Consider the following 72089-nt stretch of genomic DNA (forward strand, 5'->3'; position numbering starts at 1 on the left):
ACCCGAGTTAAATTGCTATATTAATCAGGCCACTTTGTTTGCAATGTAGCCACAGTCTGCCATCAACCTTTGGCCCATGACAACCTAATGACGATCATGGTGGCGCAGCGGTACAGTTGCTGCCTTACAGTGAATGCAGCGCCGGAGACCTGGGTTCGATCCTGACTACGGGTGCTGTCTGTACTGTCTGTCTGTACGGGTGCTGTCTGTACGGAGTTTGTACGTTCTCCCGGTGACCTGCGAGGGTTTTCTCCGAGATCTTCGGTTTCCTTCCACACTCCAAAGACGTACAGGTTTGGAGGTTAATTGGTTTGGTAAATGTAAAAATTGTCCCTAGTGGGTGTAGGATAGTGTTAATGTCTGGGGATAGCTGGTCAGCGCGGACCCGGTGGGTTGAAGGGCCTGTTTTCGCGCTGTATCTCTAAACTAAACTAGAGAGGGACATTTTTTTAGATTGTATTCGGGATCTTGAGGCTCTGCACTAGGAACATAAGCCCAGCGTAAAAGGCCAAAAGGAGTGCACTACCATGTACAGTATCGACCCACTGACTGCTCAGACGTCTGTGGGAGAGTCTGTGGTTCCCATACTGGTCTCATTAGTTACCTGAGAACCTACAAAACCAGAGTGGAAGTAAGTCATCTTCTATCCCAAGGAATTATCCAAATAGAAGACTAATGCCCCTGTCCCACTTAGGAAACCTGAACGGAAACCTCTGGAGACTTTGCGCCTCACCCAAGATTTCCGTGCGGTTCCCGGAGGTTGCAGGTGGTTGACGGAGGTTGCAGATAGTGGAAGCAGGTAGGGAGACTGACAAAAACCTCCGGGAACCGCACGGAAACCTTGGGTGGGGCGCAAAGTCTCCAGAGGTTTCCATTCAGGTCTCCTAAGTGGGACAGGGGCATTATTTTCTGAATTATATTCTGAGCTATTTTCCTATGCCATACTCTTTGCAGTTCATCAGCCCCACCCTTGGCTTGCAATGTTCCTCTGCCATTCCAGCAGCAAGCTCATCTTCATTTCTGATGCTGCTTTTTTCAAAAGGATTAGTCTCATATTTTTGAAAGACTTTTGACTAACATCGTGACTGGACCTGTCCAGAAAAAGGTTGTTTGGCAACTTTGTGGAAGGAATATTCATACACATTCATATTTCCATAAAACACAAATGTTCATGCATCTCTCATTTGCATGCTGCTTATCATTTTCTAGGAGAGTTTAAGACTATATGAATCTTGAACAAGATAAATTGAGCAGTAGTTTTGTTAAAAGATCAAGACTTTATTCAGTACAGAATTCTACACTTAACGACAGAGTCAATTGAGCTCCACAGGTAAACTACGTTTTCTGTCCATTCTCCTCTTTCCGGTCTGCCCATGTGTCCCTTAAGCTTGGCGACTCTTTATTGCATCTACTTAGTTTTATCCCTCAATCCACACCCACATAGGTTCTTTCAGCATCCACTTAATTGCATTGTTTTTATAGTAAAAAATGGAACACTCATCAACGACCTCAGGTCCTCTTATCTCGCTCATGTCAGTACCTAATGTTAGTTCTGCCACTATTTACTGTTACCTTCCACACAACTGATTCTACCCTACATCTCCTGATCTCCTCCTATCTTGTGAATAATTGTTCATACCCCAACTTGTTCTGCAACATTTCCACTGTTTAACCTTAATTTACTAATTCAAGCTTCATATCAGATTTAATGATGTTAATTTTTCAACCATTCACAAAAGCTCAAGAGAGGTTTGTTTGACTGGTGATTTGATGTTTATCACTGCGTCATCCAGTGCAAGGAATCACACAAACAATGTAATACAGTGGCTGAAATGGGGTGAACGCAGGATTTGCCAACATTACATTGCACAGGCAAAAAGTGACCCAAAAAAAGGAAGAAAACTGTAGACTGAATAATTCTGAAGCAGGGCGTTTTACAGACGTTTTGTCAATCTTTTGTAGAGGTTTTGTACATGAAGAAAATTGTCAGCAAAATTTGTCACAATTAAATGATAGTGTAAAAACATGTACTAAAGATATACTATGGGCTGTTCACATTAATTTTGGATGAGGATGTCAAGTTCGGACAATTATCTCCTATGAGACCCAAATCATAGCATAATAAGATAGATTTTCACAACTCAAATTGCACAAAGGCACACAAACTAAAAAACAATTACCTTTGTGACAATGAAAACTACTTTCTATTTTGTCATGAATCGTTTTGGCTATGTGCAAAATCATTCTGCTAAATACCTTCAAACAGCAAGTTAAAGAAAAACTAAGCCAAGTGAACCATTCTCTGTGTCAGATTATTTAATCAATGAGGGATATTGTCATGCACATTTCGTGTACAATTTCTTATATTTCCACATTGCCTTAATATCCAAAATAACCCCCCCCCCCTCCAAACAAACAAAAAACATTCAATGCTTTGGCATGTACCAAGGATTGAAAATACTTTCAGAACCTTTCCTTTATTTGGACACCAGTCTATCAGGAGATATGGAAGTTTATATCAATCAACATTATGAAAATAAATGTTGGTGTCATATGCAGCAGTAATGCTTTTGACAAATAGAAGTGAATGCATTTTTTTGAGTGAACACATCTACAACACGGAGATACAGGGACAACAAACCACTTGTCCCAAGTCTCTTAAGTTATAACAAATTTCTCTCAATCACTCTAGCTTTGTGCTGCACAGCCTTTCTCAAGCGTTATTTCCCTATCCGCATGGTTCTATATTATGAACTTAATAATCTTCCCTGAATTCCCATATCCTGCTTCAAAGAATGGGCATTGCTGAAGCTTATACAATCAGCTTAATATTATTCTCATACCGATGATAGGCCACTGACCTGAAACGTTAACTTTGTTCCTCTCTCTGTAGATGTTGACAGTTTCCACAATTTTCAATATTTAACTCAGATGTTTGAGTCCATCAACATTATCTACAAGGTTGATATTACTGTGCAGCACACAGATGCTTGAAAGGAATAGACCACATTGAGATAATTTATTTATCACATGCAAAATATTTGCACACCAACCACTGTAGTTGGTCAGATCACAGATGGCAACGAGTCGTCATGCAGGAGAGTTTATAACTCCTGGTTGAGGTGTCCCTGAACAACTGCAGAGGTCAGATAGGAGTATTACCCAACAACTAGCACGGTGAGCAGTGACTTTAAAGTACACAAAATCATGAGAGGTATAGTCATTTCCCCAGGGTGGATGAATCCAGATCAAAGAGCACATAGGTGTAAGATGAGGGGAAATATTTAAGAGATCTGTGGGGCAATTTCTTGGCACAGAGGATGATGTGTATATGGAACGAGTTGCCAAACGTAGCTGTAGAGGCAGGCGCAATGGCAACATTTAAAATACATTAGTTTCCGTGCTGTATGACTCTATAACTACATGAACCAGGTATGCTACTGTGCAACAAACCAAACCAAAACAAATAACAGGTCAGCTTTACCCACCTGCACAATTGCAATGTAAAGTAAAATCTAAAGCTAAACCATGCTCGCCTTACTCAATATACAAATCCAGATTACCACAGTGGAAGCTTGTAGAAGCTTACATGTTCACTTTAGAAGAGTCACACTGCGATGATAAGCTAGTACCCGAAGCAGCAACTGGAACTAACCAAATCAAAAGTTTGGAAGTATCAGTGCACATTTCAAAATCAGGCGGTCTATATTATTCCTGTACACCTAGATGTACAGAAAAGAAAAGAAAAGTAAAGAAATCAGGTTGAATGGCACTGCAGAATACTGGCTGCCTAAAAATAGTGAGTGTCAACAGCTTGTACATCCTTACTCCTAACATTCTAAAAGTTGTTGCAAACTATGGAGATGCAGGCAAACATTTAAATCGTCAGAAGAAAGAAAATGCAGAAAAAAATTCTAATGGTTTCAGATAATTATTCTGCTTTTATTTCATTTAAATCTGACCTTTGTTACTCACCAATCCCTTCACGCAGTTTTGTCTTTAACTGTTATATTGTCACCGCTATATACAAACTTTATCTTCTCACTACCCCTCCCCTCCCTTTTTACTCTGTCTTAAAACTTTTATTTCTATTACCAGTTTTGAGGAAATAGTAATCAAATAACTGCAGATATTGGAAATATAAACATAAACTGCAAATATTCAGCAGAATATGTTGAATGATTCCAGCATTTTCTGTTTTTATCTTCTGTTATTTTATTTCTGCTAATTTTTATTCACCACATATGCTGCCTAACTTGCTGAGAGTTTCCTGCATTTTCTGTTTCTATTTCTGATTTTCAGGATCTGCAGTTTGTGTTTTCCTTTGTTGCAGAACAAGTTGGGGTATGAACAATTATTAAGGAAAGATAGTACAAATGAACTTCCACCAAGGCAAATATTGATTTTTATTGCATATGTTTTCAGACCAAATTATTCAGTGCTCGTAATTTGAGCGGTGATGAACAAGCTCAAGGACCGCTCCAGCTGACTGTTCCTCAACAGTTACTGAATGCTGGACTAGTTTGTGAAGGCCCTATCTGAACACGATTGGTAGATGCTGATCTACAGCAGGCACTATTATTGATCAAACACCTTGAACAATAAAATGTCATTGGTCTGCTTGGAACCAGCTTATGGCACTATAATATTCTGTACATTTCATTTTAACAACATAAACAAAGATTGCCTTAAGGAATGATCTTGTCTAATGCTTGAAGTTAAGCTTAAACTTTTCATATTCACACCTTGCCCTTCATTTCTCTTCCTGTGTTGTATTGACTTAATCTTGTCCATTGTGTTTGCAAGTCTTGGAACAGATTGCACTAGAACACAACTGACAGGGGCCTGTCCTTGCATTTAAATAAGTTATCAAATGTACATCTCAAACAATTTAGCTTGGAATGTGATTTTTGTTTTGTGTATGTTTTACAGCTTGATGAGCTTTCTTCAACAGAACAGCCAAATCTGCTTGGACTACAGGAACTGGATTCAACGCAAGCACAGAGGGTCAAGGAACTGCTGCAGATATTAGGCTACAGCTGCCCAAATGAGCAGGGCTCTTTGAAAAAAGATATCACAACACCAGAGATATTAACAGCAGCATTCTACCTTGTCAGTGCTCTAGCTGGTAAGAGGATATAAAGTTTCATGCTTGGAAGGGTTTTGAAATATTAATCGAGAATAAATTCATTTTCAGAATAAGTGCTTTGTCCAACATAATTTCCTGTGATGCCTGCAGGCATTATCTGCCTAGAAATTAGCTGAATCTCCAGTGAAAAAAACAGAAATATCCAGTTCTTTCTGTTCAGGCTGCAGAGGGAGAACTCTGCAAAAATTTTAATATAATTTTAATGCAATAATTAAGATTCTTATCCATTCACTACAATTGAAATTGATGAAGATACACATGACATCAGGCAGCAATGTAGAGCGAAGAACAGTTAATGTTTCAGGTGTTCATTCAATAGAATCTAAAATTAGCTGAGAGGTTATCCTTGTTTCCAAACAACATCATAAATGCCACCCGATTCTCTAAGTGTATAAAATCATGAGAGGAATAGATCGGGTAGATGTACAGTCTCTTGCCCAGAGTAGGTAAATCAAGGACCAGAGGACATGGGTTCAAGATGAAGAGGGAAAGATTTAATAGGAATCAAAAGGGGTAACTTTTCCCACAAAGGGCGGTGGATGTATGGAATGCGCTGCCAGAGGAGGTAGTTGAAGATGGGACTATCCCAATGTTTAAGAAGCAGTTAGATAGGTACATGGAGAGGACAGGTTTGGAGGGAAATGGACCAAACACAGGCACGTTGGACAAATGTAGCAGGGACATGTTGGCTGGTGTGGGCTAGTTGGGTCGAAGGGCCTGTTTCCATGGTGCATGACTCTAGGATTAGCACTTTGTTTAACTTCAGTGTTTAAATATCTGTAGTATTTGACTTTTGTCACCATTTTAAACAATGTGCTCTGTCAGAACCAGTGAATCTTTGGCTAGATACTTCATGCTGATGATCATTATTTAATTTATTTTCAATGTTTAGATCTATCAGGCTACTTTGCAGCCAAATTATTTAGAATAGATTAATCACAACCTTTTGTTTAGCATTTTCTTAAAATATTCTTTAACATTGCAAGGTAAATTAATTAAAGTTACAGCTCTATTAGTGTTTAAATAGCTTAAAGCAACCATACCTTCTCATTTGTTTAGGAATGTCTGAAGAAAGTCTTGCAGTCTTGGGTATTTGCTGTGAAACTCAAATTCTTCCAACTTTGCATTATTTGGTAAGTCATAAATGATGGTGCGCATGTCTTTTCTTTTCCAGTGCTTTTATCTTATCGTGTACTGTCCCCTTCAAATGCCTCCCTAGTACAAATTTGGGTATCATATAAATGATGCTAAATGGATTAGACGTACCATTTCTTCTCAGTTGTGAACATGTTATTTTCACGAAGTATTGTTCACCCCGCCCTGTAGCAACTATTCAACTATATGACTAGGAGAAACAAATTAGAACAATGTTGTTTGAAATATCTAGCAGGCATCATCAGGCACCCAAGATGAAACTTTACATTCTAGGACATCTGAGATGTACTCTTTTGTGAACGTTGTTTTTCCCCCCTTCTGTCACAGATGGATCCCTTACAGAACAAGGATAGAGTTCCCCTGGTCCTCTCTTTCACCCCACCAGTCACCGCGTCCAACATTTTTGTCACCTGCAAAGTGTTCCAACCACTTCTCATCTTCCCATCACCACCATTTATTTTTTTACTTCTGCAGAGACCGCTCCCCTGCAATTCCTCCCTTCCCACTCACACCACCGCCTCCCCATGTACTTTTCCCTGCAACTGCAGAAAAGGCAACACCTGGCCTTGTATCTCCTTCCTTGCCATTCCAGGTGAGATAGATATTCATGTGCACCTCCTCTAACCTCATCTACTGTATCCAGTGATCCCGATGTGGTCTCCTATACATCGGCAAGACCAAGTGTAGATTCGGTGACTGTTTCGCTGAGCACTTGCACCCTATCTGCATAATCTATAACCATATCAACTCCATTTCCCTTTCCTACACTGGCCATTCTGTCCTGGGCTGTTTCCCTCGCTGCAGTGAGACAACATGCAAAATGGAGAATAGCACCTCATATTTTGCTTGGGTGGCTTACAACCCAATGGTACGAAGATTGAAATTGTCCAATATTAGGTAACCTCTATCTACCCCCCCCCCCCCCCCCCCCCCCCCCTTGTGTCCCACCTGGACTCCCCCTATTTCTCCCCTTCTCCTAGTTTCCTCTCATTGACTTCACAATCTGCAACTCTTCAAACCTGTCTCACAGCTTCTGCTCTTATCTCTAGCTTTTGTTTCAACCACCTGCCTATCAAAACCTCCCTTCGCCTATGTCCACTTACTACCTGCTATGCTTTGTCCTGCCTTTCCCCGCATTTTTATCCACCCACTATAATCAGTCTGAAGAAAGGTCTCGACCCGAAATGTCACCAATCCATTGCCCAGAGATGCTGCATGGTCTGCTGAGTTATTCCTGCACTTTGTGCCCTTTTCTGGCATCATCTGAATGCTGAAATACTGCAGAAAATGCAAAGGCCATATTTTATTATGTTTGTTTAGGGTCACTTTTCATTAACTAACCACTTTCGACTGTAAGAAATGCTTTGTCAAGGACTACAATTCATGCTAACTGACATTGTGCAAGGATCAGTACATTATTTTGATTTTCTCCATCCTGTTCCGTGTAAGAGTTTGGGTGAAATAAAGCAAGTTGATTTCAGATAATATGTCCTCTTTACAGATTAATAATGTCCCTGATGATGGAATTGTTCCTGTTGATAATCCAAACATGCTGCCCCTGCAAGAAGAGGACAACTTCTACATAGCTCACCGGCTATTTGCATTATCAAATATTTGCCTTGAAGTCAGAGAAACAGCAATCAAAGTTATAACCGATGATCAACCTGGTATGGCTCCTGTGCTTCTCTGCATAGTTCTGCAAGGATTTGCCATCCTGAGTGGAATCAAAAGGAATACGAGTGATCCAAAGACGCAGACTTGAAAAACATTTAAAAGGAGCTTCACCACATTTAATAATTTAGGGACATTCAATATAGTTGAAGCATTCTTTGGATAACTTGGATATGATTAATATTCAAGGGGTAGATGAAAGGATTACAGTAGTCCTGAATTATAGAAACATAGAAAATAGGTGCAGGAGTAGGTCATTCGGCCCTTCGAGCCTGCACCGCCATTCAATATGATCATGGCTGATCATCCAACTCAGTATCCTGTACCTGCCTTCTCTGCATACCCACTGATCCCTTTAGCCACAAGGGCCACATCTAACTCCCTCTTAAATATAGCCAATGAACTGGTCTCAACTACCTTCTGTGGCAGAGAATTCCACAGATTCACCACTCTTTGTGTAAAAAAAGATTTTCTCATCTCGGGCCTAAAAGACTTCCCTCTTATCCTTAAACTGTGACCCCTTGTTCTGGACTTCCCCAACATCGGAAACAATCTTCCTGCACCTAGCCTGTCCAACCCCCTAAGAATTTTGTACGTTTCTATAAGATCCCCCCTCAATCTTCTAAATTCTAGCAATTATAATTGAGATGCACATTATATACTGTTCATAATATTTTCATCCTTCAGGAAATTGTAGAAGAGTAATGTTGAGTTTGATGTGAAAAGATTAGGAATTGTGGATGAGTGTTGTAGAATTGTCAGCAAGGAGTGATCAAAATGTCCCTATTAGCAAAAATGGCAATGCCATTGCTAATTCTATATAAGAAATATAATCAGGTAAAGCATCTTGAATGGAAAACTATGTTGATTTATGACAAGAAATTAGTTTAGAATTGTGTGGCATGAAATTCCATGTGCTTTGCTCCACGTTCAAAAATTCAGAGCATTTATTTATTTATCTATTTATTTATTTATTTATTTATTTATTTATTCCGAACAAGTAAACACATTAACGACATTAATATTAACAAAATCGAAATTATCAAACAATTGGACATTACAATCAATATTTACAAAGCAATGAGAAGAACAAAATCAAAGTTCCAATGTCCAACTCTGTGTCTGTACAAGCTCGAAAAGGAGTGAGAAGAAGAATAACTTATTAAATCTCACCCCTTTTCCCCAACACTTCTACCATATTTAAAAATCAATTCATTACTAATAATACTACCCTAGGCAATTTCCCGTAATACCTACAGACATATATATACATACAACTATTATGTACATACAAACTTCATAACTGAAGTACCCAAACATAAGTAAACAATAGTAAAGCAATAGATAAACACTAACCCCCACTTGTCAACCATCCCCTCCATCCCTGTACCCCTTGAGAATTATTTTTTTATATATCATTTTAAAATGATTCATGTTTGGGCATTGCTTCAATTCCCCGTTCAATTTATTCCACACTCCTACTCCACAAACCGAAATACAAAAGGTTTTTCTAGTCGTACGGACTTTTTGTTTCTTAAAGTTAAATATTCCTCTTAAATTGTAACCCCCCACACGCTCGTTAAATAATTTTTGAATGTTTCCAGGTAAATTTTTATTTTTGGCCCTAAACATTATCTGAGCTGTTTTGAATGTAACCAAATCTTCTAATTTTAATAATTTTGACTAAAAATAATGGATTCGTATGACCCAGATACTTAGCATTATGGATAATACGAATTGCTCTTTTTTGCATCATGGTTAATGAGTGTATCGAATTTTTATAGTTATTACCCCAGACTTCTGCACAATAATTTAAGTAGGGTAAAATCAATGAACAATAAAGAATACGGAGTGATTTGTAATCCAGAGCTTGCTTGGCTTTGTATAATACAGAGATACTTTTTGACAATTTTAATTTTACATGTTTAATATGTGATTTCCAGCTTATTTTATCGTCAATTATAACCCCAAGAAATTTATTTTCATGCACTCTTTCAACTTCCACCCCATTTATCTTTATACTTACTAGTGTATTTATTCTACAATTACCAAATAACATTATTTTAGTTTTACTCAGATTTAATGAAATTTTATTCCTATCAAACCTTATTTTCAATTTACCCATTTCTTTTATTATTTTATCCAATAGCTGTTTTAAATTTTCCCCAGAACAAAAAATATTTGTATCATCTGCAAACAAAACCAGCCTCAAGACATTGGACACATTACAAATATCATTTATGTACATGATAAATAATTTTGGGCCCAGCACTGACCCCTGTGGTACACCACACACAATGTCCAAGCATGTAGAATTATGACTACCCAGATTTACAAACTGTTGCCTGTTCCTTAAGTAGCTTTTAATCCAGTCCAGTACTATTCCTCTAATTCCATACCTCTCCAATTTTTTAAATAAAATATCATGATTAATTGTATCAAATGCTTTTTTTATGTCAATAAATATCCCAGCTGCATATAATTTCTTATCAATGGCGTTTGTGATGTCTTCAATTAATTCTAGTATTGCAAGTGATGTTGATCTATTTGTTCTGAATCCATATTGACTTTCTGTGATTAATTTATTCTTTTCTACAAATTTGTCTAATCTATTATTAAACATTTTTTCTAATATTTTGGAAAATTGTGGGAGTAAGGAAACAGGTCTATAGTTTGTAAAATGATGCTTGTTCCCAGTTTTGTATATTGGTATTATTTTTGCTATTTTCATTTGAATTGGGAAAGTACCGGTTTGGAAGGATAAATTACAGATGAATGTTAAAGGTTTGGAGATCCCCTCAATGACCATCTTAACTAGCGACATGTCAATGTCGTTGAAATCGGTAGACTTTTTATTTTTACATGTTTTGACAATATCCAACAATTCTTTTTCTTCTACTGCCGTAAGAAACATAGAGCAGGGATTTCTCTCCACTAAATTCTCAGGAGTTTCTCCAGATGTCCCTGAATCGGGGATTTGTTTAGCCAGGTCTGGTCCAATATTTACAAAAAAATTATTAAAACTATTAGCTATATCTTCCATGTTGTAATTTTCCTTATCCTTATCAATAAAATACTTCGGGTAATTTGTTCTCCCCGGACCATTTCTGATAATGCTATTAAGTATGCTCCATATTCTTTTTATATTGTCTTTATTGTCATCTAATTTCTTCTTATAATAATCTTTCTTGCTTTCTCTTATGATGTAAGTTAATTTATTTTTATACTTTTTATATTTATTTTCTGTATCTTTAGTTCTCTCTCTTATAAAATCTCTGTATAGGGCATTTTTTCTTTACAAGCATTTTGTAATCCCTTTGTAATCCATGGACATTTAGTATATTTTGATTTTCTATTATATTCTTTAATTGGACAATTTTTATCATATAATGACTTAAATATTGCAATAAATGTTTCATAAGCACTATCAATGTCTCTTTTTTGGTATATTATATCCCAGTTTAGTGCATTGATAGCTTCCTCCGATCTCACTCGTCTATATTCTATTAATTTGTTTGGTTTGTTGTTCCTGTGGATATTATCATAAACTATAAAAACTGGCAGATGGTCACTTATATCATTAATTAATAATCCATTTACTATTTTATTTTCCACATCATTATTAAATATATTGTCAATGAGTGTAGCGCAATGGGAAGTAATTCTACTCGGTCTAGTGATTTTAGGAAATAGACTCATGCTGTACATAGTATTAATAAAATCTTCTGTAAGGTTGTGTTGATTAGGATTTAGTAGGTCAATATTGAAATCTCCACATAAAAACACTGATTTACTACTTGTTGTTGAAAACATACTCTCCATCCAGCCCCTGAAGATTTCAATATTTGACCCCGGTGCCCTATATATACAACTAATGATTACATTTTTATTTCCACCATTAATTATTTCTATAGTTATACATTCATGCAGATTGTCAACCACAGTTGTCATATTATCTACTACCTTATAATTCAGAGTTGTATCCACATATAGTGCTACCCCTCCTCCCCCCTTATTTTTTCTATTGATGTAATTGAAGTCATATCCGTCCATCTCAAAATCAATTCCCTTTTCCTGATTAATCCATGTTTCAGATATTGCGATGACATTGAATGGCTGTAAAATTTTTTGTAAATACTCTTTAATACTATTAAAATTCGCATAGAGGCTCCTGCTATTAAAGTGTATAATCGATAATTTGCCTTTTACATTAATATTCTGATTATACTGATCCTCTGTGTAGTAGCAGCAGATATTTTTGTCGTTGGAATTAAAGTAAAAATTATTGTCCGGGTCTATATCGTATTCCAAATCCTGTAAATTGTGATCGGTATATTCAAATGGTTGTAACTTCAGTTGTTTCTTTTCGCTTATTATTTTAATTACTTGACTACCATTTCCAGATGCAAATGACTGAATTCCTTCAGTGTATGCCATAATTGCGTGTGTAACTAAATTTCACCTCACAATCCCGTTTTATGATCATTGGTATTTGTCCAGTTCTGCAATATCTCTAATAACCAGCACTTTGGCTTCCTCTGGTGTTCCATTTAATTTAATAAAGATTTTACAGTTTGCAGTCCAGGTATTTAGTATTTGTTTCTGTTTCTTAAGGTATCGTGCTTGTCGGGCTATGTCGGCATTTCGTTTTGTTAGGTGTTCATTCAATAATACTTTTGTTCCCTTCAACTGTCTTGTCATCGCTATTTTTATCCTCTTTGGATTTTCTCCTGGGCAGGGGGTGACAAGCCTCGATGTTATCGCAGTCCAAGTGTATTCCTTTTGACTGCAGGAAGGCCGCCACCTGTTGCTCCGTGGAGCTTGTATCCATTGCCCCGGGCTCCCCCCCGCTGTCATCAGTCACCGCCCGTGCGTATGACCGGGGCTTTATACTGAGTCCGGTAATGATAACATTATTCGCTCTGGTGTACTGCTCCAGGTCCGCAACTCTGCTCTCCAGGAACACCAGTCGCTGGTCCTTTTCGGCGCTCTGGATCCGGAGAGCCTTTACCTCCGCCACCAGGTCGAGGATGGCTTTCTGCTGTTGTTTGACAGCAGAAATCTCCTCCGTCATAAAATCCAGCGCTATTTTTATTTCTTCGCCTTCCTCCGCTGTTATTGCCTTCTTCGGAGGCATGGCTGCCACTGGTTAGTCCTCCTACAAATATTACACAAAACTACGAAATGCTCAGGTCCGTCGGCAGCGTTGCCACACAGCTACCGCTTCTCTGCCGCCATTTTGCATTGGCTTTCTCACAGATTTCCGAGAAATCTAAGCTTGGACCAATATAATCTTTAGTTGAAAATATTAAAGGTTAGTCATCTGAATATTCCATGTTAAGATTCAGCTAAAACGAAACTCAATTCTATTTTTAGACTTCATTAAAACGATGTTCTCGACCTTTCCTAGGTTTGTGGAGGTACACTTTTGATTATCAAGAGTGAAACTGTAGTTTACCTCTTAATTCTGATTGTGAAGGCAGCTTTTACTGTTGGTGCCATCATAACACTTCAGCTATTTTTTAACATATATGTCTGCAGATAAATGTAAATTAATTCATTTTATTAGATTTGGTATCTAAGATATTTGTTGATTAATAAGTCAGTTAAATAAACACTTTGGTTTGCTTCTTATGAGACAATTATGCTAAAATATTGCTATTTAAAATTTTGCTGGAATTACGAGTTGAATGTGCTGTCAGGACTGCCAAATTCCAACTTCATCAGCAAAAGAAATGCTTGTTGAGTTCCTCCAACCAGTTTGTAACAGCGAGATGAATCTGTGTGCATTTTGACTAATATAACAAATATTTTTGCTGGGGATATTTTCGGTGTGCTAAAACGAGACGATACCCCAAGCAGGAGTTTGGTCCATATTCCTGGATGACACTTCTGTTACAATATTTTAACCATTAAAGATAATGAAACTCAGAAGGCCTGGCTACATAACCTGAACCCATCACAAGCTAAACCTCTAGTCTGATATCAAAAGGTATTATCAGATCTTGAGCTCGGATTACATTTGGATTTACCATGGTTGGGTTGGGTTTTAACCTGATATCTGAAGAAGCCTCTAAGAAACTGATGCTCAGCTGTGTATAAAGTAATATGTAATCTTCTGACTTTATGGTCAAAAATTACTATGGGCTTTTGATCAACTGGGCAAGTGCTCTGAATTGAATATGTTTATTGTCATTGCACAAAACTGAGCAACGAAATTCTATTTACTTCTCCTCCGTTAAAAGAAATACAACACAACAACCAATACACATATGTATAGTTAATAGTAAAATAATAATACATTTTTAAAAGAGTTTAAAAGAATTTAGCGGTATTCCTCGAAGTTACTTCTTGCTTCCCAGTGTTCACTATTGGAGTTAAGCTCTTTTATCGCACATGGGTAGAAACTATGTTTTAGTCTACGAGCCTGCAGAGACCTGAGTCGCCTCCCAGAGGGTAGCAGAGTAAAAAGGTGGTTGGCAGGGTGGGATGTGTCCTTCTTGATATTTATGGCCCTGCGCAAGCATCGGGCCTTGTATATGTCATCCAAGGAGGGCAGGTTAGCGTTTGTAATGCGCTGCGCAGTTTTTATAATTCCCTGCAGCGCCCTCTTCTCAGCCACAGTACAGCTGGCAAACCACACCAGGATTCCATAGGTGACGATACTTTCCACGGCGCATCGATTGAAGGACAGCAGCAGCGGCTGTGAGACGTTAGCTCTCCGTAGAGACCTCAGGAAACACAGCCGCTGATGAGACTTCTTCAAGAGAGTGACGGTGTTCATTTGCCATTTGAGGTCCTGGGAGATGTTTATTCCCAGGAACTTAAAGTCGTTGACTCTCTCCACCATGTCTCCTTTGATGTATAAGGGAGCAGGTTCCTCTCTCCTCTTCCTCCTGAAGTCAACGACAAGTTCTTTTGTCTTTGATGGGTTTAGTACCAGGTTGTTTTTGGTACACCAGACGGTCAGTTTTTGGACTTCATCCCTGTAGGCAGACTCGTCATCGTTGTTTATCAGTCCCACCACAGTCGTGTCGTCCGCAAACTTGATGATCCTGTTTGTATTGTGTGTTGGTATACAGTCGTAAGTGTATATTGTATACAAGATGGGACTCAGCACACATCCTTGTGGCGCACCTGTGCTAAGCGTCAGGACTGGGGAGTAATTGGACCCCATCCTGACAGTCTGTGGGCTGTCTGTTAAAAAGTCCTTAATCCATCCACATGTGTTTGCATTAACACCTAGATCAGACAGTTTGTCCACCATTCTGAGGATTGGCTAATGGAGTTTAATGCTGATACATGCGCATTTTGGGAAGTCAAACCTGGCAGGACATTCACAGTGACTGGCAAGTCCCTGGGTGGTGTTAGGTTTGAGCAGTACACGGACACAGTTCTCTGAAAATAACTATAAATCTTAAACATGATTATTTTATCCAACCAATATATTCAGTTACATAGCATGGAATAGCCAAATGGAAGAAATGTCAGTGACATTATTACCTTCATCTTTCAACACATATTTATTTTGCATTGATATTGTTTGATTTAATTCAAAAACATAAATGATAACTACAAAATTCAATTCAATTCAATTCAATTCAATTCAGTTTGATTTAATTCAAAAACATAAATGATAACTACAAAACTTCAGTTACAGAGCAAATAGTGATTAAATCCCTTCGAATACAATTACTTTTACCATTTAGTGATCATTATATACTACTACACTTAAGCTGATTTGACTTTCGATGATAAACTGAACTTGAAAAATGGCCACAAGGTGGTAGAATACTATATTATTTAGAAGAACAAATATTTTTCCTCACCTGTGCAATAAATCAACACAAAAAGCGAGGAGTTGTAAGTGGGGAAATTACATAAATCAGTTAATGGGGATCTAAACATTGATACCTTATAATCTATACCTTAATGGGCATATGACAGAGCAAATTAATATTGTGCTGTAAAATTCAGAATAGTTCACCATTTAAATATTGGTAAAATTTGATGAAAAAGGATACCCGGCTTTTAACAATTAAAGTTCCACTCTACTTGGACTTGTTCTCAGCTGGAGATTGGTTTCCCTTCTTTATCTTCTGCAGAATTTTCCTTTGACGGGAAGATAAGGTTAAATAGTAACCCTCATCCATATTCAAATAATATATACACAAACACACACACACACACACACACACACACGTGTCTAGATATAGATGTGTATAGATATATCTATATAATTAAAACTCAAATCTTGATCACTTCCTGTTTGCACTGCATAGTGATTTTAGAAAAAAACGCTACCACTTACGGCTGTGATTTGTGGCCATCTTACTCTGAGTCCTCCTCCACTGCGTAGGACAACCAGTGAAAAATAAAAGACTTATTAATGTTTTTTAAATGTTGAGATTCTCTCCTGTCAATCATGCCATGAAAGCCACGCCCCTTCTGGTGGAAGGGGGAGGGACTATAAAACCCGGAAGTGTGGACTGCCTCAGTCTCTGCAAGTTGGGGAAGCGAGAGGTCACACCTCTCAGTCTGAGCTGTGAATAACACTGAACACATGTCTACTAAACTGAGTGGTTTTACTGACCTGTGAGTGCCCTTAATGTGGTTTGAAAATGTAATTTGAAAATGCAAAAGTGGTTGGTGGATTGAAAATGCAAAAGTGATGGTTGGTGATTTGAAAATGCAAAAGTGATGGTTGGTGGTTTGAAGTGGCAGGTAACTGCACTTGTATTTGGTGGCCTTGCACCCTGCTTGAAGTGGTATGAAACTGCACTTGAATTTGGTGGCCTTGCATCCTGCTTGGAGTGGTATGAAACTGCACCTGAATTTGGGGGCCTTGCACCCTGCCTGAAGTGGCATGAAACTGCACTTGAATTTGGTGGCCTTGCACCCTGCTTGAAATGGAATGAAACGGCATTTAAATTTGGTGCTGTGCACCCTGCTTGAAGTGGTATGAAACTACACCTGAATTTGGTGGCCTTGCACCCTGCTTGAAATGGTATGAAACTGCACTTGAATTTGGTGACCTTGCACCCTGCTTGAAGTGGTATGAAACGGCACTTGAATTTGGTGGCCTTGCACCTAGCTTGAAGTGGCATGAAACTGCACTTGAATTTGGTGCCGTGCACCCTGCTTGAAATGGCATGAAACTGTATTTGGTGGCCTTGCACCCTGCTTGAAATGGAATTTCAAGGAATGGCCATGAGTCAACTGCCAGCCCACCAGCCGTGAGTGAGCTGCCAGCCCAATAATCCATTCTGTCCACAATGTCCATACTAGCCCTCTGCAAACCAGTCCCTTCAGCCCATAACAGCTCCAGAAAGCCCTCCTACTGGCTACCAATATTGGAATTGGTGGAGAGGTGGAATATTGCGTTGGGAGACCAGCCCTCCCGTGTGAGCATGGGACCAGATGGGTCCCACTTAGGCCAGTAGATATAGTGTGTGTGTGTGTGTGTGTGTGTGTGTGTGTGTGTGTGTGTGTGTGTGTGTGTGTGTGTGTGTGTGTGTGTGTGCGTGCGTGCGTGCGTGCGTGCGTGCGTGCGTGCGTGCGTGCGTGCGTGTGTGCGTGTGTGCACGTGTGCGTGCGTCCTTACCAGGCTTCCTTGGAGATTACATGGTGTGTTGTGGTTCTTTGAAAGCCATTGAATGTGGTCGAGATAGTGACAGAGTAAGCTCCTCTGTTTTGGATGAGCAGCCATTCTCCAATCTGCAGTTCAGGCAGCTTCCATTGATCAGTGAGGCAATCCCATGCATCACAGGTGGGTCCCCAAACCTTTGTGTTAAACAGTTGTTGGTCAGGGCAGAGTTTCTGTAGGAGATAAATATTAGGTAAATTTTATTAACTTTGCTTCACTAAACATTGTGTCCTTGGGCAATTAGCAAACCACCTAATGCTACCACTTTTTTCCTTTCTTACTATTAACGTGTTTCAGCTCTTATTCCTTAGTTAAAATAGTTTGTTATTCAATAGCTTTCAAAAGATAAATGCAGTCAATGGAGATAGTTCAGTCCCTATCCAGACAACCACTTCTACCATTCTGGTTTAGTTTATTGTTATTGCCATGTGTACCAAGTTACAGTGAAAGGTTTTTGTTTGCATGCTACCCAGTCAAAAAAAGACCATACATCTCTGGAGAACTGCTTATGCATTTCAGGCGAAAGTTTTGGTGGACACTTAAGCGGCCTTTTCATTGGGCGACTTGACACAAGAGTTAACCAGAGTTTAACATCGTGGGAACCTCGTGCGATAACAGTACAGCATTCGTGGACCACCGTGGACCACCGTAGCGCTAACGGCAGGTAATCGTGTATCTTGGTCACTCGGGAGAAAATTCAAGAAAGTTTGAATTTCTCCAAGAGTGACTTATACACTTGTGGTTGAACATTGCAACATTATATGAACGTAGTGGCCAGTGCGATATCCGTAATAACTCTTGCGGGTACCGTGGGAACTCCTGCGAACGGTGAACCCGGAAGCTGGACAGAGGGGACAGAAGGTGTAAAAATTGTCTTCTGTGGGATTGAATTTAAAAAATAAATAAAAATAAAGATTTGCATCCGCATATGGACATCAACTTATTCATGAGTTATGTTAATGAGATTCAAGAAAATAACTATAATCTTTAAAAGGGACTTTACTGAAAGGTTACGCATTTTTATGGTCGGTGAGAAATTTTTCACATGTACTTCTTTGAGAGATACAGCTCGGAGTCCTCGCCGACTAGCGATCGATGCCTTTCCGAAGCAGGGTCTGGAACGCTACCAATCAATGTTCTCCAGAGACCCGTGTAAGGAGTGAACTGCACATGCTGGTTTAAACCGAAGACAGACACAAAACGCTGGAGTAACTCAGCGAGTCAAGCAGCATCTCTGGAGAAAAATAGCTGATGTTTCGGGACGAGACACATCTTCAGACTCAATTCCGATTAGGATGTCTGAAGAAGGGTTCCGATTCGAATCGCCACCTATTCTTTTTCTCCAGAGATATCGAGACCCTTCTGATATGCTGCCTGTGGTCGATAAATGCGTAACCTTTCAGTAAAGTCCCTTTTAAAGTCCCTTTTAAAGATTATAGTCGAGGGAGAGGAGGGGGAGACAGATGGGGGTGTCTTCATTTACTGGCGGCGGGTGTCTGTCACTGAAACAGGCAGGTGAGATTTCACATCCACCTTGTGTGTGCCTCTCTCTCTCTCTCCCTCCCTCCCTCTTACACAGGCTGAGAGACTCTGCCTCTGTGAGTGTACGTCTCTTTCTCCCCCTCTCCCACACACAGTAAGACCGAGGTACTGTGCTCAGTCCATCTGTGTCTCCCACATACACAGTAAAACATGTCTCCAAATGAGCCAATTCAACCAAGGGAGGATATTTATAGTGTGTGAAAAAAAAAGTTACATCATTTGTGTCACGTGTAGTTCACGATGTTCATTCAAGATTTAACGCGAAAGCTCGGGAGACGGACAAGTCACTCGCACAAATAACAGAAATGCCGAGTACCGTGGGAACTCTTTATCTACCCCCCGTTATATCGTGCGAGACTCGTGCTGGACCACGACCACTTCACTCTGGTGACATCTTGCGTCAACTCGCCCCGTGAAAAAGCCCCATTACCTCTGGAACTAAGCTTTGGACAACTGTTGTGGTAAATCTGGAGCCAAATAGTCTGAGAGAAATCCAAACTGGCCTTTATCGCACACATCATTGGAGGATAATTACTGCTTGAATACAGCAACAGTATGGAGACACAAGAGACTGCAGATACTGGAATCTTGAGCAAAATTCAATCTGCTGGAGCAACTCAACAGATTAGACAGCAGCGATAGATGGAATGGATAGACAATGTTTTGGGTCAGGAAGTCTGAGAATCCATTCACTGCACAGCTGCCTGACTTGCTGAATTCCTCTAGCACTTAACAGTATGTTCCTTCACTTTGCTAATGATAAGATGGTAATCAGCAGGAATGGATGAAGCGTGCCTACAAAAATGCTTAACAGCAACATTATTATATATTTTCACATATATAAATCCATACCTTAAATAGTATTGGTTTTGATAGATAATATGGCAATTCACAGTACTTAAAAGACCCATGCAGACCTTCGTTTAAATAGTACATTATGGTTTTTACAGTCCTCTGTTTATCTAGAAAATAAAATTAAAAGTGTATAAGATCCATGCACTGAATTTCAAAATGTGTCACTGCAATGCTGAGAGATAAAAATAAAGAGTCAAGAGGATTTGTTTGGCATTTAAAAAATTTTTGACTATCCTATACCATACAGCGGTAGAGTTGCTGCTTACAATGCCATAGACCTGGGTTTTATCCTGACTATGGGTGCTGTCTGTACAGAGTTCAATGATGTCCCTGTGACTGTGTGGGTTTCCTCCAGATGCTCATTTCCTCCTACGCTCCAAAGACACAGGTTTGTAGGTTAATTGTCTTCAGTAGAAATTGTAAGAAATTGTAAGATTTAGAGTGTGTAGGATAGTGTTAGTGTATGGGGGGTTATCGCTGATCAGCGTGGACCCGATGGGCGTGTCTCCACGCTGTACCTCTAAAGTCTAAAGTGTGCAACAGAACCAGTTGCGGGCTTTTTATGAGTTTGAATTGTAAACATAAAGTATTACAATTTATGTTTGTGCTCCTAGAGGGAAGCTTGTATGTCAAGGAAAACAAGTGACGCTGTGTTTGTGGTTACAAGTGTACAATTTCCAGTATGGGCTGTCAGCCAAGAAGACTGCATGGAAGGCCAGTAGAAGAACAATATTCATCAGTCCACTATTGTTTGGTGAGGCCTGTGGCCCATATCATGCAGTTTTCATGCCTGCACCAAAATTCCTCAAGTGGCATTAGAGTCTGGACAGTGATGAGAGAACCCTGTTTTACTCAAGAAGCTGGGCTGAGATCACCTACAGTAGTTTAACATAGATGAAGTAGTAAACAAAAATCTCCAGGCTTTAAATGATAATTCTTTCTTTTTGCTTGCGCAAAACACAAAGATTTCCCTGTCATGGCTCCTTTTAGGGGTGTTAATCATTGGAATAAATTCAAGTTCAAGAGAGTTTATTGTCATGTGTCCCTGATAGGACATTGACATTCTTGCTTTGCTTCAGCATAACAGAACATAATAGGCATTGACTACAAAACACATGAATAAATAAACTGATAAAGTGCAAATAACAGATAATGGGTTATTAATGTTCAGAGTTTTGTCCGAGCCAGGTTTAATAGCCTGATGGCTGTGGGGAAGTAGCTATTCCTGAACCTGGTCGTTGCAGTCTTCAGGCTCCTGTACCTTCTACCTGAAGGTAGCAGGGAGATGAGTGTGTGGCCAGGATGGTGTGGGTCTTTGATGATACTGCCAGCCTTTTTGAGGCAGCGACTGCGATAAATCCCCTCGATGGAAGGAAGGTCAGAGCCGATGATGGACTGGGCAGTGTTTACTACTTTTTGTAGTCTCTTCCTCTCCAGGGCGCTCAAGTTGCCGAACCAAGCCACAATGCAACCGGTCAGCATGCTCTCTACTGTGCACCTGTAGTTGTTAGAGAGAGTCCTCCTTGACAAACCGACAAACTGTCAAACCGACAATCTACACCTATCAGATAATATAAAGTGACAGCATTGGCTTATTGAATAATTCAATGGTGGCAGAATTTACCATCGGAGTCAGTTGAAGCTCTATGAATAATTTTTCTACCAATGATATTCACAGCCAGTGTGAATGATGATGTTGCGTAATAACGGCCTGGTTCAGCAATTATCTTGACTCCACTTGCTGCAGGGAAGTGATGGTCCAGTGCAGGATTGATTACTGCTGTAATCTGCAACAAGGAAATTAATTAGACATTAAATTGAAGATGGCCAGCATTTTATATAGTTCTAAATGATTTTGTACAGAAATCCCGCGGCCGAATCCGAGCTCCGCGAACGGGCCGGTTCAAACTCCGCGGCCCGGGGCGGACGAAGCTGCCACCCTCCTGTCCAGCGGACGAAGCTGTTGTTGTGGGAGCTCCGGAGAATCGGTCACAAACCGGGGACCTGCAAGCTCCTGATGTTGACGTCCACTGGGCCAGCGGCCAAAGCCTCTGAGGCTCCGAAGTTGGGCCACCGCCGCAGCGCCAACACAGGCCCGAAGTCGGCCGGCCTCGCGATGGTGAGTCCTGGCTCTGCCTCCGGAACCCCAAGGTTGGTCCCAGTTGGAGGCCGCCAGCTCCGCGATTAGGCCTCACGCAGACGGAGATACGACAGAGAATATGTTGCATTCCCCCGGAAGGAAGAGACTAAAATAAGTTTCCCCCGCCCCCCACACATACACAACTAAAAATAAACTAAAACATACATCCAACAAGACAAAAGAAAACAAATGAAAAAGACAGACGGACTGCAGGCGAGCCGCAGCTGCTTGGGCAGCGCCGCCACTTGTGTTCTCCAAAGAAATTTCCATCTAACGGTTCTGCTTCTTTAAATAATGCAGGCACAAAGCAACTAATAAGTGAGTTCGGTATTCCGACTGCGCATGCCCAGGTCATAGGTCATTCGCGATAAACAGCTGAGCTGCTGCATGTACACAGACCTGCGTTTCATCCGTAGTCAGGATCGAACCCGGGTCTTTGGCGCTGCAAGCGCTGTTGAATTGCTACTGGAGTTAGATAATGTAGAACAAGTGCGAACGGGTGATCTCACTACCGTACCCGTCCCCTCCCGAGTGTCCCATCCCTGTCCGGGGGCGGGCGGAGATGTCCGGGGTGATGGGACACCGGTCCAGAGCAGTGGCTTACAGCCATCGCTAACTCCAGCTCAAATCTGCTCCAACTCCCGAGGAATCCGGTCCCCGACGGGCTGGGGACCATCAGCTGCATCTCTCGCCTTATCCGTGGCTGTCAGTTAACCCCCTCGGTGCCGGCGAAGGCCGAACACCAGTCATCGACAGGGATACACACAAAATGCTGCAGTAACTCAGCGGGTCAGGTAACCTCTCTGGAGAAGGGTCTTGACCCGAAACGTCACCTATTCCTTTTCTCCAAAGATGCTGCCTGTCCCGCTGAGTTGCTACAGCACGTTGAGTCTACCTTCGGTGTAAACCAGCATCTTCATGCTGAACGACGCCTGTCCACGGGTAAAGGCGAGACTGGTGCTGGGGGTGCCGGCGCTGCTGCTCTGGGCCCGCGGGGAGGGAGAGGAGCAGGACCCGGGGCAAGGACTAGGCTGCAGCCTTGGCCTCCCCCTCCCTCGGCTACAGGCCGCTCGGCCCGTCCGCCCTACAACAGCCCCCGCCTTGTACAACTTCATTGTCGGCGTGGAGAAAACGGGGCCAGCGGTGCTTTACATTGAGATCATTACAGATAGATAAAGTAGTGAAAAAGGGACACAAGTACTCTCTTTCATTAGCCTGGGTACAGAATATAAGAACTTGGTGGTTATGGTACAAATTTATGGTACAAGGTTATGATTAGTACGGATTCCAGGGGGTTATGGGCCAAAGGCAGAAGAATGGGTTTGAGGGGGAAAGATAAACCAGCCATGACCGAATGACAGAGTAGACTTGATGGTCCAATTGGCCTAATTCTGCTCCTATAACTAATGAACATCATAAACAGTGGTAGACCACAACTGGAGCACTGGAACAGGATGCAACTGAACTTGAGAGGCTGCAGATAATATTCACCATAATGTGGAAAGGCCGTATAGGTTGGGTTTTATTTAATGTTCATCCCTTTCAAGCATTATATTAAATATTAACCTATTGATGCACATTAGTATCTGTATATAGAATTGACAATAAACAACAATAAAAGCTGGCCCCTAAAACAGAAAATTGGAGACAATCCAACTAATCCTTAAGAATATTGCAGAAAATGGTTTTAAGGGCAAATTAGGCCATTCAGCCCATCAAGTATACTCCGCCATTCAATCATATAACCATAACCATATAACAATTACAGCACGGAAACAGGCCATCTCGGCCCTACAAGTCCGTGCCGAACAACTTTTTTCCCTTAGTCCCACCTGCCTGCACTCATACCATAACCCTCCATTCCCTTCTCATCCATATGCCTATCCAATTTATTTTTAAATGATACCAACGAACCTGCCTCCACCACTTCCACTGGAAGCTCATTCCACACCGCTGCCACTCTCTGAGAAAAGAAGTTCCCCCTCATGTTACCCCTAAACTTCTGTCCCTTAATTCTGAAGTCATGTCCTCTTGTTTGAATCTTCCATTTTCTCAAAGGGAAAAGCTGATCCACATCAACTCTGTCTATCCCTCTCATCATTTTAAAGACCTCTATCATGTCCCCCCTTAACCTTCTGCGCTCCAGAGAATAAAGACCTAACTTATTCAACCTTTCTCTGTAACTTAGTTGTTGAAACCCAGGCAACATTCTAGTAAATCTCCTCTGTACTCTCTCTATTTTGTTGACATCCTTCCTATAATTGGGAGACCAAAATTGTACACCATACTCCAGATTTGGTCTCACCAATGCCTTGTACAATTTTAACATTACATCCCAGCTTCTATACTCAATGCTCTGATTTATAAAGGCTAGCATACCAAAAGCTTTCTTTACCACCCTATCTATATGAGATTCCACCTTCAAGGAACTATGCACGGTTATTCCCAGATCCCTCTGTTCAACTGTATTCTTCAATTCCCTACCATTTACCATGTACGTCCTATTTTGATTTGTCCTGCCAAGGTGTAGCACCTCACATTTATCAGCATTAAACTCCATCTGCCATCTTTCAGCCCATTCTTCCAAATGGCCCAAATCACTCTGTAGACTTTGGAAATCCTCTTCATTATCCACAACACCCCCTATCTTGGTATCATCTGCATACTTACTAATCCAATTTACCACACCTTCATCCAGATCATTGATGTACATGACAAACCACAAAGGACCCAACACCGATCCCTGAGGCACCCCACTAGTCACCTGCCTCCAACCCGACAAACAACCATCCACCATTACCCTCTGGCTTCTCCCATTCAGCCACTGTTGAATCCATCTTGCTACTCCTGCATTTATACCCAACAGTTGAACCTTCTTAACCAACCTTCCATGAGGAACCTTGTCAAAGGCCTTACTAAAGTCCATATAGACAACATCCACTGCTTTACCCTCGTCAATTTCCCTAGTAACCTCTTCAAAAAATTCCAGAAGATTAGTCAAACATGACCTTCCAGGCACAAATCCATGCTGACTGTTCCTAATCAGACCCTGTTTATCCAGATGCTTATATATATTATCTCTAAGTATCTTTTCCATTAATTTGCCCACCACTGAAGTCAAACTAACAGGCCTATAATTGCTAGGTTTACTCTTAGAACCCTTTTTAAACAATGGAACAACATGCGCAGTACGCCAATCCTCGGGGACTGTTCCCGTTTCTAATGACATTTGAAATATTTCTGTCATAGCCCCGGCTATTTCTACACTAACTTCCCTCAATGTCCTAGGGAATATCCTGTCAGGACCTGGAGACTTATCCACTTTTATATTTTTCAAAAGTGTCAGTACTTCTTTTACTTTGAAACTCATAGTATCCATAGCGACTCTACTAGTTTCCCTTACCTCACATAATTCAATATCCTTCTCCTTGGTGAATACCGAAGAAAATAAATTGTTCAATATCTCCCCCATCTCTTTTGGCTCTGCAGATAGCTGTCCATTCCGTCTCTCCAATGGACCAATTTTATCCCTCGTTATCCTTTTGCTTTTAATATAGCTGTAGAAACCCTTTGGATTTACTTTCACCTTACTTGCCAAAGCAACCTCATGTCTTCTTTTAGCTTTTCTAATTTCTTTCTTAAGATTCTTTTTACATTCCTTATACTCCTCAAGCACGTCATTTACTTCATGCTGCCTATAATTATTGTAGATCTCCCTCTTTTTCCGAACAAGATGTCCAATTTCCCTTGAAAACCAGGGCTCTTTCCACTTTTTACTGTTTCCTTTCAACTGAACAGGAACATAAAGATTCTGAACTCTTAAAATTTCCCCTTTAAATGTCCTCCATTTCTCTTCTACATCCTTCCCATAAAACAAAATGTCCCAGTTCACTCCTTTTAAATCATTTCGCATCTCATCAAAGTTAGCCTTTCTCCAATCAAAAATCTCAACCCTAGGTCCAGTTCTGACCCTCTCCATAATTATATTGAAACTAATGGTATTGTGATCACTGGACCCGAAGTGCTCCCCAACGCATACCTCCGCCACCTGTCCCGTCTCATTTCCTAACAGGAGGTCCAACACTGCCCCTCCTCTAGTAGGTACCTCTATGTATTGCTGCAAAAAACTATCCTGCGCACATTTTACAAACTCCAAACCATCCAGCCCATTACCGAATGTGTTTCCCAGTCTATGTGTGGAAAGTTGAAATCTCCCACAATCACTACTTTGTGCTCACTACTAATATCTGCTATCTCCTTACATATTTGCTCTTCCAATTCCCGATCCCCATTTGGTGGTCTATAATACACCCCTATAAGTGTTGCTACCCCTTTCCCACTTCTCAGTTCCACCCAAATAGCCTCCCTAGATGAGCCCTCCAATCTATCCTGCCAAAGCACTGCTGTAATATCTTCCCTGACTAGTAATGCAACACCTCCACCTCTTGCCCCTCCAATTCTATCACACCTGAAGCAACGAAATCCTGGAATATTTAGTTTCCAATCACAGCCCTTCTGCAACCATGTTTCACCGATCGCCACAACATCATACTTCCATGTGTCTATCCAGACTCTAAGCTCATCCACCTTTCTTACAATGCACCTAGCATTAAAATATGCACATTTATGAAACCCCCCGCCTCTGATTCTCTGTTTATTTCCTTTTTTTTCTTTCTCCTCTTGTGCCCGAGTGCTTCCCTTTTCTGCTTCCTGCCTCCCATTCTGTCTACTAGCTTTCTCTATTTGAGTCCCTCACCCCAACCGTTCTAGTTTAAAGTCTCCCCAGTAGCCTTTGCGAATTTCCCCGCCAGGATATTGGTCCCCCTCGGGTTCAAGTGCAACCCATCCTTTCTGTACAGGTCCCACCTTCCCCAAAAGAAGTCCCAATGATCCAGAAACTTGAATCCCTGCCCTCTGCACAAGTCTTTCAGCCACGCATTTATCCTCCACCTCGCTCCATTCCTACTCTCACTGTCGCGTGGCACAGGCAGTAATCCTGAGATTGTTACCTTTTTGGTCCTTTTCCTTAACTCTCCTCCCAACTCCCTAAATCCTCCCTTCAGGACCTCTTCCCTTTTTTTACCTATGTCATTGGTACCTATATGTACCACGACCTCAGGCTCCTCTCCCTCTGATTTCAGGATATCTTGGACTCGTTGAGACACATCCGAGACCCTGGCACCAGGGAGGCAGACCACCATCCTGGTCTCCCGACTGCGTCCACAGAATCGCCTATCCGACCTCCTAACAATAGAGTCCCCAATTACTATTGCCCTCTTCTTTTTGTCCCTACCTTCAGGAGTAACAGGGCCGGTCTCTGTGCTGGAGGCCCGTCCGCTCTCGCTACCCCCGGGCAGGCTGTCACCCCCATCCGTACTCAAACAGGAGTACTTATTTGCAAGGTGTACCAACATTGGAGTACTCACTCGTCCCTGCCTCTGCCCATTGCCCTTCCTAACTGTGACCCAGTTTTCTGTCTCCCGTGGTCTTGGAGTGACCACCTCCCTGTAACTCCTTTCTATGACCTCCTCGCTCTCCCTGAGCAGACAAAGGTCATCGAGTTGCTGCTCCAGATTCCTAACATGGTCCCTTAGGAGCCCCATCTCGACGCACCTGGCGCTCAGACTCCATGACCTCCCACATCTGACATCCAGAACAGTAAACTGCCCTGGCCCTCATTCTCCCCCTTATCCCAATACAAAAAAGCCTTACCCGGGATACAAGCCAATCAGCTGCTTCCTCTAGTCCGTTCGACCAATCAGAGGCTTCCACCAGACACCTTCTCTGGAAGTGAGATGGAACGTTGCAGATTTGGGTAACTCACAGCTCCAGGTAACTCCTCCTCGCACCAACGGCTCCCCGGGCCTCTGTAGAAGCAAGCCCCGCGCTGTTTTTATACTCACAGCTCCAGGTAACTCCTCCTCTCACCAACGGCTCCCCGGGCCTCTGTAGAAGCAAGCCCCGCGCTGTTTTTATACTCACAGCTCCAGGTAACTCCTCCTCGCACCAACGGCTCCCCGGGCCTCTGTAGAAACAAGCCCCGCGCTGTTTTTATACTCACAGCTCCAGGTAACTCCTCCTCGCACCAACGGCTCCCCGGACCTCTGTAGAAGCAAGCCCCGCGCTGTTTTTATACTCACAGCTCCAGCTAACTCCTCCTCGCACCAATGGCTCCCCGGGCCTCTCTAGAAGCAAGCCCCGCGCTGTTTTTATACTCACAGCTCCAGGTAACTCCTCCTCGCACCAACGGCTCCCCGGGCCTCTCATGGCTGATCTATCTCCCCCTCCTAACCCCCTTCTCCCCATAACCTCTGGCACCTGTACTAATTCATAATCTATCTCTGCCTTAAAAATATCCACTGACTTGGCCTCCACACCCTGCTGTGGCAAAGAATTCCACCGATTCACCACCCTCTGACTAAAGAAATTTCTCGTCATCTTCTTCCTAAAAGAATAACCTTTAATTCTGAGGCTATGACCTCTAGTTCTAGACTCTCCCACTGATGGAAACATCCTCTCCACATCCACTCTATCCAAATTTGTAACTATTCTGTGTTTCAATGAGGTCCCACCTCATTCTTCTAAACTCCAGCGGGTACAGGCCCAGTGCCGACAAACGCTCATCATAGGGTAACCTACTCATTCCTGGGATCATTCTTGTAAACTTCCTCTTGACCCTCTCCAGAGCCAGCACATCCTTCCTCAGATATGGTGCCCAAAATTGCTCACAATATTCCAAATGCAGCCTGACCAGCACCTTTTAGAGCCTCAGCATTACATCCCTGTATTCGTATACAAGCCTTCTTGAAATAAATGCTAGCATTGAGTTCACTTTCTTTACTACCGATTCAACTTGCAGATTAACTTTTTGATGATCCTGCACCAGCACTCCCAAGCCCTTTTACACCTCCAATTTCTGGATTCTCTCCCCATTTAGAAAATAGTCTACGCCTTTATGCCTACTACCAAAATGCATGACTCCACACTTAAATATATATTATTTAACACTACAATCACGGAAACCCAGCAAAATAATCAAAAACCTACCTGTTCCTTTTCAGATTTCCCAGAACTCCCATCCCTATATTTTATAGATAAGATGCACAGTGTGGGCACACCATTATGAATGTTAATTGATCCTCAACTGAGATTTTAATACATGACATGTACCTTCTCAAATGTTATTTTGTCATTGTCCATGCCTGGGAAACCACCACCAATATCAAGCAGATTCATGTTAAATCCAAGGCTCGTCTATGGACAGGGGGGAAAAAGGTTCAGTGTATACATAATATTCAATCTAACAGAACTGTTGCCTCATTATCAGCAAGTTCCTTGCATGGAAATCTTAGCTTTTTTTTTGCTCGGTCATGCATTAATATAAAAGCTTCTTTAGTTCACTGAAGCCATTAAATTAAATCTTAAGATTTAGGGTTTAGTATGTCGGCATGTAGCATTAATCACATTACAACCGGCCTATATATTTTAGTTGAAACATTATTGAAAGAACTATTTCTTTCCCCAGAATAAGCCTGGGCACAAATTGCCCAACGTGGAATAAGAGAAATATATGTGGAATAAGAGAAATAGGCAGCAAATATCAACCATGCAGATTAGAGCAACGTAACAATGTAACAATTGTTATAATAAATATGAATGGTCAATATTTTAACAAAAACAAAAAGTAAACAAACCCCAATTTCAAAGACTCGACGTGAATCTGCTATGGCTTGAGCAAATACCTGCGGATTCATACAGCCACTCCCAACATGGAAACTGTTTAAAGAAGAAATATAAAAGTATAAATATGCCTCTGAAAGACATTTATCCAGTTCTTTCACCTGCCAGCTCAGCACTTTGTTACAAAGTCCAAAGAGGACACATTCAAAACATACAGAATAGTGAAAGGCTTGGATAGAGTGGATACGGAGAGGATGTTTCCAATAGTGGGTGAGTCCAGCACTAGAGATCATATCCTCAGAATTAAAGGATGTTCTTTTAGGAAGGAGATGAAGAGAAATGTATTTAGTCAGAGGGTGGTGAATTTGTGGAATTCTTTGCCACGGAAGGCTGAGGATATTTTTAAGATAGATTCTTGATTAGTACAGGTGTCAGAGGTTATGGGGAGAAGGCAGATGAATGGGGTTAGGAGGGAGAGATAGATCAGCAATGATTGAATAGCAGATTACTCTTGATGGGCCGATTGGTCTAATTCTACTCTTATCACATATGACCTTATGCCGTTGAAACACTGTAGACACAAAATGCTGGGTAGCGGGGCAGGCAGCATCTCTGGAGAGAAGATGTGGGTGGCGTTTCGGATCGAGACCCTTCTTCAGACTGAGAGTCAGGGGAGAGGGAAACTAGAGATATGGAGCTGGAGAACGGGAGGAATCACAGTGGGTGAGCAACGAGAGAGGGTATTGCAGAACTCTCATCGGAGAGAGGAGGAGAACTTCTTCAAAGTAGGCATATGTTGAGGATATTTTGCAGGGGAGCAGACAAAATGTGTAGGAAGGAACAAAACATTACTCATTATATTTCTAAAGCAGAGAATGATGATGCAACTAGGCACATTGATTCGGGTTTCACCCTTAAATAAACATGGTTCAGCCAAAAGTACTCTTTTTACTAATATACCATGATATATTAGTAAATAAATCAAATTTATAACAGTTACAAACTGGTATTCAGAAGGCAAATGCTTTATACCTGACACCAATGATGTCAACACTCAAGGTTTTAGCACATTCCATCAGCTGTCTGCATTCATTTAAAGTTGCCCCAAACTTCACACTCAGGGGAATACACGACAAAGCATCATTTGTGACAATGCGAAGAACCATCCTGTGAGGGCAGCAACATTAGTTAGAGAGGTGTCAATATTGCAAAGTAAGAGAGTTGACCCCTTCGGTTTGTGCCAGAGCCAAATATCAATTTTCACGAAGAGAAAAAAGTGACATATTTTATTTCTGACTTATCCTACAATTATCTTTCTGGAAATAACTATGGACAGATCTATCTTCCACAGTTCTGAAATCACCAGTTGCCTGCACAAAGGACCGGGCCGTTTCTACCTGCTTGCTCCAAAGTTGCTCCAAGGTTTCTTCCTCTGAGAAACCCTCTCCCAGCACCTGGGCTACTCCAATGGAAAAGTCCACTGACCGAATGCCTGCAGCAGCCACAAAGATGTGGCTTCCTCCAGGCTCATCGGCCATCTACCATGCTGGGTTGATATTCACAAACATAAAATAATACAATAATATTAAAAATGAGTTAAGAATGCTAGGAAGAAAAAGATTGAAAGTCATTTAACAAAATACCATGTACAACATAAAATGGTTAAATTTGGCCATCTCAAATAAAATGAAACAAGTTCAAGTTCAAGTGAGTTTATTGTCATATGTCCCTGATAGGACAATGACATTCTTGCTTTGCTTCAGCACACAGAAGCAAGAATTTCATTGTCCTATTATACATATGACAAAAACATAGGAAATAAAACCAGGATCATTGGAAATGTCCTCATTCTTCATGGAACGGGGGTTCCCCTCCCCTACTATAGATGAGGCTATCACCAGGGTCTCTTCAATACCCCATAACACTGCTCGCTCTCCCCATCCCCTCTCTCGTAACAAGGGCAGAGTCCCCCTAGTCCTCACCTTCCACCCCACTAGCCGTCACATACAACAAATAATCCTCCGTCATTTTTGCCACCTCCAACGTGACCCCACCACTCGCCACATCTTCCCATCTCCCCCCCCCTGTCTGCCTTCCGCAAAGACCGCTCCCTCCGTAACTCCCTAGTCAATTCTTCCCTTCCCTCCCGCACCACCCCCTCCCCGGGCACTTTCCCTTGCAAACGCAAGAGATGCTACACTTGTCGCTTTACCTCCCCCCTCGACTCCATTCAAGGACCCAGGCAGTCGTTCCAGGTGCAACAGAGGTTCACCTGCATCTCCTCCAACCTCACCTATTGCATCGGCTGCTCTAGATGTCAGCTGATCTACATCGGTGAGACCAAGCGCCGAACACCTCCGCTCGGTCCGCATTAACCAACCTGATCTCCCTGTGACTCAGCACTTCAACTCCCCCTCCCATTCCGAATCTGACCTTTCTGTCCTGGGCCTCCTCCATGGCCAGAGTGAGCAGCACCTCATATCCCGCTTGGGCAGTTTGCACCCTAGTGGTACGAACATTGACTTCTCCAATTTCCGGTAGCCCTTGCTGTCTCCTCCCCTTCTCAGCTCTCCCTCAGCTCTCTGGCTCCTCCTCCTCCTTTCTCCTTTCTTCTCCCCGCCCCCCCCCCCCACCCTACATCAGTCTGAAGAAGGGTTTCAGCCCGAAACGTTGCCTATTTCCTTCGCTCCAGAGATGCTGCCTCACCTGCTGAGTTTCTCCAGCACATTTGTCTACGCAGGATCTCTCATGTCTGCTCCACCATTGATTAAGGCCCTAGGTGATCTTTTACCTTAGCACCATTTGCTTGCATCAGCCTCGTATCCCTTGATTCCCTTAGTATTAAAAAAAAAGACTCCTGTGTTCAATGTAGCAACAGAGCTTGGCCAGCCCTTTAGGGCGACGATTACAAAAGTTTTACTACTTTCCGAATGCGGAATTTTCTCCTCATCGCAATCCTAACCAATCATCATTGTGTCATGACTCCCAGTTTCTAGACAAGCCAGCTGGTGGAAAGGAGGACTTCTACCGAGGATCTTTGATGGAAGTTGATGTCTCCACGTCAACTGGCGAGAACAATAGCAGTTTTATATGTTTAAATGCGATCACCGCTCATTCATGTAAACTCAATAGAGAAAAGGCCCAGACAGCTTCATCTTGCCTCGTCTGAGAAACCAGCTATTCCAGGAATCATTCTTGTGAACCTTGACAGCACTGCTCCCACCCCGATTACATCATCCCTGGGTAGCAGACCCGCACAGCAAATTTCAGGTGTGATCACAATCAGGACCCGATATAAATGATCATCTTTTATACTTTCTAAGTTGCTTGCTCTACCTGTTGATTTGTTTACAATACCCAGATCTCTCTGAACATCAATGGCGTTCATTCTCATGTCATTTAAAAATACTCTGCCTTTCTTTTTTTCTATCAAAATGGAAAACTTTACATTTTTGCATATTTTATTCCATCTACATTTTTCTTGCCCCTTCATTTATTGTCTATATTCTCCTGAAACCTTTCTATATCTTCCTCATAGCAAACGCTGCTACCCAGTGTATCATCAGCAAATGCTATATTACAATTGTCCTCCTCAGCTAAAGTTAGCTCCCAGCAGCCAATGTTTTCCCTTTATTTGAATGGTCTCACTCTACTCATGTTCAATTTCCCCACTCTGATGGACGGGAAATCTGTGGAAACATAGAAACATAGAAAATAGGTGCAGGAGTAGGCCATTCGGCCCTTCGAGCCTGCACTGCCATTCAATATGATCATGGCTGATCATCCAACTCAGTATCCTGTACCTGCCTTCTCTACATAACCCCTGATCCCTTTAGCCACAAGGGCCACATCTAACTCCCTCTTAAACATAGCCAATGAACTGGCCTCAACTATCTTCTGTGGCAGAGAATTCCAGAGATTCACCACTCTCTGTGTGAAAAAATGTTTTTCTCATCTCGGTCCTAAAAGATTTCCCCCTTATCCGTAAACTGTGACCCCTTGTTCTGGACTTCCCCAACATCGGGAACAATCTTCCTGCATCTAGCCTGAAAACACCTTAAGAATTTTGTACGTTTCTATAAGACCCCCCCTCAATCTTCTAAATTCTAGCGAGTACAAACCGAGTCTATCCAGTCTTTCTTCATATGAAAGTCCTGACATCCCAGGTATCAGTCTGGTGAACCTTCTCTGTACTCCCTCTATGGCAAGAATGTCTTTCCTCAGATTAGGAGACCAAAACTGTACGCAGTACTCCAGGTGTGGTCTCACCAAGACCCTGTACAACTGCAGTAGAACCTCCCAGCTCCTATACTCAAATCCTTTTGTTTTGAATGCTAACATACCATTGGCTTTCTTCACTGCCTGCTGCACCTGCATGCCTACTTTCAATGACTGGTGTACCATGACACCCAGGTCTCGTTGCATCTCCCCTTTTCCTAATCGGCCACCATTCAGATAATAATCTACTTTCCTGTTTTTGCCACCAAAGTGGATAACCTCACATTTATCCACATTATACTGCATCTGCCATGCATTTGCCCACTCACCCAGCCTATCCAAGTCACCTTGCAGCCTCCTAGCATCCTCCTCACAGCTAACACTGCCCCCCAGCTTCGTGTCATCCACAAACTTGGAGATGTTGCATTCAATTCCCTCGTCCAAATCATTAATATATATTGTAAATAGCTGGGGTCCCAGCACTGAGCCTTGCGGTACCCCACTAGTCACTGCCTGCCATTGTGAAAAGGACCAGTTTACTCCTACTCTTTGCTTCCTGTCTGCCAGCCAGTTCTCTATCCACATCAATACTGAACCGCCAATACCGTGTGCTTTAAATTTGTATACTAATCTCTTATGTGGGACCTTGTCGAAAGCCTTCTGAAAGTCCAGATATAACACATCCACTGGTTCTCCCTTATCCACTCTACTCGTTACATCCTCGAAAAATTCTATAAGATTCGTCAGTCATGATTTACCTTTCATAAATCCATGCTGACTATGTCCAACGATTTCACCACTTTCCAAATGTGCTGCTATCCCATCTTTAATAACTGACTAGCAGTTTCCCCACTACCGATGTTAGACTAACTGGTCTTTAATTCCACGTTTTCTCTCTCCTTCCCTTTTTAAAAAGTGGTGTTACATTAGCTACCCTCCAATCCTCAGGAACTACTCCAGAATCTAAAGATTTTTGAAAAATTATCACTAATGCATCCACTATTTCTGGGGCTACTTCCTTAAATACTCTGGGATGCAGCCTATCTGGCCTTGGGGATTTATCGGCCTTTAATCCATTCAATTTACCTAACACCACTTCCCGGCTAACCTGGATTTTACTCAGTTCCTCCATCTCATTTGACCACCGGTCCCCTGCTATTTCCGGCAGATTATTTATGTCTTCCTTAGTGAAGACAGAACCAAAGTAGTTATTCAATTGGTCTGCCATGTCCTTGTTCCCCATGATCAATTCACTTGTTTCTGACTGCAAGGGAACTACATTTGTTTTAACTAATCTTTTTCTCTTCACATATCTATAAAAACTTTTGCAGTCAGTTTTTATGTTCCCTGCCAGTTTTCTTTCGTAATCTATTTTCCCTTTCCTAATTAAGCCCTTTGTCCTCCTCTGCTGGACTCTGAATTTCTCCCAGCCCTCTGGTAGGCTGCTTTCTCTGGCTAATTTGTATGCTTCATCTTTTGTTTTGATACTATCCCACTACCTTCCCTGATTATTTTTTTTTGCCAAACTGGGATGAACAATTGCTGTAGTTCATCCATGCAGTCTTTAAATGCCTAAAAGTGGAAATTCGCATTTTCCTGATGGACCACTGGAGAAGTACGCAGATACATACGTAAAGGCACCCGACAGGAAAGAAAAGCCTTTTAATTGAATGTGTAGGAAGGAACTGCAGATGCTGGTTTACACCAAAGATAGACACAAAATGCTAGAGTAACTCAAGAAGGGTCTCGACCCGAAACATCACCTATTCCTTTTCTCCAGAGATGCTGCCTGACCTAGTTACTCCAGCATTTTGCATCTATCCTCTTAATTGAATGATAGTAATTCCATAGAATTTATTGCCAAATGACATGATAAAAAAATATTTATGCAAGGAAATGAAAGATAACTAACAACATTCAGATTTTAAATACATAACTAGCATGTCATATAAAAGAAGCAGAGTATCTTCTACTCTTCCTAATCCATTAGAATACTCCAATTTACAATTAGTGCATTTCACTTAATGGTGCCACATGGAATAAATTTGTAATCGAGATTTATCCATTGTGCTTTTTTGATTTAAAAAATCATACTGTCCATGTTCTTAAGGCAATAATGTAAATTTGGGAAATGCCAAGATGCAACTGCATGAGCCACATCCTTCTGAAAAAACTGTGTGGAGAATACAGTATGAAATTCTCAGATACGACAGTATTAAGTAACATTGGATCATTAATAAAACAAATATTGCCACGTGAAAATGGCGGTGCTTGGAGAAATAATCAGAAAAATGGCAGGAATTAAAGAGTTCAAAGAATGTATGCAGAGCAAGGCAGCAAGGCACAGTGGTGTAGAAAAGGAATTTGACATAATGGAACTCGAAAGAGTTCTACCATCAATGCTGCCGTATTAAGAGGGGAAGATATGCAGGAAATAGAGTTGAAGAACCGAGAAATAGTCTGGAGTGTCAAGCTTGAAGGTCAAACCTTGGAGGATATGAAATTCAATGAAGATTCAATGAAAATCAATGAAGATTTTGAATTTAACCCACTCCAGACAGACAGGTTCAGACAATATTGAAAGCAAATGCAGACTGCAAACAATTACTCTGAAATTGTCATTTTCAATCCAACAACTGATTTAAGAAAGTAAAGAGATAATTTTCATTTACTTAGCTGTGGGATGGATCCGTGCAACTTTGGAAATTTCATCCTTATTATCGAATGTCATCATCTGGATCCCATGGGCGGCAGCAAATTTAACATGAGATATCTCCTTGCAGGTGTTTGCATAAATAATTCTCTCTGGGAGGACCCCAAGATCTTGCACCAATGCAATCTCATTCTGGTTGCAATAGAAAAGAGAGTTTGCTGTGAGACCACGTTTACTTTATTTTTTCACGTTCATTCTCCACATGCAGTATAGTCAGGAAGCACAGTGTGACAGATCCTGGGGAAACCATCAATCAGGCATTATAATGTTAAAAATAGACAGTGGTGCACACAATCTCTGAATCCCACCTAATGCAAAGCCTCAGCCCCAGCTCATTATAAACTGTCACGACCTAAGGGCCGGTACGCCTGGCGTCACGACCAGGTTCTTAAACCCATTGCAGAAGCCATCAGCACGGGAATCAGCAGCTGCAGACGAGCACGGCCCACCACCAACTTCGTGAAGGCCAGAGCGCAGTGGCCAAGAACCACGGCAGCCAGGAATCCGTCAGGAATCCTGGCGACTGCGCAGGACTGGCAGCTTTCTGTAGACCTGGTGAAACAGCTGAAGTTCCCACAGCACATTGCCATGACCACCCTGAGGCCAGACATCCGCCTGGTCTCAGAGGCCACCAAAAACATTGTCTTGTTGGAACTGACAGTGCCATGGGAGGACCATCTGGAGGAGGCCCACGAGAGGAAGATGGCCAAGTATGAAGAGCTGGTCATAGACTGCCATAAGTAGGTATGTTACAAAACATACCTTCAGCGGCGCTGCAGTTCTGCCACTGGCCGTTTGCGCGATTTTGGCGCCTTTGAGGGGGGGGGGGGCTGGGTTAAAATGCGGTTTTCACCTACCTGTCCTGGATTATATTTTCTTGGAGTGCAAGCTTTTGCTGAATAATTGTTCCGACGGGCGTTCTGTGAATTTGTTTTTTTAAATCGCCCGACAAGTTCAGCGCTGGAGGAATTAAAAAATCAGCTTCTAAAGTCGTCAACGCCGACAACGGGGACGAATTTCACGTACGGGACAGGTAAAAGAAAGCCGTTTATTTTATGTATAAAAGTGCTCCTTAAGATGCCTTTAATTCACTTTTTACGTTGCGAAACGGTGGTCTGATCAACCACGGCTGGGTCGCCTGGGTGAGGGTGTCTGATGTTGAAAGACCCGAAACACCCAATGACCCCAGGTTACATCACTGATGATGTGTTCAGGAGCATCAATAGATGTATTTGTATCAATGCGCAGGTCACCACATCATAACAAGGATATGGAGGAACTGGGACTGGAATTTGGAAACCGTCAGCACATAAGCCAGCATTTCTGGAATGAGAAGGAATGTGTAAGGTCATTGTTCTTCATCAGAACAGGCAAAGTAAGATTTCTGTGGATGATACCAGAAATGGAATGGACTATCCATCAGAAAAAGTTGAACAGACTGTATCCCTTTACTCTTGAGATAAAGTGATGGAAGGATAATCCAACATAGATCTTCAGAATAATAAAATGAACGTGAAAAGAATGCTTACATCCAAAGAAAAGCATAACTGGAGGTCAGTGAGACAAGATGGTTTGTGACCCGGGGGTGCCTCCCTCAGCCAACCTTGAGGGCACAGAAGGTAAGAACCCGCTTCCTCTTTCTGACCCTTTGTTCTTGCATCCACTGATGATGACTCCCTTCACTCTGCTCACCCGTCCTTGCGGGCAAGCGGGCGCCGGGCTCGACAGCATCCCTCTCCAGGTGGGTTTCCCCGGTTCCACGGTGGGTGATCCAGGCCTGCTACCAGGGGATAGCCACGTCACGACCGTCTTTGGCTGCTTATAACTACAGCTCTCCAGTTCCTTGTGAATCTGTTCTGCATCCTCTCTAGCTTAACCATGTCTTTCCTACATGACGGCAATCAGAACTGTGCATGATACTCTTAAGTGTAATCTGATCATTTTTTTTCTTACAATTGTAACCTTACATCCCAATTCTTCTAATCAATGCCACGGCTGATTATGGCAAGTGTGCCATACACCTTTTTCACCATCCTGTTTACCTGTGTCGGGCAGTTCCAGGATTTGGACCCAATGATGATGACAGAATGGAGATATATTTCCAAGCCAGGACAGTGGGTGACTTTGTCCATTTCCTTTGTACACCAACAGCAAACTGCTAAATGCTAAATCATTTCCATTATTTCCATTGTCACATATATTAACACTTATTAAAAAAAAGAAAGAGATAGAGCTCACAGATATTAAGTTTGGGAGCTACGAGACATGCTGTTATTCCATATCCTACCTTACTGGCACAGTCAAAGCCGGTCCCTAACTGAGCAAGAGTCCAAACCACCGGTTTGTTGTCATTGCATTTCACAGCATAGAAAGGCTTGACTCGAGGCAGCGCCTTCTGCCACTGCAGGTGTTGGTTTATAATTTCACCAAGGTCAGCAACGTAGAAGGCATCTGTGTCATCCTGAAACAAATGTCATGGTGACCATCCACATTTCTACAATATTCTACTTTCTCGATTTCCTACAATAATTGCTCTTTGTTAAATGTAATAAATTAAGCACTGAGCAAAACATTCGAATGTTGTGCTATTCAGCATCATCATGTTTTTGCTAGAAATATTCCCGATGTTTCTTTGATGGCTCAGATGATGAATTTTTTTTTGAAGATGAAACGGAGCCATGCTTATCGGAAATCTATACAAAGAATGCACCTTATCATTACCTGCTTTATGTACCAACATTTCCTGCAGACAGAACTGAGCATTTGGGACTTTAAATGCAATACACCACCACAGCAAAATAAATACTGAAAGCAATGTGGAGCGCAACATACTTGGGCATGGAAAAATTAATGTTGATGGTTGAATCAATGGCTGAACAAAAAGGATGGTGCTCAAGACCCCTATTTATGCCAACACCAACAAAATATTGCTCAACTACTGCCCAACTGCATGAAGCTGAAGGGGGGGGGGGGGGGGGGGGGGGGGGAGAGAATACTTTGCTTGATTGCAATCAAGGCACAAGGCGCACCCAGCACTGACAACCCGCCACTCGCTGTGAGTACTAATAAACAACAACGACGAGTCTGCCTACAGGGATGAAGTCCAAAAACTGACTGTCTGGTGTACCAAAAATAACCTGGTACTCAATCCATCAAAGACAAAAGAGCTGGTCGTTGACTTCAGGAGGAAGAGGAGAGAGGAACCTGCTCCCTTATACATCAAAGGAGACATGGTGGAGAGAGTCACTGGCTTTAAGTTCCTGGGAATAAACATCTCCCAGGACCTCAAATGGCAAATGAACACCGTCACTCTCGTGAAGAAGTCACATCAGCGGCTGTATTTCCTGAGGTCTCTGCGGAGAGCAAACGTCTCACAGCCGCTGCTGTTGTCCTTCTACCGATGCGCCCTGGAGTGTATCCTCTGCTATGGAATCCTGGTGTGGTTTGCCAGCTGTACTGTGGCTGAGAGGAGGGCGCTGCAGGGAATTATAAAAATTGCGCAGAACATTACAAACGCCCAACTGCCCTCCTTGGATGACATATATAGGGCCCGATGTTTGCGCCGCGCCACAAATATCAAGCAGGACACATCCCACCCTGCCAACCACCTTTTTACTCTGCTACCCTCTGGGAGGCGATTCAGGACTCTGAAGGCTCGCACCGGTAGACTAAAAAATAGTTTCTACCCATGTGCGATAAAAGAGCTAAATTCCAACAGAGAATGCTGGGGAAGCAAAATGTAATTCCAAGAAATGCCGCCAAATTCTTTTAAATTCTTTTAAATTCTTTTAAAATACCTATTTATTTTTTACTAATAAGTGTACATATGTGTTAATGGTTGTCGTGTTTGTATTTTTTTTAACCGGAGGAGATGTAATGGAATTTCGTTGCACAGTATTGTGCAATGACAATAAACGTATTCATTCATTCACAAACTAGCCTAAATGGAAGTTGGAGAGTAGGAAGGAACTGCAGACGCTGGTTTAAACCGAAGATAGAAATAAAAAGCTGCAGTAACTCAGTGGATCAGCCAGCATCTCTGGGGAGAAGGAATGGGTGACATTACAGATCAAGATCCTTCTTCAGACGGAGTGCTGGGATTGAATAGAAGTTAGCTGAGAATAAGTATATTTCGCAGGAGGATACTCTGGCAATTTAATACACTGAAATGGCATCCAAAAGAAGTGCTAATCACAGGTACTATAAAACATGCTGCGGAGGTGGTAGCATAGTCGGTCCAGTTTATTTCCCATTTCATGGCAGCAAGGGTACGGAGTGTGGAACAATACAATGCCCATAAAAGAATGTGGGTAAACACTTAAACTACAATATGGTTCCGAAATGCAAATACTTTTGATTATCCAAGACATTTATCTTTATAATTACAGGCAAGGGGAGCTGGGAAGCAGAGTGCATTGACTTAAGATAATAGCACTGCTAACGGTGTCCAGTAAAGTGAGCATTGAGTTGTTGAGTTGCTGCCTTACAGCACCAGAGACCCGGTGCTGTCTGTATGTAGTTTGTACATTCTCTCTATGACCAGTGGTTTTCTCCGGGTAAACTAATAACTAGAGTTATGTATCAAGCACAAGCCAATGTGAATATATAAAATTTGTATGTAAGAAAATCTTACCATTGGATACAATGGCTAGCCTATATAAATGCTGAATGCTTACAGGGAAAGGGAAGTATTAGTTTGAAAACAAAATATGTCAAATTACCGATGATCACGCAGTATCATTTGTATAATGTTATTGGTATTTTCGGAAACACTTTAGAGTCAACATAGTGGTAACCTCACAAACTGTAATATCTGACAATTTCAAGGGTTCCGTTATGAAAAACTGATAGCACAAACATTTGTAATAGAGTTGTAACAACTGAGATGAATAACCTGAATTGTTACTGGAAAGAGATTGGGCAGCAAGATCAATGGAGCCTGTTGTAATCTCTTATGCAGATTTTTGTGTTGGCAATGAACCCTGACAATAGAGACTGCCTGTTTAACATTGCAAAGGTAACAGAAATGATGATGGAAAGTTAACCATTTCATGTCATTTATAGGATGCCAGTCATTCTGAAATGGAAGATTCGCATCTTTTTTTCCTGGATAACTGCATGTACAAGAACAGCGATAGAAACTACCCTGAAGCATGTAAAAATACTGTGACCAATGTTTTTAGGTGTGTCCATTCTCGATCCACAGTTGAACACAGACTGGAGCAATGATTTTTTAATTATTGTAGACTTATTCCTACATGATAAATGATGTTATGATCAACACATTAATGTACTAAAGATAGACACAAGATGCTGGAGTAACTCAGCGGGACAGGCAGTATCTCTGGAGAGAAGGAATGGGTGAGTTTTCGGGTCGAGATCCTTCTTCAGACTGATAGACTACTTTGTTTCCATGAAAGACTAGTCCTTACATTTTTAACCAAAGTTGCAGTTTGTACCTGAATGGTTAGGATTATGAGGTGTTCTTCTTGATGACTTTTCTTCATCTGTCTTTGGCAGAGGACCCTAAATGCTTCATTCAGCCCTCAACTTTTTGGGCTTTTTTGTTTTGTCTCCCTCTACCCATTCTCCACTCCAATCATTTTTTTTTTTAAATTATGCCTATTTCTAACTTTATTATGCACAAACAAGTGGGACTGCACATCAAGGCCCCACCCTTGGAAAGATGACGGTGGGGCAGGTGCAACTTTTGAAAGCTTTTAAAGAAAACTGCACTGCCCACACACTACTAATTTGTAGTGTCTGAAGAAGGGTTTTGACCCGAAACATTGCCTATTTCCATCGCTCCATAGATGCTGCCTCACCCGCTGAGTTTCTCCAGCATTTTTGTCTAGCTTCGATTATCCAGCATCTGCAGTTCCTTCTTAAACATAAATAATTTGTAGAGCGCAGGTTTGATATGCAATTGTCTATCAGAATTGTATCAGCACCTTCACGTTTCATAGGATTATGACTACTATAGAGCCAGACTGTTTCTGTGGGAAGCCTTTGCCAGTTAGATTGAAATTGTGATCAGGAAAATGTTCCAGTACAAGGGGTCACAGTTTAAGGATAAGGGGGAAATCTTTTAGGACCGAGATGAGGAAAACATTTTTCACACAGGGAGTGGTGAATCTGTGGAATTCTCTGCCACAGAAGGTAGTTGAGGCCAGTTCATTGGTTATATTTAAGAGGGAGTTAGATGTGGCCCTTGTGGCTAAAGGGATCAGGGGTTTTGGAGAGAAGGCAGGTACAGGATACTGAGTTGGATGATCAGCCATGATCATATTGAATGGCGGTGCTGGCTCGAAGGGCCGAATGGCCTACTCCTGCACCTATTTTCTATGTTTCTATGTGAAAGATCATGAAACTGTTGACTTCCATTTCAGGGATGTTCCCATTATGACCATATCCATAATGTCAAAACAACCAAAGAAGACATATTTTCTATTTTGCACATATATTGATGTCTTGATAAATGAATCACAATAGAAGCAAATCACAGAAATATTTGATATGATATTAATGATATTGAATTAATGAGGGATTACTTTGACCAACTAGATGTTCATTTACCTTCATGTTATCATCATTCCTTCATGATTATTATAACTTCAAACATTTAATGATTCATTTTCACATATAGTGTCGATTAATATTATCAGAAGACAGTTATCTTTAAAATATTTACATTTTGATTATGTTTGTTATGAGTTTACTGCTGGCATCACATCGTTATGTTGACACTTACTGTGGGGTTTTTCTCATTGATCTTCTGGGCAATGACATCCTGAGCAATGACACCTTCCTCCAGAATGACAAAGTCAATCTCATTTAGACAGCTTTCCATTTCCACGACTTGCAAAGGGCTTGGTGGTTTTCCAAAATTCGACAACCTTAATTTAAAAGAATGTCCAAGAATATTAGCAGTATCACAATAAAGATTATGAGGATGAATTCCAAGCCAGGAACTTTGCTTTCTACACAGAGCTTCAGATTAAAAAACAATAAAATGTTATAATAACCGTCAAACAGTAGAAATAACTACTTCTTATCAGAATACATGACATGACAACACATTAGCAAAACATTATTCAATAAGAAAAACTTGATATCCTATTACCTATTGTGGAACCGACCGCAAAAAAACCATTAACGTCCTTTAACGAAAAACGTTTTTGAATGTGATTTGGCAGCTAACACTTTGGACTCAGCACAAGGTTCAAGCACAAATAGTTATCATCAGCAGTAAGATTTGCTGCTACAGGTGCACAACCTTTTATCCGGAGTTCCGGAAACCGAAAAACTCCGAAAACCGGCCATTTTTTCCAGGATGTCATCTGCACACCAAAGCTCGCGTTTGGCGCCAAACTTGACCCGAAACGACCCACGGTCAACCCAGGTCTGTACTACTGTAGCGGCTGCCTCCTCCCCGGAGACCGGGGAAACACTTACACATATGTAAATCATTGCTTAAATGTTAGTCAGTTAGTTTGGAGGGCTTTTATGTGAAGGGGGAAACTTTAATTCTTAGTCCCCTACCTGGTCGGAGAGGCGGGGAGCGGTCAATGCCTTACCGGGTCGCCGTGCAGTAAGCTCCGGAGCGCTGTGGCCGCCAACTCCCAGCTGGGGCTGCGGGCGTCCGGCCGCGGGCGGCGCCGGTTGTAGCTCCGACCCCGGCAACTCTACCCCTGGCTGCGCGGCGCTCCAAATCCAGCGCGGCCCGCGGCCGGACGCCCGCAGCCCCAGCACCGCTGTGGCCGCCGACATGTTGTGTGTCGGCGGGCACAGCGCTCCGGAGCTTACCGCACGGCGACCCGGTAAGGCATTGCCCGCTCCCCGCTGGTATCCCAGCGCTGCGACGCCGCCGACTCCCAACATCGCGGCGCTGGGGCTGCGGGCGTCCGGCTGCGGGCTGCGCTGGATTTGGAGTGCCGCACAGCCAGGGGTAGAGTTGCCGGGGTCGGAGCTCCAACCGGCGCCGCCCGCGGCCGGACGCCCGCAGCCCCCAGCTCCGCGATGTTGGGAGTCGGCGGCCACAGCGCTCCGGAGCTTACTGCACGGCGACCCGGTAAGGCATTGCCCGCTCCCCGCCTCTCCGACCAGGTAGGGGACTAAGAATTAAAGTTTCCCCCTTCACCCCCCCCCACCACATAAAATCCCTCCAAACTAACTGACTAACATTTATGCAATGATTCCCCGGTCTCCTGGGAGGAGGCAGCCACTCCAGACTTTTCAAGCCGCCCGCGCTACCTACCTAATCTACGCTAAAAATCTTCCATTCGGAAATCCGAAAAATTCCGAAATCCGACAAGTGTCTGGTCCCAAGGCTTTCGGATAAAAGGTTGTGCACCTGTACTAAGATTGCACCAACCTTCAAACATTTTCCAAAGACGTGCTGCTATGCAAATGTCTCACAGGGAAATGTCACATCACAGCAATGTGAAGGGTACTTGAGATGAGAGATACACAATGGTGCCTTATGATAGCTACATTTCTTTGTTTCAACCATTACATTATTTAAATCGGGGAAAACTCTATGTACAGGTGGCTGTTTGCAAAAAAATCTTGAAAGTTGACGTAAGGGAGACGGGGGGAAAGGTGTCTTGGACAGCGGAGGCCTGGATGTGTCCCGGACAGCAGAGGCCCGGATGTGTCCCGGACAGCAGAGGCCTGGATGTGTCCCGGACAGCGGAGGCCTGGATGTGTCCCGGACAGCGGAGGCCTGGATGTGTCCCGGACAGCGGAGGCCTGGATGTGCTTACAGAACCAGAAGACCACATTTCATTGAGCTCCATGAAGGAAGGTGTCTTTAACTATTTGTTGAAGCGAGACACAAAATGCTGGGGTAACTCAGTGGGACAGGCAGCATCTCTGGAGAGAAGGAATGGGTGATGTTTTGGGTCGAGACCCTTCTTTGTTACTTGGTTTACTTGATGGTAACTTCAGTACTCTTAAAGCCAATTAGTATCTTCTTATTCAGCAAAATACAAAAATCACAAGAAGAGTGTTCTCCTGGTCCTCGCCTTTAACCCCACAAACCTTCACATCCAACACGTCATTCTCCAACATTTCCGCCAGCTTCAATGTGATTCCACCACCAGTTACATTTTCCCAACCCCACCCCCTTTCCGTTTTCCGTAGAGACCACTTCCACCGCAAGACATTGGTTCACTCACCTCTTCCGTCCCAAATTACCCACTCCCCAGGTACTTTCCCCACAACTGAAGGAGGTGTAATACGTGTCCCTATGCCTCCTTACTCACATCCATCCAGTGACCCCAGCAGCTCTTCCAGGTAAAACAGTCTCATCTCTTCTCTAATCTCATCTATTGCATCTGGTGCTCCCCATGTGGCCTCCTTTAATCTGTACGACCAAACATAGACTAGGCAACTGTTTCGCTGAACACTTGCGCTCTGTCCACCTACGCCTGCTGGATCTCTTGGTTGTTAAACTTTTTAACATTCCTTCCCATACTGAACTTTATGTCCTGGGCCTCCTCAATTGCCAGTGAGGCCACAAGCAAACTGGAGGACCAGAACAGCGTTTCTTATTCCAGTTGAGTAGCCTTCAACCCAATGATATGACCCCCCACCCCCCAGTCCCTTCTGCTGGTGTCACTTCTCTCATCAACCTACAACCTTTTGTCTCCTCTTTGTCGCTAGCCTTGTCCATCCATCTGCGGACAAAAGCAACGATCATAGAGCAGAATAGATTACATTTCTGGTGTTTTGACGTTATATATTGCCCCAGAAAGACACAAAATGCTGGAGTAACTCAGCGGGACAGGCAGCATCTCTGGAGAGAAGGAATGGGTCACGTTTTGCGTCGAGACCCTTCTTCAGACCTTCTTCAGATTATATATTGCCCTCTTGTGGCCAAAAGAGAACATAACTGAAATGGGAGCAGACACTATCGTGACCTTTCACATGTTCCTATCTGATTAACATGTCAAAATGCATCAGATTTTATTAAAGCTAAATTAAAATCAAACCATAGGTTTAGGTAACAAAGGAAAACACAAACTGCAGATCCTGAAAATCAGAAATAGAAACAGTAAATGCAGGAAACTTTCAGCAAGTTAGGCAGCATATGTGATGAATAAAAATTAGCATTTGATAAAAACAGAAAATGCTGGAATCATTCAACATATTCTGCTGAATATTTGCAGTCTTTATGTTTATATTTCCAATATCTGCAGTTATTTGATTACTTTTCCTCAAAATTGGTAATAGAAATAAAAGTTTTAAGACAAAGTAAAAAGGGAGGGGAGGGGTAGTGAGAAGATAAAATTTGTATAGAGTAGCGGTGACAATGTAACAGTTAAAGACAAAACTGCGTGAAGGGATTGGTGAGTAACAAAGGTCAGATTTAAATGAAATAAAAGCAGAATAATTATCTGAAACCATCAGAATTTTTTTCTGCATTTTCTTTCTTCTGACGATTTAAATGTTTGCCTGCATCTCCTTAGTTTGCAACTTTTAGAATGATAGAAGTAAGGATGTACAAGCTGTTGACACTCACTATTTTTAGGCAGCCAGTATTCTGCAGTGCCATTCAACCCAATTTATTTACTTTTCTCTTCTGTACATCTAGGTGTACAGGAATAATATAGACCGACTGAGTTTGAATTGTGCATTGATGCGCCCACACTTTTGATTTGGTTAGTTCCAGTTACTGCTTCGGGTACTAGCTTATCATCGCAATGTGACTCTTCTAAAGGAACATAAACTACAAGCTTCGACTGTGGTAATCTGGATTTGTATATTGAGTAAGGCGAGCATGGTTTATCTTTAGATTTTACTTTACATTGCAATTGTGCAGGTGGGTAAAGCTGACCTGTTATTTGTTTGGGTATGGTTTGTTGCACAGTAACATACCTGGTTCATGTAGTTATAGAGTCATACAGCACGGAAACTAATGTCCTGTTCTACCTACATGTGATGCATGCCCCTCCATTCCCTGTGTAACCATGTGCCAATTTAAAAAGTTCTTAAGTGTCACTATTGGATCTGCCTCCGCCACCACACTGATGCTGGCAAGCTGTGTCTGAGCATCAACTTATCAACCAGCATATGAGAGGATGGGCCTTAATTTGTCCACCCATTCGCTGCCAACCTGTCCCTGCCCACTACTGCACTACATTGCCTTCCAACAGTAAAAACTCATGACAAATGCCTCAAAAATGTAGTGCGCTTGTTGTATCTCAGGAAGTATCTCAGGCTGTGGCCTGTTGGGGAGATGGCGCCCGCATAGCGGACAAAAACAGACTGGACAAGCTGATCAGGAAGGCCGGCTCAGTGGTCGGGGCTGAGCAACGAACGGTCCAGCAGGTGGCAGAGGCCAGAACTCTGAACAAACTGGGTTCAATAATGACCAACCCCACTCACCCACTCCATGCCCTGAAGGTGATCAAGAGCAGCATCTTCAGTCAGAGACTGATTGCACCAATGTGCAAAACTGAGAGACATAGGAAGTCCTGTTTACCAGCTGCTATAAGGTTATATAATGCGCATAAAACACTGCACTTTTTTTAATTAATTGTATTTTAACTTGTATTTTAACTTGTATTTTAACTTGTTAAGTATGGAAGCTATTTGAGGAAATGTGTGGTGTTATGTCTGTCTTGAAGCTGTCGTGGCACTGTAATTTCCTGTAAAGGATTATTAAAGGTATAATCAATCAATCAATCAATCAATAAAGGCAGGCATAGATGACGAGATTCACAATGCCATCAGTCTGCCAGAATAACCTTTGGAATTGAGGTTAGGACTGTTAAGATTAAAACCCCCAGACCTGGCAAAAATAATTTGGACTACAGGGCAGCAGTGATCCTTGGACCCTTTGTGCTTCTTACTCTGGGCTACCTACAGCGGGCATCAAATATTTCCAACTTCATCTCCACAAAAGCCTACTAATACATGCAAGGATAAGCATCCTCCCACAGGCCAACATCCCAAGCACTGAGACCCGAGTTAAATTGCTATATTAATCAGGCCACTTTGTTTGCAATGTAGCCACAGTCTGCCATCAACCTTTGGCCCATGACAACCTAAGGACGATCATGGTGGCGCAGCGGTACAGTTGCTGCCTTACAGTGAATGCAGCGCCGGAGACCTGGGTTCGATCCCGACTACGGGTGCTGTCTGTACTGTCTGTCTGTACGGGTGCTGTCTGTACGGAGTTTGTACGTTCTCCCGGTGACCTGCGAGGGTTTTCTCCGAGATCTTTGGTTTCCTTCCACACTCCAAAGACGTACAGGTTTGGAGGTTAATTGGTTTGGTAAATGTAAAAATTGTCCCTAGTGGGTGTAGGATAGTGTTAATGTCTGGGGATAGCTGGTCAGCGCGGACCCGGTGGGTTGAAGGGCCTGTTTTCGCGCTGTATCTCTAAACTAAACTAGAGAGGGACATTTTTTTAGATTGTATTCGGGATCTTGAGGCTCTGCACTAGGAACATAAGCCCAGCGTAAAAGGGCAAAAGGAGTGCACTACCATGTAAAGTATCGACCCACTGACTGCTCAGACGTCTGTGGGAGAGTCTGTGGTTCCCATACTGGTCTCATTAGCCACCTGAGAACCTACAAAACCAGAGTGGAAGTAAGTCATCTTCTATCCCAAGGAATTATCCAAATAGAAGACTAATGCCCCTGTCCCACTTAGGAAACCTGAACGGAAACCTCTGGAGACTTTGTGCCTCACCCAAGATTTCCGTGCGGTTCCCGGAGGTTGCAGGTGGTTGACGGAGGTTGCAAATAGTGGAAGCAGGTAGGGAGACTGACAAAAACCTCCGGGAACCGCACGGAAACCTTGGGTGGGGCGCAAAGTCTCCAGAGGTTTCCATTCAGGTCTCCTAAGTGGGACAGGGGCATTATTTTCTGAATTATATTCTGAGCTATTTTCCTATGCTGTACTCTTTGCAGTTCATCAGCACCACCCTTGGCTTGCAATGTTCCTCTGCCATTCCAGCAGCAAGCTCATCTTCATTTCTGATGCTGCTTTTTTCAAAAGGATTAGTCTCATATTTTTGAAAGACTTTTGACTAACAACGTGACTGGACCTGTCCAGAAAAAGGTTGTTTGGCAACTTTGTGGAAGGAATATTCATACACATTCATATTTCCATAAAACACAAATGTTCATGCATCTCTCAGATAGATAGATAGATAGATAGATAGATAGATAGATAGATAGATAGATAGATAGATAGATAGATAGATAGATAGATAGATAGATAGATAGATAGATAGATAGATAGATAGATAGATAGATAGATAGATATAATTTATTGCCACACAACCAGGGTCGGTGGAAATTTGGGTTGTCAGCAGCAGTACAATAATAAAGAACACACAATAAAACTGTAACACAAACATCCACCACAGCATTCATCACTGTGGTGGAAGGCACAAAAAATTTGGCCAGTCCTCCTCCATTTCCCCCCCGTGTACAGGACCAGAGTCCAGAGTCAGTCCAGGATCGGCTCTTCCTCACCGGAGACCGCGGCTTTAAGTTGTTGTAGGCCGCAGGCCGGCGGTCGAGATTTAAAGTCCCCGCCGCAGCCAGAAGCACTGTAGGCTGCAGGGCCGGCGATCGAAGCTCCCCTCCAGGGGTGATGGTAAGTCCATGCCGGCCCCGCGGTAGTAGTTGGCTGCGGGCCGGCAGTGATGGCTTCTTCTTCCCCCGGGTCCCCCACGAGGGATCCCGGGCTGTAGACGCCGCACCAGCTGGAGCTCTGCAGACTGCGGCTTCAGGCTGCCGGCTGCCCCGGGCCAGCGAAACGGAGCGCTCCCCTCCAGCGAGCCCCAGCGAGGGCTCACCCGCTCCACAACGAGAGTCCACGCTGCGCCCGCCGCTGAAGCCCCGGGCGCGTCTCCGGGAAAGGCCGCGTCGATCCTTGATGTTAGGCCGCGTGGGAGGCGACCTGGAAAAACTCGCCTCTCCATAGAGGAGGCGACCGAAGCGGTTTCCCCCTTACCCCCCCACACCACCCCCCACACAAGACACACGAAGGAACATTAAATACACACTTTAAAACATACTAAAAAAAAAATTTTAAGTTGAAAAAACGTACGCGCTGCTGACATGGCTGCACACAGAGGAGCGCCCCCTACATTTGCATGCTGCTTATCATTTTCTAGGAGAGTTTAAGACTATATGAATCTTGAACAAGATAAATTGAGCAGTAGTTTTGTTAAAAGATCAAGACTTTATTCAGTACAGAATTCTACACTTAACGACAGAGTCAATGGAGCTCCACAGGTAAACTATGTTTTCTGTCCATTCTCCTCTTTCCGGTCTGCCCATGTGTCCCTTAAGCTTGGCGACTCTTTATTGCATCTACTTAGTTTTATCCCTCAATCCACACCCACATAGGTTCTTTCAGCATCCACTTAATTGCATTGTTTTTATAGTAAAAAATGGAACACACATCAACGACCTCAGGTCCTCTTATCTCGCTCATGTCAGTACCTAATGGTAGTTCTGCCACTATTTACCGTTACCTTCCACACAACTGATTCTACCCTACATCACCTGATCTCCTCCTATCTTGTGAATAATTGTTCATACCCCAACTTGTTCTGCAACATCTCCACTGGTAATTACACATTACAAATGTTTAACCTTAATGTACTATTTCAAGCTTCATATCAGATTTAATGATGTTAATTTTTCAACCATTCACAAAAGATCAAGAGAGGTTTGTTTGACTGGTGATTTGATGTTTATCACTGCGTCATCCAGTGCAAGGAATCACACAAACAATGTAATACAGTGGCTGAAATGGGGTGAAGGCAGGATTTGCCAACATTACATTGCACAGGCAAAAAGTGACCCAAAAAAAGGAAGAAAACTGTAGACTGAATAATTCTGAAGCAGGGCGTTTTACAGACGTTTTGTCAATCTTTTGTAGAGGTTTTGTACATGAAGAAAATTGTCAGCAAAATTTGTCACAATTAAATGATAGTGTAAAAACATGTACTAAAGATATACTATGGGCTGTTCACATTAATTTTGGATGAGGATGTCAAGTTCGGACAATTATCTCCTATGAGACCCAAATCATAGCATAATAAGATAGATTTTCACAACTCAAATTGCACAAAGGCACACAAACTAAAAAACAATTATCTTTGTGACAATGAAAACTACTTTCTATTTTGTCATGAATCGTTTTGGCTATGTGCAAAATCATTCTGCTAAATACCTTCAAACAGCAAGTTAAAGAAAAACTAAGCCAAGTGAACCATTCTCTGTGTCAGATTATTTAATCAATGAGGGATATTGTCATGCACATTTTGTGCACAATTTCTTATATTTCCACATTGCCTTAATATCCAAAATAACCCCCCCCCCCCCCCCCCCCCCCCCCCCCTCCAAACAAACAAAAAGCATTCAATGCTTTGGCATGTACCAAGGATTGAAAATACTTTCAGGACCTTTCCTTTATTTGGACACCAGTCTATCAGGAGATATGGAAGTTTATATCAATCAACATTATGAAAATAAATTTTGGTGTCATATGCAGCAGTAATGCTTTTGACAAATAGAAGTGAATGCAATTTTTTGAGTGAACACATCTACAACACGGAGATACAGGGACAACAAACCACTTGTCCCAAGTCTCTTAAGTTATAACAAATTTCTCTCAATCACTCTAGCTTTGTGCTGCACAGCCTTTCTCAAGCGTTATTTCCCTATCCGCATGGTTCTATATTATGAACTTAATAATCTTCCCTGAATTCCCATATCCTGCTTCAAAGAATGGGCATTGCTGAAGCTTATACAATCAGCTTAATATTATTCTCATACCGATGATAGGCCACTGACCTGAAACGTTAACTTTGTTCCTCTCTCTGTAGATGTTGACAGTTTCCACAATTTTCAATATTTAACTCAGATGTTTGAGTCCATCAACATTATCTACAAGGTTGATATTACTGTGCAGCACACAGATGCTTGAAAGGAATAGACCACATTGAGATAATTTATTTATCACATGCAAAATATTTGCACACCAACCACTGTAGTTGGTCAGATCACAGATGGCAACGAGTCGTCATGCAGGAGAGTTTATAACTCCTGGTTGAGGTGTCCCTGAACAACTGCAGAGGTCAGATAGGAGTATTACCCAACAACTAGCACAGTGAGCAGTGACTTTAAAGTACACAAGATCATGAGAGGTATAGTCATTTCCCCAGGGTGGATGAATCCAGATCAAAGAGCACATAGGTGTAAGATGAGGGGAAATATTTAAGAGATCTGTGGGGCAATTTCTTGGCACAGAGGATGATGTGTATATGGAACGAGCTGCCAAACGTAGCTGTAGAGGCAGGCGCAATGGCAACATTTAAAATACATTAGTTTCCGTGCTGTATGACTCTATAACTACATGAACCAGGTATGCTACTGTGCAACAAACCAAACCAAAACAAATAACAGGTCAGCTTTACCCACCTGCACAATTGCAATGTAAAGTAAAATCTAAAGCTAAACCATGCTCGCCTTACTCAATATACAAATCCAGATTACCACAGTGGAAGCTTGTAGAAGCTTACATGTTCACTTTAGAAGAGTCACACTGCGATGATAAGCTAGTACCCGAAGCAGCAACTGGAACTAACCAAATCAAAAGTTTGGACGTATCAGAGCACATTTCAAACTCAGGCGGTCTATATTATTCCTGTACACCTAGATGTACAGAAAATAAAAGTAAAGAAATCAGGTTGAATGGCACTGCAGAATACTGGCTGCCTAAAAATAGTAAGTGTCAACAGCTTGTACATCCTTACTCCTAACATTCTAAAAGTTGTTGCAAACTATGGAGATGCAGGCAAACATTTAAATCGTCAGATGAAAGAAAATGCAGAAAAAAATTCTAATGGTTTCAGATAATTATTCTGCTTTTATTTCATTTAAATCTGACATTTGTTACTCACCAATCCCTTCACGCAGTTTTGTCTTTAACTGTTATATTGTCACCGCTACTCTATACAAACTTTATCTTCTCACTACCCCTCCCCTCCCTTTTTACTCTGTCTTAAAACTTTTATTTCTATTACCAGTTTTGAGGAAATAGTAATCAAATAACTGCAGATATTGGAAATATAAACATAAACTGCAAATATTCAGCAGAATATGTTGAATGATTCCAGCATTTTCTGTTTTTATCTTCTGTTATTTTATTTCTGCTAATTTTTATTCACCACATATGCTGCCTAACTTGCTGAGAGTTTCCTGCATTTTCTGTTTCTATTTCTGATTTTCAGGATCTGCAGTTTGTGTTTTCCTTTGTTGCAGAACAAGTTGGGGTATGAACAATTATTCACAAGATAGGAGGAGATCAGGAGATGTAGGGTAGAATCAGTTGTGTGGAAGGTAACGGTAAATAGTGGCAGAACTACCATTAGGTACTGACATGAGCGAGATAAGAGGACCTGAGGTCGTTGATGAGTGTTCCATTTTTTACTATAAAAACAATGCAATTAAGTGGATGCTGAAAGAACCTATGTGGGTGTGGATTGAGGGATAAAACTAAGTAGATGCAATAAAGAGTCGCCAAGCTTAAGGGACACATGGGCAGACCGGAAAGAGGAGAATGGACAGAAAACATAGTTTACCTGTGGAGCTCAATTGACTGTCGTTAAGTGTAGAATTCTGTACTGAATAAAGTCTTGATCTTTTAACAAAACTACTGCTCAATTTATCTTGTTCAAGATTCATATAGTCTTAAACTCTCCTAGAAAATGATAAGCAGCATGCAAATGTAGGGGGCGTTCCTCTGTGTGCAGCCATGTCAGCAGCGCGTCCGTTTTTTCAATTTGTTTTTATTTTTTAGTATGTTTTAAAGTGTGTATTTAATGTTCCTTCGTGTGTCTTGTGTGGGGGGTGGTGGGGAGTGGTGTGGGGGGGTAAGGGGGAAACCGCTTCGGTCGCCTCCTCCATGGAGAGGCGAGTTTTTCCAGGTCGCCTCCCCCGTGGCCTAGCATCAAGGATCGGCGCGGCCTTTCCCGGAGACGCGCCCGGGGCTTCAGCGGCGGGCGCAGCGTGGACTCTCGTTGTGGAGCGGGTGAGCCCTCGCTGGGGCTCACTGGAGGGGAGCGCTCCGCTTCGCTGGCCCGGGGCAGCCGGCAGCCTGAAGCCACGGTCTGCAGAGCTCCAGCTGGTGCGGCGTCTACAGCCCGGGATCCCTCGTGGGGGACCCGGGGGAAGAAGAAGCCATCACTGCCGGCCCGCGGCCAACTACTACCGCGGGGCCGGCATGGACTTACCATCACCCCTGGAGGGGAGCTTCGACCGCCGGCCCTGCAGTCTACGGTGCTTCTGGCTGCGGCGGGGACTTTAAATCTCGACCGCCGGCCTGCGGCCTACAACAACTTAAAGCCGCGGTCTCCGGTGAGGAAGAGCCGATCCTGGACTGACTCTGGACTCTGGTCCTGTACACGGGGGAGAAATGGAGGAGGACTGGCCAAATTGTTTGTGCCTTCCACCACAGTGAAGAATGCTGTGGTGGATGTTTGTGTTACAGTTTTATTGTGTGTTCTTTATTATTGTACTGCTGCTGACAACCCAAATTTCCACCGACCCTGGTTGTGTGGCAATAAATTATATCTATCTATCTATCTATCTATCTATCTATCTATCTATCTATCTATCTATCTATCTATCTATCTATCTATCTATCTATCTATCTATCTATCTATCTATCTATCTAAATGAGAGATGCATGAACATTTGTGTTTTATGGAAATATGAATGTGTATGAATATTCCTTCCACAAAGTTGCCAAACAACCTTTTTCTGTACAGGTCCAGTCACGACGTTAGTCAAAAGTCTTTCAAAAATATGAGTAATCCTTTTGAAAAAAGCAGCATCAGAAATGAAGATGAGCTTGCTGCTGGAATGGCAGAGGAACATTGCAAGCCAAGGGTGGGGCTGATGAACTGCAAAGAGTACAGCATAGGAAAATAGCTCAGAATATAATTCAGAAAATAATGCCCCTGTCCCACTTAGGAGACCTGAATGGAAACCTCTGGAGACTTTGCGCCCCACCCAAGGTTTCCGTGCGGTTCCCGGAGGTTTTTGTCAGTCTCCCTACCTGCTTCCACTATCTGCAACCTCCGTCAACCACCTGCAACCTCCGGGAACCGCACGGAAATCTTGGGTGAGGCGCAAAGTCTCCAGAGGTTTCCGTTCAGGTTTCCTAAGTGGGACAGGGGCATTAGTCTTCTATTTGGATAATTCCTTGGGATAGAAGATGACTTACTTCCACTCTGGTTTTGTAGGTTCTCAGGTGGCTAATGAGACCAGTATGGGAACCACAGACTCTCCCACAGACGTCTGAGCAGTCAGTGGGTCGATACTTTACATGGTAGTGCACTCCTTTTGCCCTTTTACGCTGGGCTTATGTTCCTAGTGCAGAGCCTCAAGATCCCGAATACAATCTAAAAAAATGTCCCTCTCTAGTTTAGTTTAGAGATACAACGCAAAAACAGGCCCTTCAACCCACCGGGTCCGCGCTGACCAGCTATCCCCAGACATTAACACTATCCTACACCCACTAGGGACAATTTTTACATTTACCAAACCAATTAACCTCCAAACCTGTACGTGTTTGGAGTGTGGAAGGAAACCGAAGATCTCGGAGAAAACCCTCGCAGGTCACCGGGAGAACGTACAAACTCCGTACAGACAGCACCCGTACAGACAGACAGTACAGACAGCACCCGTAGTCAGGATCGAACCCAGGTCTCCGGCGCTGCATTCACTGTAAGGCAGCAACTGTACTGCTGCGCCACCATGATCGTCCTTAGGTTGTCATGGGCCAAAGGTTGATGGCAGACTGTGGCTACATTGCAAACAAAGTGGCCTGATTAATATAGCAATTTAACTCGGGTCTCAGTGCTTGGGATGTTGGCCTGTGGGAGGATGCTTATCCTTGCATGTATTAGTAGGCTTTTGTGGAGATGAAGTTGGAAATATTTGATGCCTGCTGTAGGTAGCCCAGAGTAAGAAGCACAAAGGGTCCAAGGATCACTGCTGCCCTGTAGTCCAAATTATTTTTGCCAGGTCTGGGGGTTTTAATCTTAACAGTCCTAACCTCAATTCCAAAGGTTATTCTGGCAGACTGATGGCATTGTGAATCTCGTCATCTATGCCTGCCTTTATTAAGAGATACTTCCTGAGATACAACAAGCGCACTACATTTTTGAGGCATTTGTCATGAGTTTTTACTGTTGGAAGGCAATGTAGTGCAGTAGTGGGCAGGGACAGGTTGGCAGCGAATGGGTGGACAAATTAAGGCCCATCCTCTCATATGCTGGTTGATAAGTTGATGCTCAGACACAGCTTGCCAGCATCAGTGTGGTGGCAGAGGCAGATCCAATAGTGACACTTAAGAACTTTTTAAATTGGCACATGGTTACACAGGGAATGGAGGGGCATGCATCACATGTAGGTAGAACAGGACATTAGTTTCCGTGCTGTATGACTCTATAACTACATGAACCAGGTATGTTACTGTGCAACAAACCAAACCCAAACAAATAACAGGTCAGCTTTACCCACCTGCACAATTGCAATATAAAGTAAAATCTAAAGATAAACCATGCTCGCCTTACTCAATATACAAATCCAGATTACCACAGTCGAAGCTTGTAGTTCATGTTCCTTTAGAAGAGTCACATTGCGATGATAAGCTAGTACCCGAAGCAGTAACTGGAACTAACCAAATCAAAAGTGTGGGCTCATCAATGCACAATTCAAACTCAGTCGGTCTATATTATTCCTGTACACCTAGATGTACAGAAGAGAAAGGTAAATAAATTGGGTTGAATGGCACTGCAGAATACTGGCTGCCTAAAAATAGTGAGTGTCAACAGCTTGTACATCCTTACTTCTAACATTCTAAAAGTTGCAAACTAAGGAGATGCAGGCAAACATTTAAATCGTCAGAAGAAAGAAAATGCAGAAAAAAAATTCTGATGGTTTCAGATAATTATTCTGCTTTTATTTCATTTAAATCTGACCTTTGTTACTCACCAATCCCTTCACGCAGTTTTGTCTTTAACTGTTACATTGTCACCGCTACTCTATACAAACTTTATCTTCTCACTACCCCTCCCCTCCCTTTTTACTTTGTCTTAAAACTTTTATTTCTATTACCAGTTTTGAGGAAATAGTAATCAAATAACTGCAGATATTGGAAATATAAACATAAAGACTGCAAATATTCAGCAGAATATGTTGAATGATTCCAGCATTTTCTGTTTTTATCAAATGCTAATTTTTATTCATCACATATGCTGCCTAACTTGCTGAGAGTTTCCTGCATTTACTGTTTCTATTTCTGATTTTCAGGATCTGCAGTTTGTGTTTTCCTTTGTTACCTAAACCTATGGTTTGATTTTAATTTAGCTTTAATAAAATCTGATGCATTTTGACATGTTAATCAGATAGGAACATGTGAAAGGTCATGATAATGTCTGCTCCCATTTCAGTTACGTTCTCTTTTGGCCACAAGAGGACAATATATAATCTGGAGAAGGGTCTCGACACAAAACGTGAACCATTCTTTCTCTCCAGAGATGCTGCCTGTCCCGCTGAGTTACTCCAGCATTTTGTGACAGGAAGGCAAGAAATAACCGTACCAGAAATGTGCTCAGCTGTTTTTTTTACTGAGTTTCATGCTTGTGGAATGGAGTCCAAGACGACCGGGGACCCTTTCCTGCTGCAGCCTTCATCCACTTTACCAGCTGTTGTGACGCTCCACTAAAGTGTACCATCATCCTCCGCCTGTTCCACCATTGAGGTCTTGGTTGGATTGTACTTTCTCAGAGACCTTCCGCTTGACCTTACTGCCATAGGTGGGCCTACCAGGAGCAAATCTCCAGACGGCTCTTAGGATCTCAGGACCACACAAGCTTCTCCACCACGAGAAGGTGACAATCCACGGTGAAGACCAACCCGTATACATTCCCGGAAATCCTCCTTCTCAGCGTGCTACCAATTTGGTTGGCCCAATCTAAATGTAGATTAAAGTCACCCATGATAACTGCTGAACCTTTGCTACATGCATTCCTAATTTCCTGCTTGATGCTATCCCCAACCTCCCTACTGCTGCTTGGCGATCTGTATACAACTCCAACAAACGTTTCTGCCCATGGCTATTTCACAGTTCCACCCATAACGATTCTACAGCATCCAAGCTAATGTCTCTCCATGCTATTGTACTAATCTCCTCTTTAACCAGCAATGCCACCCCACCTCCTCTTCCTTTCTGTCTATCCTTCCTGAATATCGAATACTTCTGCATGTTTAGCTCCTAGCCTTGGTCACCCTGGAGCCATGACTCCGTAATTCCAACTATATCATATTCCTTAACTACTAACTGCACATTCAATTCATCCACTTTATTACGAATGCTCCTCGCATTAAGGCAAAAAGCATTCAGGTTTATTTGTCTTATCTCCCTTTTACCTTTTGCTTCTGTCCTTTTATGGCCCTCTGTCTCCTTGCATTGGTTCCCATCCCCCTGCCCTGTTAGTTTAAAACGTGACCTTTCCTACACTCTCTTTCCTGTTAACTGCACGGATACGCTTCCACGTTGTTGACTCCACCCCCCCACTATTTAGTTTAAACCCACCCGTGTAGCACTAGCAAACCTGCCTGCAGAATGTCGGTCCCCCTCCAATTAAGGTGCAACCCGTCCCTTTTGTACAGGTCACCCCTTCCCCAGAAGAGATCCCAGTGATCTAGAAATCTAAATCCCTGCCCCAACTCCTTAGCCACAGATTCAGATCCCCTATCTCCCTGTTCCTACCCTCACTAGCACGAGGTACTGGGTGCAACCCAGAGATAACCACCCTAGAAGTCCTGCTTTTCAGCCTCCTACCTAGTTCTCTATACTCACGTTACAGAACCTCTTTGAACATCAAATCCAGAGTTGCCTTTCCCTCGTCATAGAATCCTAGAGTGATACAGTCTGGAAACAGGTCCTTCGGCCCAACATGCCCACAATGTGGACTCGACCATAAGCTGCTCTAAAAAGCCTTCTACAAGGCATTCTACAAATTCTCTCTCGGGATCCAGTACTATCCAAAGTTTGCATGTTCTCCCTGTGACAGTATGAATTTCATCCGGTTTCCTCCCACAAGCCAAAGATATGTGGATTTGTAGATTAATTAACCTCTGTGGAAAAAAAGCCCCTAATCTGCAGGTAGTGGATGAGAATGTGAGACAACATAGAACTAGTAATGACAGGTGATCAATGAACGGCATATGAACTTATTAGAGGTATAAAGGTATTAGAGGTATAAAGAAAAACTTAAAACTTTTCCAGCTTTCACCCCCCTTCCCCTTCCAAAGAAAAACAAGCTTCAGCTCCTTTTGTTTCCACGGGCAGAATAAACAGCACAAAACACATCTTGGTCCATTTGAGCTTGCCTGTGAATATGTGGAAATAGAAATCAATAATAAACATTATTAAAGCCTATTTTTCTTCTCTATTTCTTGCAGTGCATCTTTAGTTTCCAAATTTATGTGCTTCCCATTCAGATAGCTTTGCCGGTTAGTCTTTGGTTCATGCAGAAATATGCCTGCTTATCAAGCACTCGGCATCAAAATAAAAATGTTATTTAGCCTTTATCTCAACACTTGCGTGTGTAAATGCTTCTCTTAGTAAAGACATTGTCATCGTGCACAGCACAACACACTGGGCTGGTTCTCTGAGAGAAGGACTCTGAGAGAAGCGCCATCAGACTTTGTTTGTGAATGATTCTGTTCATTGTGGCAAGGAGTGCTTTACTAGGTAACTAAGCAATTTTTGTCCGACACCAGCACACCAATTTTCATGGCAAAGATCCAGAACCGTACAAAAAAAATTTGGGCAAAGCTGGGGATACAGAGATCCATTTAAATAAACCTGCACTGGCATCCTACCTTAGGGTGGTACATGTGTGAGAGCTCAGCGCTACTATGGAGCGTGGGGAGGCAGATCCTGAGGGTCATGAGCACTGAATTTGAGGCTGGGGGAAGATTGCACTATTTCTCCCAACTCTCATGGTTTGCTCCCCGAAGAACACCCTTCACATAAATTAGGAGCAAAGTTGAACATGGAGAGGGGAATAAATCTGGGGGTAACGCAGCCCTTCCCCCCTGTTCTATCGGACCAGCATTCAATTTACCTACAACTAAATGTAACTAAAAAATGCTGGAATAACCTCCAAGGGTATGGTAAGGCAGCATGTGTGAAGGGAATGGGAAGCAACATTTCTCAGGTCAGAGCCCTTCTTCAGGCTGATTGTGGTAGAGGGGATAAAGCAGAGAGAGTTGGGGGGTGCAGCTCCTAGTACGCGATAAATGGATACAGGCGAGGAGGTTGTTGGTGACTGGCAGATGGGTGGAGTAAGTGACAAAGACTAGAGATGAAAAGGAGACACAAAGGGCATCTGAGGTAAGGAAAGAAGAGAAGGAATGAAATGTAAAAAGCATGATATGGGTGGAAGGGGACAGGAGGGAGGGAAAATAAAAGGGAAATGTTCATACAGATGGGAAAGGAACACTGTGTCAGGGGTGGTGGGATGATGGAGCCTCTTCAGAATATTAGCAATGGAAGCTTTTTGCCTTTATGCCCATTTCACTACTTTAGATTATGGGCGATATCTATGTGCCGGTGTATGTGCCGCAAGCCAGATTTTAATTGTACCTATACCTTTTTGTTCATGCACATGACAATAAATTCAACCTGGATTTTTTCAGTTTACTGAGATTTCCCACATTTATTGAGTGTTCAAAACCCCATCACCCAGTCTTAAACCTACTCAAAGGCTGATCAGCATAGTTTTCACAGATGGTAAATATCAAACATGTACAACTCTCTGCATACCATTTTTCCATATCACAGTCCTAAATAAATGATTACCCTCCACTACCATCCCTTAGCTGTTTTTTGTTTCTTCAGTCACAAGAAAGTCTTCTGGCATCAACCCTGAGAATGATTGAAACCAAATTACACTTAAACTTTAATTGGAAAATCTCCTCTTCTGAAGTAGTGCAACAGGCATGCGAGGGAAAAGCTTCTATTACTGATATTCTTGCATGATGATAATTCCCAAAGCAATGTTTTTATCATCACTTGAATCAATCTAGTGAACTTCAGGTGCGCTCCAAGGCAAATGTATCCTTTTGATGTGCTGACTAAAACTGTAAACCGTATTAATTCTCAAAGACCAACTTTGCTTTTAAACTTTTGTTTTCCAACCCATTTGCAGTGAAGGCCCGCATACCATATGTTGATTGTACGTTCACTTTCTGCACAAGGATACAATGATTTCTGATAAACTAGTAAATTTTGATTTACACCGTTTTTAAATAAATTATTTCCTTTTCTCCCCTTACCAAATTGCATTTTATAATGTCCCATAGTAAACTCCATCTGCCACCGTCCATTTGCTTAACATGTAAGGCCCGGGGAGCCGTAGGTGCGAGGAGGAGTTACCTGGAGCTGTGAGTATAAAAACAGCGTGGGGCTTGCTTCTACAGAGGCCCGGGGAGCCGTTGGTGCGAGGAGGAGTTGCCTGGAGCTGTGAGTATAAAAACAGCGTGGGGCTTGCTTCTACAGAGGCCCGGGGAGCCGTTGGTGCGAGGAGTTACCTGGAGCTGTGAGGAACCCAAATCTGCAACGTTCATCTCACTTCCAGAGAAGGAGTCTGGTGGAAGCCTCTGATTGGTGGAAGAGGACCAGAGGAAGCAGCTGATAGGGTGCAACCCCGGGTTTACATTTCTGCTTTCAGGTTCAGGATTCTGGGAGTTAAGGATTCTGGGAGTTAAGGCCCAGGAGCCGTTGGTGAGGGAGGAGCGACCTCCGTGCAGTGTGTTCAAAAACCCATCGCGGGGCTTGTCTCAACAGAGGCCCAGGAGCCGTTGGTGAGGGAGGAGCGACCTCCGTGCAGTGTGTTCAAAAACCCATCGCGGGGCTTGTCTCAACAGAGGCCCAGGAGCCGTTGGTGAGGGAGGAGCGACCTCCGTGCAGTGTGTTCAAAAACCCATCGCGGGGCTTGTCTCAACAGAGGCCCAGGAGCCGTTGGTGAGGGAGGAGCGACCTCCGTGCAGTGTGTTCAAAAACCCATCGCGGGGCTTGTCTCAACAGAGGCCCAGGAGCCGTTGGTGAGGGAGGAACCAAAATCTGCAACGTTCCATTCACAGATCACACTTCAAATTAAGGGGGCTGGTGGAAGCCTCTGATTGGTCGAACGGACTAGAGGAAGCAGCCGTTACAGGACTAGAGGAAGCAGCTGATTGGCTTGTATCCCGGGTAAGGCTTTATTGTATTCGGATAAGGGGGAGAATGAGGGCCAGGTCAGTTTACTGTTCTGGATGTCAGATGTGGGAGGTCATGGAGTCTGAGTGCCCTCCAGACATCCACATCTGCGCCAGGTGCGTCGAGATAGGGCTCCTAAGGGACCGTGTTAGGAACCAGGAGCAGCAACTCGATGATCTCTGTCTGCTCAGGGAGAGCGAGGAGGTCATAGAAAGGAGTTACAGGGAGGTGGTCACTCCAAGACCACGGGAGACAGAAAACTGGGTCACAGTTAGGAAGGGCAACGGGCAGAGGCAGGGACTGGTGAGTACCCCGGTGGCTGTACACCTTGAAAATAAGTACTCATGTTTGAGTAAGGGTGGGGGAGACAGCCTACCTGGGGGCAGCGACAGCGGCCGGGCCTCTGGCATAAAGACCGGTCCTGTTCCTCAGAAGGGTAAGGAAAAGAAGAGGAGGGCAATTGTAATAGGGGACTCTATAGTCAGGGGGTCGGATAGGCGATTCTGTGGACGCAGACAGGAGACCCGGATGGTAGTTTGCCTCCCTGGTGCCAGGGTCAGGGGTGTGTCTGAACGTGTCCAAGAAATTCTGAAATGGGAGGGAGAGAAGCCTGAGGTTGTGTACATATAGGTACCAACGACATAGGTAAAAAAAGAGAAGAGGTCCTGAAAGAAGAATTTAGGGAGTTAGGTAGAGAGTTAAGGAGAAGGACTGCAAAGGTAACAATCTCAGGATTACTGCCTGTGCCACGCGACAGTGAGAGTAGGAATGGAGCGAGGTGGAGGATAAATGAGTGGATGAGGGACTGGTGCAGTGGGTATGGATTCAGGTTTCTGGATCATTGGGACCTCTTTTGGGGAAGGTGTGACCTGTACAGAAAGGACGGGTTGCACTTGAACACGAGGGGGACCAATATCCTGGCGGGGAGATTTGCAAAGGGTACTGGGGAGACTTTAAACTAGTATGGTTGGGGGGAGGGACTCGAATTGGGAAAGCTAGCAGTCAGTGTGTGAGGCAGGAGGCAGAGAATGGTAGCACTCTGACCCAAAATGTAGTGGAGAGAGAAGCAAAAGACAATAAACAGAGAATAAGAGAGGGTGGGTTTCTTAAATGTGTATATTTTAATGCTAGGAGCATTGTAAGAAAGGTGGATGAACTCAGAGCCTGGATTGACACCTGGAAGTATGATGTTGTGGCGATCAGTGAAACATGGTTGCAGGTGGGCTGTGATTGGAAACTAAATATTCCAGGATTTCGTTGCTTCAGGTGTGATAGAATTGGAGGGGCAAGAGGTGGAGGTGTTGCATTGCTTATCAGGGAAGATATTACAGCAGTGCTTTGGCAGGATAGATTAGAGGGCTCGTCTAGGGAGGCTATTTGGGTGGAACTGAGAAATGGGAAAGGGGTAGCAACACTTATAGGGGTGTATTATAGACCGCCAAATGGGGAGCGAAAATTGGAAGAGCAAATATGTAAGGAGATTGCAGATATTAGTAGTAAGCACAAGGTAGTGATTGTGGGAGATTTCAATTTTCCACACATAGACTGGGAAACACATTCTGTAAATGGGCTGGATGGGTTGGAGTTTGTAAAATGTGTGCAGGATAGTTTTTTGCAGCAATACATAGAAGTACCTACTAGAGAAGGGGCGGTGCTGGACCTCTTGTTATGAAATGAGACGGGTCAGGTGGCAGAGGTATGCGTTGGGGAACAGTCGGGGACCAGTGATCACAATACTATTAGTTTCAATATAATTATGGAGAGGGTCAGAACTGGACCTAGGGTTGAGATTTTTGATTGGAGAAAGGCTAACTTTGAGGAGATGCGAAAGGATTTAAAAGGAGTAAATTGGGACAGTTTGTTTTATGGGAAAGATGTGGAAGAGAAATGGAGGACATTTAAAGGTGAAATTTTAAGAGTACAGAATCTTTATATCCCTGTTCGGTTGAAAGGAAATAGTAAAAATTGGAAAGAGCCATGGTTTTCAAGGGAAATTGGACACGATTCGGAAAAAGAGAGGGATCTACAATAATTATAGGCAGCATGGAGTAAATGAGGTGCTTGAGGAGTATAAAGAATGTAAAAAGAATCTTAAGAAAGAAATTAGAAAAGCTAAAAGAAGATATGAGGTTGCTTTGGCAAGTAAGGTGAAAGTAAATCCAAAGGGTTTCTACAGCTATATTAATAGCAAAAGGATAACAAGGGATAAAATTGGTCCATTAGAGAGTCAGAGTGGACAGCTATCTGCAGAGCCAAACGAGATGGGGGAGATATTGAACAATTTCTTTTCTTCGGTATTCACCAAGGAGAAGGATATTGAATTATGTGAGGTAAGGGAAACAAGTAGAGTAGCTATGGAAACTATGAGATTCAAAGAAGAGGAAGTACTGACACTTTTGAGAAATATAAAAGTGGATAAGTCTCCCGGTCCGGACAGGATATTCCCTAGGACATTGAGGGAAGTTAGTGTAGAAATAGCAGGGGCTATGACAGAAATATTTCAAATGTCATTAGAAACGGGAATAGTACCGGAGGATTGGCGTACTGCGCATGTTGTTCCATTGTTTAAAAAGGGGTCTAAGAGTAAACCTAGCAATTATAGACCTGTTAGTTTGACGTCAGTGGTGGGCAAATTAATGGAAAGGATACTTAGAGATAATATATATAAGCATCTGGATAAACAGGGTCTGATTAGGAACAGTCAACATGGATTTGTGCCTGGAAGGTCATGTTTGACTAATCTTCTTGAATTTTTTGAAGAGGTTACTCGGGAAATTGATGAGGGTAAAGCAGTGGATGTTGTATATATGGACTTCAGTAAGGCCTTTGACAAGGTTCCTCACGGAAGGTTGGTTAAGAAGGTTCAATGGTTGGGTATTAATGGTGGAGTAGCAAGATGGATTCAACAGTGGCTGAATGGGAGATGCCAGAGAGTAATGGTGGATGGTTGTTTGTCAGGTTGGAGGCCAGTGACTAGTGGGGTGCCACAGGGATCTGTGTTGGGTCCACTGTTGTTTGTCATGTACATTGATGATCTGGATGATGGTGTGGTAAATTGGATTAGTAAGTATGCAGATGATACTAAGATAGCTGGGGTTGTGGATAATGAAGTAGATTTTCAAAGTCTACAGAGAGATTTGTGCCAGTTGGAAGAGTGGACTGAAAGATGGCAGATGGAGTTTAATGCTGATAAGTGTGAGGTGCTACATCTTGGCAGGACAAATCAAAATAGGACGTACATGGTAAATGGTAGGGAATTGAAGAATGCAGGTGAACAGAGGGATCTGGGAATAACTGTGCACAGTTCCCTGAAAGTGGAATCTCATGTAGATCGGGTGGTAAAGAAAGCTTTTGGTGTGCTGGCCTTTATAAATCAGAGCATTGAGTATAGAAGTTGGGATGTAATGTTAAAATTGTACAAGGCATTGGTGAGGCCAATTCTGGAGTATGGTGTACAATTTTGGTCGCCTAATTATAGGAAGGATGTCAACAAAATAGAGAGAGTACAGAGGACATTTACTAGAATGTTGCCTGGGTTTCAGCAACTAAGTTACAGAGAAAGGTTGAATAAGTTAGGGCTTTATTCTTTGGAGCGCAGAAGGTTAAGGGGGGACTTGATAGAGGTCTTTAAAATGATGAGAGGGATAGACAGAGTTGACGTGGATAAGCTTTTCCCACTGAGAGTAGGGAAGATTCAAACAAGGGGACATGACTTGAGAATTAAGGGACAGAAGTTTAAGGGTAACATGAGGGATAACTTCTTTACTCAGAGAGTGGTGGCTGTGTGGAATGAGCTTCCAGTGAAGGTGGTGGAGGCAGGTTTGTTTTTATCATTTAAAAATAAATTGGATAGTTATATGGACGGGAAAGGAATGGAGGTTTATGGTCTGAGCGCAGGTATATGGGACTAGGGGAGAATACGTGTTCGGCACGGACTAGAAGGGTCGAGATGGCCTGTTTCCGTGCTGTAATTGTTATATGGTTATATGGTTATATGTCTGTACTCTTTCAGAGCCTTCTTGTATCGTTCTAACAACTCACTTCTCCACACTTTGGTTCATCATAACAGAGTGAATGATTGATAGTTGGGTGCAGAAGGGGAGTGGTTGAAAGGATATTGAGAAGAAAATTAAGTGTCTTTTTGAACGCTTAAGACACCCTATGTCAGGTTATGCCTCTGTCAACTCCTTTGAAGTTATCCAATTAGCCTAATGTTTTTGCTCGTGTACTTCAGTTATCTTTACCTGATCAAGGGAAGAATGGTCATAAGCTATTTCATATCTCTCTAGTCTTCCATCAGAGAAGATTGTGACAAATAAATTGTGAATGGCAAATAAAGATCATTCAGATTGCCGTTCTCAAGTAAAATGAATGTCAAAATAGATAATACGGCATGAAAATAAAGCTCACTTCTTACCAAATGGCTTTGAACTGCTGACAATTGGACATTGTAGCTTTTTATTAAATTTATCTATAAGAATACCATTTAACCTCTCCCCAGCTCTGCACTTGTTTCAACACCCAACTTGTGCCCTTTCAGTTTGGTTTTCATTTTTTTCTCCAATTGGATCGATGATTCCAAAATACGTTTATTAACTTGAAGAAAACAAAGAAATAAAAGTTGATTTCATTTCCACTAACAATAACAAAATAACAATAAAAGGATAAAAAGCAACAAAAGACAATAATTGTTTTTATTCTGTGCAATTAGTTCTATTACACTAATGAAGTAGATGGAATAGGTTTAAGCGCATATCTACAATAAGTTTTTCACACGTATTACAAAACAATCAAACAATCAAAAAAATCTTTAAGTACTTTGGTTTACAAACTCATTATGTAAGCATTTACTACTCCAAAATCTTACATTTCAGATTTTAAGCAGAATTCTGAATTTTTGACACGTCGTCTACTACTTATTAATAGAAATTATGTTACGTGTAGCTTATACAAAGTCCATATTATATACAAGTCTTCAACAATCTTCTGTAAAATGCGGGTGAGTTGTTGGGTAGCCATTTACTGGCAAATGTGTCTTTTAGCCCCAACTGTCCAGGTGTGCAGCATAACCAGGTTTGTGAACATTTAACAAGACAATCAGACAATACATTTACCTTATTAAAAAAAAGCACTGAAGCTGAAAATGACCATCAGAACGTGTAAATGTGCATGTCATGATCTTTTTTCATGAGTTTCTGGACTGCAGCCACTACACATGAAAGGGAAGTTATTTTCTTAACAAATGTTCCCTGTGTATTTTGTATTTTTGGTTATCTACATCCATACAGGCTTGAAACACAAACACTCTGATTCTAATTTCATATTAGAAAACTTGAAGATCATTTAAAGAATATAGTTTACCATAGGAAAAATCTGGTCAATGTTCTATATCTCAAGTGAATCAGTTTCAAGAAGATGCGCAAATGAATATAAGCTCCTTACATCTAGTATATATTCCACCAAAATTTTGGAAACCAAATCTAACTAAACTTTCAAACAAAATCCAGACTTTACAATGATCAAAAAGCCAAATCAGTGCTCTCTGTCAATGCACTGTAACAATGGCGGAGACTTTGGGAGTTTAAACCCAAAAGTGAAATACAAATATTGATCCCAGTGATATCCTGATTCTCATGGGCTACACTGAAGTCTATTTAGGCTGGAGAAGCTCTAAAATTACTGGCGTTAACGTCATTTTTTGACACAATGTTCTTGCTGTAATGAAATCTTGATGATTAAGGTGGAGCAAAGCCACAATTACTGCTTGAAAAATGTTTTCTTGAGGAAAGTCAAATTCTCTATTCCAAGATTAAAACATAAAATTAAAAAATATATATTTTAACAACTTCCCCCATCTATTTGATTATATCTTTGATTTATTTTTTAAGCTGTCTAACTTGAATGATTTAATACCATCTAGTTTTAAAATGTGAGAGATTAGTGATCTGTATGACAACAGTTCCTAGACATCAGGAACCTCTCCGTAGCTAATACCAGATTGAAACCAGTGGATACACGCATCTCAGAAATCACTAGATATTGTTGGTAAAATTATTTAAGGTCAGAGGTGAGCAAAGTCACTTTACAGCTAACAATCAAGTTTTGAACATCATGTTTTTCATGAACTCAGGCGAGAACAATTATCACATCTGATTTGACTTAACCGTGGATATTATCAGGTGGGGATACTGAATGCAGGAAGGGTGCAACAAGCTTTAAGTATTCTGCACAATTGCAGACAACCACAATGGTGCAATACCATGGTTCTCTCAGCAACTGTGCAACTTTTATATTTAGTGGAACCTAATGTTTTACATCAGAAATTAGATCTCCATTTAAACAGCACTTTTCATATTTTGAGCTGTCCCAAAGCACTTTGCAACCAATGAAGTACTTCAGAACTGCAGTGGAATAGGAAATAAAGCTGGCTATTTGCAAAGAGCAAACACCACAAAGAGTGAAATGACAATTACAAGATGTTATGTTCTTGTCGAGATTGTATGAGATATCAATAAACATTGGCCAGGACAATGAGGATAATTCCCCACCTCTTCTTTGTAATACTGCTAAAGTATTGTTTATGCTGGAAAGGCAAATGACGGCTTGAGTAATTTTGACATGAAAGTAGACACCTGCACTCCTTTGGCAGCGCACGAGGAAGTCCGATGATTTTTTTTTCTTGTATTCCAACCTTTGGTATAAGTGACTTTGCTTGGATAATAACCCCCCCCCCCCCATAAAGTCCAGATTTATTTTAATGAGATCTCAGTTGAAATTCCCTGGCATTCCAAGTGGTGAGCACTCTTTCGTATCGTGACCCTACATCGTGAGTTATTTGCTTACATCTAGACATTGAAATCCCTCCTTGGCAGTGTCTAATCTCTGCTAGCTTAATGTTTACGTTTTTCATGTTTCAATTCTGCCTGCCCCCCACCACCCCACAGCCCCTGCCTCCCACCATTCTGTTCAATTTTCCTCTTACCCTCTGGAACTCAGAACCTCCTGTCAGGCCTTCCCTCATTTATTGGGAACCTTTAAGGGCCTGTCCCACTTAGGCGAATTTTCAGCGGACTGCCTGCAACCTTCAAGCTCGAGGCACTCGCCTGAAAAACCGCCAACTGGAACGGCGACTGTCAGAACGGAACACACACACACACACACCCACACAAACACACACACATCGCGAAGGCAGGGGCCAGGGAAAGCGGGAGAGCGCTGTCTGAAATTCACATGGTGCAAAGCCAAGGTGATACAGACACACATCGCGATGAACAGGAAGGTTAAAGACGGCTAGCACAGTGTACGGTAAGTCCTTTAAAAGAGCGGGGAGGTGGGGGTGGGAGAAGTGGGTAGAGGGGGGGGGGGGGGGAGAAGGAGTGGAGACACTTTTTAAGAAGCCACACAACTTTTAATACGCCAGAGATACACAGCTGTGAAGTTTAGCGGGCATTTAACATTACCATGCTTACGTTTTTATTCCCCCAATGAGCCAATGAAAATGACTGGTCAGCAAAGGAGGTTAACAAAACTACCTACAGCTGCCTCGACTACCCACAACGACATGGTGACCCCACTACCACTGCACCTACGACTACAAAAGTATCATTTTCTCCATGGCGACCAATTTTCAACAAGTTGAAAAATTTGCTGCGACCATACTGAGGCCGCGACTAGTTCCCAGAATGCGGGAACTGCACTTGACCATGAAGGAGACTCACCAGAGACCACTAGCGAACATGTGGCGATCAGGAGGCGAGCGCATCCACATAAGCAATTTTGGATGCAGTGGATGGATCTGCCGACCCATCCCCAGCTCACACCTCCTACCAGGCCATTTAGAGCTCCAGCTTCCGACCCCACTCCTGACTCGCAAGGTTCACTAGTGAGCCCTTCACCCACTGCACGGTCTGGTGACATAGCTGTTGTTGCGGCTCACATTGAAGTCCCCAGGGACAGCACTTTCTTTGTGCCACCACCACCACCACCAACAGAACAGGTCACCATGGGGCTGCAGTTTCTTGCTGTCGGTGATGGCTTTATCTGCTCCACGCTCGATCGAGGCCGCATGCTTTTCCCATGGCTCAGCCAAGTCGGCCTGTTCCCCTCTGCCCCCTCCACCGCCTCCTCCTTCTTCTCCCCTGGAGTCCCCAACGTGCTCCACCTCAGAAGCAACAGCAAGTGAGAGGGGAGGGAGATCCACAGTGAGAAAGCGCTGTCCCCAGGAGCTACAACATGGGCCACAACAACAGCTGTCATTGGACCATGCGGTGGGTGCAGCTTGCATGTTAGGAGTGGGTTGGAAACTGGGGCTCTAAACGGCCGGGGAGACGGTGGGAGCCGGGGATGGGTCGGCAAGTCATTCCATTCACATTTAGTTTACATTTTATATATGTTTTATTTAAGTTTCTGGCACCCCATGGTGTTTTAGAGACACAGAAGGGGTGTTTTTAGCAGGCCAGGGGTGTATTGTCGTTTCATTATCACGTAATGTTGTTCCCGAAAAACAAATAATCCAGAAAGGCTCTGTAACGGAGGGTGCTGGAAAATCAATGTTCAACCTGCACACTGAATGAGGGATATATGCAGTTGGGCAAATATAAAACATCCCATGGAGTAATTTTGCATAAGGGCAGGATGGTAATCCTCAGTATACTATCCAATGTTTTACCCTCAATGAACAACACTAAAAATTATGATCATCATTGCCTAGTCTGGGAGTCTGCAGTATCCACATTAGCTATAGCCTTTTCTGTATTCCAACAGTTTCTCAAGTTCTTCATTGGCCATTAATATTTTAAGATATCCTGAAATATGATACATTCATGCAAATCCTTCTTGTTTTTCTTCATTTGGTTTCCTGGTTTGGTTCTTCAAATGGTTAAAAATGGTTTGTAATTACTCATATATCCGATGTACAAGAATAATCGCTAAAACATTTGTCCTCAATACCTCCATTTAACATTTTGTTACCAAAAATATGAAATCAAATTGAGCAAAGTTA

General features: G+C 42.6%; 1 protein-coding gene across 1 annotated transcript; it reads right to left on the reverse strand.

Annotated features, from left to right (window-relative positions):
• Positions 1–17575: 17575 nt before the first annotated feature.
• LOC116990359 (ornithine decarboxylase 1-like) lies at positions 17576–43718 on the reverse strand. Its single transcript, XM_033047941.1, has 9 exons — positions 43521–43718; positions 39057–39230; positions 36729–36901; positions 30871–31005; positions 29853–29934; positions 29329–29412; positions 21643–21805; positions 20016–20125; positions 17576–17794 (listed from the first exon to the last, which is right to left on the reverse strand). The coding sequence occupies exons 1-9, from the start codon at positions 43617–43619 to the stop codon at positions 17576–17578; spliced, it is 1239 nt and encodes a 412-aa protein (XP_032903832.1). The 5' UTR covers positions 43620–43718.
• Between the last annotated feature and the right edge of the window lie 28371 nt (positions 43719–72089).

Source organism: Amblyraja radiata, chromosome 2, assembly GCF_010909765.2.
Source record: "Amblyraja radiata isolate CabotCenter1 chromosome 2, sAmbRad1.1.pri, whole genome shotgun sequence".
NCBI lineage: Eukaryota > Metazoa > Chordata > Chondrichthyes > Rajiformes > Rajidae > Amblyraja > Amblyraja radiata.

Coding starts and splice junctions, on each gene's coding strand:
- LOC116990359 (XM_033047941.1), bottom strand. CDS start 43,619: ATGGAAAGCTGTCTAAATGAGATTGACTTTGTCATTCTGGAGGAAGGT. Junction 36,902..39,056: donor GCTTTGACTGTGCCAGTAAG/GTAGGATATGGA, acceptor TATTGCAACCAG/AATGAGATTGCATTGGTGCA. Junction 20,126..21,642: donor AGCTTCAACTGACTCCGATG/GTAAATTCTGCC, acceptor TTTATTTTCTAG/ATAAACAGAGGACTGTAAAA.